This window comes from Salmo salar, chromosome ssa17 (genome assembly GCF_905237065.1).
Source record: "Salmo salar chromosome ssa17, Ssal_v3.1, whole genome shotgun sequence".
Classification (NCBI taxonomy): Eukaryota; Metazoa; Chordata; class Actinopteri; order Salmoniformes; family Salmonidae; genus Salmo; species Salmo salar.
In genome coordinates this window covers 72,253,377-72,314,324 of record NC_059458.1, presented here as the reverse complement: position 1 = coordinate 72,314,324, position 60,948 = coordinate 72,253,377, and the positions used below count along the sequence as shown (strand labels likewise).

At 45.7% G+C, this 60,948-nt stretch overlaps 1 protein-coding gene across 1 annotated transcript; it reads right to left on the bottom strand.

Moving 5' to 3' along the window:
- Positions 1–5,752: 5,752 nt before the first annotated feature.
- On the bottom strand, positions 5,753–46,740 carry LOC123728087 (nuclear respiratory factor 1). Its single transcript, XM_045698656.1, has 10 exons — positions 46,563–46,740; positions 45,787–45,901; positions 45,390–45,507; positions 42,593–42,733; positions 36,208–36,366; positions 35,286–35,489; positions 34,661–34,759; positions 30,503–30,660; positions 16,225–16,385; positions 5,753–7,367 (listed from the first exon to the last, which is right to left on the bottom strand). The coding sequence occupies exons 1-10, from the start codon at positions 46,738–46,740 to the stop codon at positions 7,207–7,209; spliced, it is 1,494 nt and encodes a 497-aa protein (XP_045554612.1). The 3' UTR covers positions 5,753–7,206.
- Between the last annotated feature and the right edge of the window lie 14,208 nt (positions 46,741–60,948).

The window sequence follows — 60,948 nt, the reverse complement described above, 5'->3', positions numbered from 1 at the left end:
AGACAACCAGTATTCCTCGATAGACAGCCAGTATGCCTCGATAGACAGCCAGTATGCCTCGATAGACAGCCAGTATGCCTCGATAGACAGCCAGTATGCATCAATACAGCCAGTCTGCCTCGTTAGACAGCCAGTATGCCTTAATAGACAGCCAGTATGCCTTAATTGACAGCCAGTAAGCCTCGATAGACAGCCAGTATGCCTTAATAGACAGCCAGTAAGCCTCAATAGACAGCCAGTATGCCTTAATAGACAGCCAGTATGCCTCGATAGACAGCCAGTATGCCTCGATAGACAGCCAGTATGCTTCAATACAGCCAGTATGCCTCGATAGACAGCCAGTACACCTCAATAGTGAGCCAGTACGCCTCGATAGACAGTTGATATGCCTAGATAGACAGCCAGTAAGCCTCGATAGACAGCCAGTATGCCTCGATAGACAGCCAGTATGCCTCGATAGACAGCCAGTATGCCTCGATAGACAGCCAGTATGCCTCGATAGACAGCCAGTATGCCTTAATAGACAGCCAGTATGCTTCGATAGACAGCCAGTACACCTCAATAGTGAGCCAGTACGCCTCGATAGACAGTTGATATGCCTAGATAGACAGCCAGTAAGCCTCGATAGACAGCCAGTATGCCTCAATAGACTGCCAGTATGCCTCGATAGACAGCCAGTATGCCTTGATAGACAGCCAGTATGCCTCAATAGACAGCCTGTATGCCTCGATAGACAGCCAGTATGCCTCAATAGACAGCCAGTATGCTTCGATAGACAGCCAGTATGCCTCAATAGACTGCCAGCAAGCCTCGATAGACAGCCAGTATGCCTCAATAGACAGCCAGTACGCCTCGATAGACAGCCAGTAAGCCTCGATAGACAGCCAGTATGCTTCGATAGACAGCCAGTAAGCCTTGATAGACAGCCAGTATGCCTCAATAGACAGCCTGTATGCCTCGATAGACTGCCAGTATGCCTCAATAGACTGCCAATATGCCTCAATAGACAGCCAGTATGCCTCGATAGACAGCCAGTATGCCTCAATAGACAGCCAGTATGCCTCGATAGACAGCCAGTATGCCTCAATAGACAGCCAGTATGCTTCGATAGACAGCCAGTAAGCCTCGATAGACAGCCAGTAAGCCTCAATAGACAGCCAGTATGCTTCGATAGACAGCCAGTAAGCCTCGATAGACAGCCAGTAAGCCTCGATAGACAGCCAGTAAGCCTCGATAGACAGCCAGTAAGCCTCGATAGACAGCCAGTAAGCCTTGATAGACAGTCAGTAAGCCTCGATAGACAGCCAGTATGCCTCGATAGACAGCCAGTAAGCCTCGATAGACAGCCAGTATGCCTCGATAGACAGCCAGTATGCCTCGATAGACAGCCAGTAAGCCTCGATAGACAGCCAGTAAGCCTTGATAGACAGCCAGTATGCCTCGATAGACAGCCAGTATACCTCAATAGACAGCCTGTATGCCTCGATAGACAGCCAGTATGCCTCGATAGACAGCCAGTAAGCCTCGATAGACAGCCAGTAAGCATCGATAGACAGCCAGTATGCCTCGATAGACAGCCAGTATGCCTCGATAGACAGCCAGTAAGCCTCGATAGACAGCCAGTAAGCCTCGATAGACAGCCAGTATGCCTCGATAGACAGCCAGTATGCCTCGATAGACAGCCAGTATACCTCAATAGACAGCCTGTATGCCTCGATAGACAGCCAGTATGCCTCGATAGACAGCCAGTAAGCCTCGATAGACAGCCAGTAAGCCTCGATAGACAGCCAGTAAGCCTCGATAGACAGCCAGTATGCCTCAATAGACAGCCAGTATGCCTCGATAGACAGCCAGTATGCCTCAATAGACTGCCAGTAAGCCTCTATAGACAGCCAGTATGCCTCGATAGACAGCCAGTATACCTCAATAGACAGCCAGTATGCCTCGATAGACAGCCAGTATGCCTCAATAGACAGCCAGTATGCCTCGATAGGTAGCCAGTATGCCTCAATAGACAGCCAGTATGCCTCGATAGACAGCCAGTATGCCTCAATAGACAGCCAGTATGCCTCAATAGACAGCCAGTATGCCTCGATAGACAGCCAGTATGCTTCGATAGACAGCCAGTAAGCCTCGATAGACACATCTCTGGTGAGTGGTGTAACCTGTTTTCTGCTTGACAAACAGATTCAGATTCACTTGACTCTATTCTAGTCTCACATTGCCAAACTTAACATGCATGGGTGACATGTACATTATTAAGGAAAATGCTTTTTTATCTCTTGATAATGTGATGATTATGTGACTTGTGAAACCCAGTCCTGACTTTGTAATGTAAGTGCACCTGTTGACATTCTAGCTTTTACATTTTTCCTCCATAGAAAATCACAGTCTCTCTCATGCAAATAATCAACTTATTCAAAAGACTAGCCCATTGTCTCAGACTCCTGTAACGATCTTCTCTGCTGTAGTATAGTGCATTGTGGGAAAGCCATCGTCAATGCAGGGGCCTTCTCCAGATGGGCTCCACCTCTCAGGTTACACCACATTTTCAGCCCCCTTTCTCTCTCACTCTCTCTCTCTCTCTGCTTCTCTTTCTCACTCTCTCTCTCTCTTTCTCTCTGTCTGTCTGTCTCTCTCTGTGTCTCTCTGTGTCTCTCTCTGTGTCTCTCTCTGTGTCTCTCTGTGTGTCTCTCTCTGTGTCTCTCTCGCTCTGTTGCTCTCTTTCTCTGTCTCTCTCCCTCAGAGGCATGATGAGTGGTGCTCAGGGTTAGGTTGGGAGAGTTGGGCTGAGGGCAGAGACAGCCGTGCCTGTACTCCTCTAATGCACCCAGGGGCATTAGTGAAATGAGATTAGGACCCATCGTTCTTACGCCAGTGTCTGTCTGGGCCGGAGGGAGGGTAACAGAGGTGATGTGAGTTAGTAGTGTTGCTGGGGAAGGTGTGGAGGCCATTATTAGTTATAACCCACTATGTGACAGAGTAGAGCACTTAGTATACTGATAGCAAATGTTGCTATAATTCAGAATTATCCCCTGGTTCATCCAACACATTGTGTGTGTGTAGAAGTGTGGACAGTGGAGTCTTGTTCAGCCCCTCCCCTTCTCCCCCTATCAACCAATCAGCCCCTCCCCTTCTCCCACCATCTCCTATCAGCTCCACCCCCTCTCCCACATCACCCCACCCCTTCTCCCCATCTCCCCCATCTCCTATCAGCCCCACCCCCTCTCCCCTATCTCCTATCAGCCCCACCCCCTCTCCCCCTCTCCCCCTCTCCTATCAGCCCCACCCCTTCTCCCCCATCTCCTATCAGCCCCACCCCCTCTCCCCCTCTTCTATCAGCCCCACCCCCTCTCGCCCTCTCCTATCAGCCCCCATCCCCTCTCCCCCTCTCCTATCAGCCGACCCCTTCTTCCCCCTCTCCTATCAGCCCCACCCCTCTCCTATCAGCCCCACCCCTCTTGCCCTCTCCTATCAGCCCCACCTCCTCTCCCCCTCTCCTATCAGCCCCACCCCTTCTCCCCCCATCTCCTATCAGCCCCACCCCTCTCCTATCACCCCCCCCTCTCCTATCAGCCCCACCCCATCTCGCCCTCTCCTATCAGCCCCACCCCCTCTCCCCCTCTCCTATCAGCCCCACCCCTTCTCCCCCCATCTCCTATCAGCCCCACCCCCTCTCCTATCAGCCCCACCCCCTCTCCTATCAGCCCCACCCCTTCTCCCCCATCTCCTATCAGCCCCACTCCCTCTCCCCCTCTCCTATAAGCCGACCCCTTCTTCCCCCTCTCCTATCAGCCCCACCCCTCTCCTATCAGCCCCACCCCTTCTCCCCCATCTCCTATCAGCCCCACCCCTTCTTCCCCCTCTCCTATCAGCCCCACCCCCTCATCTCCTAAGGCTGGTGCTGGGACGAGGGGATGGAGTGGAGATTATCCCTTGTGCTGGAGTATTAAGAAACGATTAGTGGAGATTAAAGGCCTGCCCCAGAGTCTGCACGACTCCAGGCAACAAGAATGGAGCTGGCTCAGCCAGAGAGAATCAATATCAATACGCCTCCTACTACTACTACTGTGTGTGGAGGTACTGTGTAGGTACTGTGTACAACTGAGTACCAGCACACACAGCCAATGATGTCATATGTAATAAAATAATATGCTATTGATATTACGAGGCTTGACTGCAGTGTATTGTCCTGAGTGGTATTCCCTTGGACAGAGTAGCTTAGTGCTGAAACATAACTGGGTCGTGTTCAGTTGTCACGAAAAGGCAAAGAAACAGTCAGAAACAGAGTAAAACAGGGAGGTACTATCTGAATCCAATAAGAAATGCACGTTTTTGCTTTCCGTTGCAAATCACTTTATTACGGTATGTCCTTATGAAAAATACCTTGGTTTCCGGGGGCATGTCAGGATTGGTGGACAGGTGATTTGTCACCACAGATGCCCCCTGCTCTTCATCCTTTACAGGTCAGGTCACACACCTCACCGCATCACCGAGCCCCCCAACAGGCATCCGCATAGATCCATCTGCTGCCACCATTAGCTGATTACATCACCACCACCCACCTCACTGACTGACCGGCTTACCACAGCACCTTTCATCAGTGAGCCTGCCTTCATCAGACACTGGAGATGAAACAGTTAACATGAAGTCTGCGTCCTAAATGGCTCCCCTATTATAGTGCATTACTTTTGACCAGGGCACATCCACTATAGGGAATAAGGTGCTGTTTGGGACGCAGGGTGCTGAGAGGCGTTAGGTGTATGTCAGGGCGCGTACACCGCTGCTCATGTTGAGGTACGATGTGCACTTAGTGGTTACTTCCTGCTACTTTGTTAATTCCTATTTTGTAGTGGATACTTCATTCTATAAATCCCAAGAATATGTTTGGATGGACAAAACAACAGACAGGGATGGTAAGAATCAATCTCGACACACAGAACCAAATCTGGTGTCTGCGCTGGCCGGCTACTCCATTAGAGTCCATTCATTTATTTAGCAGTCTGTCATGAGAGACGAGGTAAGAACGAATGTGGCTTTAAATTCCCTGTATAGGTGGATATTTTCGAGAGAGAGGGCAAGGCCTGTTTCCCAGAAAGCATTCTAATAAGGCTTTTTACTCTGGTGCTACAGGGTGATGCACACGTGTCACGCTCCTACCCCCCCAGTGGCCAGCTGCCCCCTAACCCCCAACATCCCCCTACCACATCAACACACACACCATTTAGACATCCTCTCAAAATTGTCTCCTTAAAATGTCTCATAAACAAGCGCTTCAATACAGAGAAGATAGCAAAGCAGGAAACAACAGGACTTGGTGTATCTTTCCATCCATGAGGTTGTAACCTGCTTCCTGTGCTGTAATCTGGGAGGCAGAATGGGGTGTGTGTTGACGCCTGACGGATTAGGGCCCGAACCAACGTCTCTCTCCCACTCCGTAACAGAAGGACCCAGCTAGCAAATCCCAGGCTTTAACCACGGGGAGGGCTGCACAGTGCAATACAGCTTATGATGTAACCAGGACCCTGAGCGTCCGTCACGACAGGCTCTGAGTGTGTGTGGCGGGTAGGGGATGACAGTGGAGTGTATAGAGGTCATGGAGTTTTCATGGCAGGGTAACTACATCGATATACCATGTAGAAAAAGAGGGGCATGGACCAACAACGACCTGGTATGATGTGAAGAATAATAGTAGGGTTTTGGAAAGGAAGTATTTCACCTTCAGAGTTCAATGATGACACTGGCTAGTGTGACCGGTGAACAGTAGTCACTTTATTGGGCGATCACATGGACTGCATGCTTGGTGTAATTCAGTCACCTAATGTATTTCCTAAATCATTCATTCTACGAAGGATTCTCTGTAGTGAGCTGAATTTATTCATACCGTCATATCAATCCAAAGAATGCACACGTATTCTGTACAAATACAAAAGTCATTGAATGCTCTGTAGTACACAGTACGGCCTCCCTCAATGTATAAAATGATTTAGAATAAGTTCCTACCACTGACATCAAAAGGAGCGTCTTGGTTGTTTTGTTTTTAAATACTCAAAAAGGGACAGCTACTCATGCATTGGAGACACCAATTGTGATATTCTCTGGAGTCAAAATGGCTGCCTAGCCAGGTCGTCAAATATCCAGCACAAAAAATACCTTACTGATAAATCCTGAGTCTTCACAAATCCCAGCATGTGTGTGGAGTGGACTACAGTACAATAAACCACACAACAACAGGTAACATATTTCAGAAATAATGTTTCATTGGAATCATTCTAGGCAGTGAAGTGTCTTACAGTTGATAATTGGGATGCTTCATAGACATCCAGGGTACAAGAGGAACATTGACTAATATAGCAGGGGGTGGAATTAGTGGAAAGGTTCCTGGGTTTCGGCACAACCTGATTGCATATGAAGTCCATGACAACAGAGCAGAGAGTGATTGTGATTTAGTAACCGCATTCTATAACAAACATGGAATAACACTCACATAGACATAGTACCAAAACGTCATTAATGGGACTGTGATATAGGTTCAGAATGAAAGGTGAATTGGTGGTGGTGGCGTCCCCCTTGGCTTTTTGGTTATTCTTTAAGTAAATGTTAAGGTGTGCAGAAATAAATACTAAATACTCTAACCCATGTCACACAATGCTCAACATCAAAGCTAAAAAGGACATTCAAACAAAAAACATATCTTCTACTATATACACACACATATAGTAAACAATGCATTGATAAATCCGTCACTTTTATTCCCCTGCAGATGTACATAAAAATATATTTTTTACATTGTACAGAGCGCAGCATGTGGAAACCATAGAGAATGATAGAGGCCTCTACTGGCCAAAAGGCTGTATCAGCATGGGCAGCGCCATTTAGGGCTTCCACCATTTTAATGTAGTCAACTGGGGGGGGGACTTCCAACTTCATTGGCTGATCCTTCCTGGTGACGCTGACGGAGTCATGTCCAACCGGGTTATCAGGAGGGATCAGTCAATCGTGAAGCGGAAAATTGACTACTTCAAAATGGAGATGGCCTCAATGGTGATGCCCATGCTGTCACAGACACTATAATGGCACAGATACAAAGATGAGCCCTCTATCTCTCTCTATGGTGAAAACGGACTATCCCTCCCTCAGCTCCCGGCGGCGGCCATTTTGGGACTTTGTTCCAGCGGAACACACCTGCCAAGGGAGGATTCAGTGTCACTGCTCCAGAGTCACTACCTCCACCGCGTGGCCGTCCAGTGTGACTGTGTTGTCGATGCGTGTGGCCACGGGCGCCATGGCCACTTGTACGGGCCGGTTCCCCTGGGCTAGGCTGGTAACCACCGTCTGGTACATGCTGACTGGGATCTGCACCAGGCCTGGAGAGAGACAGAGGGGGGATACAGGCTTAGACACGTTTAAATAGTATAAAGTAGCCTTTTCTTCTGTTCTCCATCGACCTAAATGTCTTTTTATTTTATTTATTTCACCTTTATTTAACCAGGTAGGCCAGTTGAGAACATGTTCTCATTTACAACTGTGACCTGGCCAAGATAAAGCAAAGCAGTGCGACACAAACACAGAGTTACACATGGGATAAACAAACATACAGTAAATAACACTATAGAAAAGTCTATATACAGTGTGTGCAAATGTAGTAAGATTAGGGAGGTAAGGCAATAAATAGGCCATAGTGGCAAAATAATTACAATTTAGCAATTAACCACTGGAGTGATAGATGTGCAGAAGATGAATGTGCAAGTAGAGATGCGGGGGTGAAGAAGCAAAAAATAAACAACAATATGGGAATGAGGTAGTTGGGTGGGCTATTTACAGATGGACTGTGTACAGTGGGGGGGAAAGTATTTGATCCCCTGCTGATTTTGTACGTTTGCCCACTTACAAAGAAATTATCAGTCTATAATTTTAATAGTATGTTTATTTGAACAGTGACAGACAGAATAACAACAAAAAAATCCAGAAAAACGCATGTCAAAAATGTTATAAAATGATTTGCATTTTAATGAGGGAAATAAGTATTTGACCCCTCTGCAAAACATGACTTAGTACTTGGTGACAAAACCCTTGTTGGCAATTACAGAGGTCAAACGTTTCTTGTAGTTGGCCACCAGGTTTGCACACATCTCAGGAGGGATTTTGTCCCACTCCTCTTTGCAGATCTTCTCCAAGTCATTAAGGTTTCGAGGCTGACGTTTGGCAACTCGAACCTTCAGCTCCCTCCACAGATTTTCTATGGGATTAAGGTCTGGAGACTGGCTAGGCCACTCCAGGACCTTAATGTGCTTCTTCTTGAGCCAGTCCTTTGTTGCCTTGGCCATGTGTTTTGGGTCATTGTCATGCTGGAATACCCATCCACGACCCATTTTCAATGCCCTGGCTGAGGGAAGGAGGTTCTCACCCAAGATTTGACGGTACATGGCCCCGTCCATCGTCCCTTTGAAGTTGTCCTGTCCCCTTAGCAGAAAAACACCCCCAAAGCATGTTTCCACCTCCATGTTTGACGGTGGAGATGGTGTTCTTGGAGTCATAGACAGCATTCCTCCTCCTCCAAACACGGCGAGTTGAGTTGATGTCAAAGAGCTCCATTTTGGTCTCATCTGACCACAACACTTTCACCCAGTTGTCCTCTGAATCATTCAGATGTTCATTGGCAAACTTCAGACGGGCATGTATATGTATTCTTGAGCAGGGGGACCTTGCGGGCGCTGCAGGATTTCAGTCCTTCACGGCGTAGTGTGTTACCAATTGTTTTCTTGGTGACTATGGTCCCAGCTGCCTTGAGATCATTGACAAGATCCTCCCGTGTAGTTCTGGGCTGATTCCTCACCGTTCTCATGATCATTGCAACTCCCCGAGGTGAGATCTTGCATGGAGCCCCAGGCCAAGGGATATTGACAGTTCTTTTGTGTTTCTTCCATTTGCGAATAATCGCACCAAATGTTGTCACCTTCTCACCAAGCTGCTTGGCGATGGTCTTGTAGCCCAATCCAGCCTTGTGTAGGTCTACAATCTTGTCCCTGACATCCTTGGAGAGCTCTTTGGTCTTGGCCATGGTGGAGAGTTTGGAATCTGATTGATTGCTTCTGTGGACAGGTGTCTTTTTTACAGGTAATAAGCTGCGGTTAGGAGCACTCCCTTTAAGAGTGTGCTCCTAATCTCAGCTCGTTACCTGTATAAAAGACACCTGGGAGCCAGAAATCTTTCTGATTGAGAGGGGGTCATATACTTATTTCCCTCATTAAAATGCAAATCAATTTATAACATTTCTGGATTTTTGTTGTTGTTATTCTGTCTCTCACTGTTCAAATAAACCATTAAAATTATAGACTGATCCTTTCTTTGTCAGTGGGCAAACATACAAAATCAGCAGGGGATCAAATACTTTTTCCCCCCACTGTACAGGTGCAATGATCGGTAACCTGCTCTGACAGCTGATGCTTAAAGTTAGTGAGGGAGATAGAGACTCCAGCTTCAGTGATTTTTGCAATTCGTTCCAGTCATTGGCAGCAGAGAACTGGAAGGAAAGGCGGCCAAAGTAGAAGTTGGCTTTGGGGATGACCAGTGAAATATACCTGCTGGAGCGTGTGCTACGAGTGGGTGCTGCTATGGTGACCAGTGAGCTGAGATAAGGCGGAGCTTTACCTAGCAAAGACTTATAGATGACCTGGAGCCAGTGGGTTTGGCGAAGAATATGAAGCGAGGGCCAGCCAACGAGAGCATACAGGTCGCAGTGGTGTGTAGTATATGGGGCTTTGGTGACAAAACGGATGGCACTGTGATAGACTGCATCCAATTTGCTGAGTAGAGTTTTGGGGGCTATTTTATAAATGACATCGCCGAAGTCGAGGATCGGTAGGATGGTCAGTTTTACGCGGGTATGTTTGGCAGCATGAGTGAAGGATGCTTTGTTGCGAAATAAGAAGCCGATTCTAGATTTAATTTTTGGATTGGAGATGCTTAATATGAGTCTGGAAGGAGAGTTTACAGTCTAACCAGACACCTAGGTATTTGTAGTTGTCCACATATTCTAGGTCAGAACCGTCCAGAGTAGTGATGCTGAATGGGCGGGCAGGTGTGGGCAGCGATCGGTTGAAGAGCATGCATTTAGTTTCACTTGCATTTAAGAGCAGTTGGAGGCCACGGAAGGAGAGTTGTATGGCATTGAAGCTCGTCTGGAGGTTAGTTAACACAGTGTCCAAAGAGGGGCCAGAAGTATACAGAATGGTGTTGTCTGCATAGAGGTGGATCAGAGAATCACCAGCAGCAAGAGCGACATCATTGATGTATACAGAGAAGAGAGTCGGCCCGAGAATTGAACCCTGTGGCACCCCCATATAGACTGCCAGAAGTCTGGACAACAGGCCCTCCGATTTGACACACTGAACTCTATCAGAGAAGTAGTTGGTGAAGCAGGCGAGGCAATCATTTGAGAAACCAAGGCTGTTGAGTCTACCGATAAGAATGTGGTGATTGACAGTCGAAAGCCTTGGCCAGGTCGATGAATACAGCAGCACAGTATTGTCTCTTATCGATGGCAGTTAGGATATCGTTTAGGACCTTGAGCATGGCTGAGGTGCACCCATGACCAGCTCAGAAACCAGATTGCATAGCGGAGAAGGTACAGTGGGATTCGAAGTGGTCGGTGATCTGTTTGTTAACTTGGCTTTCGAAGACTTTAGAAAGGCAGGGTAGGATGGATAAAGGTCTGTAACAGTTTGGGTCTAGAGTGTCTCCCCCTTTGAAGAGGGGGATGACCGGGGCAGCTTTCCAATCTTTAGGGATCTCAGATGATACAAAAGAGGTTGTTTAATGCAGTACGCTCAACCAGCCTCACAAGGGCAGACCACGTGTAGTAACCATGCCAGCCCTGGACCTCTACAATGTTTAATGTCATTAATTGTAATTGTTTGTAAATGTATTTTTAGTTATGTGTCCGACCCCAGGAAGAATAGCTGACATCATGGCGTCAGCTAATAGGGATCCTAATAAACATGTATATTCCATATTTTCTTGTGTGATGTTATAAATGTAATTTGAAGTGAAATATTAATTTCCCAGAATGAGAGCAATCCATTTTGCTATGCTATTATATTTTTTGGCCACACATACAATGCAGTATTGACAAAGGGACTGATGAAATGGACAAATGACAATTGGCCATTTTAGTTCTACTGTGAAGTGCCTTGGTCCATGAGGGTCTTTAAGGTGGGGTTAGGGCCTGAGAGAGAGCCATGCTTGAGTCAAACCGCTTTAGGCAGCCATTTTAGAGAGGCTACATTGCAGAACAATGGTCCAATTGAACCGGACTGCCTCTCCTCCCTGCCCAGCTGTGTGTGAGTGTGAGTGTGTGTGTGTGTGTGTGTGTGAGAGACTCTGCCTGGGGATTACTACTTAAGTCACGTGGGTCTCTGCCCAGCCCCACAAGCTGTCACAGTGTCACAGGCTAGGGGAAGGAGGTCATAGCTGGGCGGATGCTCGTGGTCATTCCACATTTCAGTGATACACTGGCATAATGATAACTAATGCGGGCATTTTGAAAATGATGCATAAATGTGATCAACAATATGATAACCCACACCTCTTTACCTTATCCACTAGGTAAAGGATCCAGACCCCTCCTTTAGAAAATGTGATTAGTTTAAACACCACATTTTAGTGTTAAAATGTAACGTGAGAAAATGCAATTTAAACAATGTCTGTCTACAGACATTAATAAAGTCTCAATTATGTTTCAATTATAAAATCACTAAATGTAATGCCAAGTAAATCCATTTGGTCGACTCGTATGATCAATCTGCGCGTACATGCCTTCTCTAAATGAGGCCCCAGGTCCCCCTCTGTAGTAGTCTAATAAGCCCCCTTGGTCCAGCTACGTGACAGAATCAAGTTGTGTTGATTCAGGTAGTTGACTGGCTGTGATGATTGTATAGTAGCAGGGCTTACAATACAGTGTGTGTGGGGGGGGCAGTCTGGCATAGTAAGTTCACCATGTCTTGACTGATTTCAAGTCAATGCTAATATGGCACAATTTGCTAGCTAGCTGACCAACAACTGTAACAATGTATTTGAGAGACAAGCGCTCATTGTGCAAATGTAAATATGTTTTCAATAAACAGTTGAGACTAAATATAGTTTACATGTTGTCAATATGTGGCAGGTAGCCTGGCATTCAGAGAGAGAGCCCGGTGCTTACTGAGTCAAGTACCAGGCCAAGCCGCTCACACTTCACTTACTGTGACATTGAGGGCCATGGTCGATGAGTGTGTGTATGTGTGCTAGGGACAAAGCTAGCCAATCAGGCAGCACTTCAAACAGTGGCCCCTCCACTCCTCCATTACGGTGATTAGGTAAAGGTCAACAGGCTCAGGAGAGGAGCAGCACTGGGCCAACAGGTGAAGGGCTGGTTGTTAGCTGAGTGGGGCCTGCTGCTAGCTAACATACTAAGTGTGTGTTCCAAATGGCATTCTATTCCCTATACAGTGCACTACTTGTGACCGCTTTGGACAAAAGTAGTCAACTATACAGGGGATAGGGTGCCATTTGGGATGCAAACTAACAGCAGAAGCTACAAGGGAGGGAGGTTTAGCGCTGTGGCTTCTACCAACTGGCTAAAATAACCCACTTGTAGAATGATGGGGCACGGAAGGGGCTCCAGCTATCCCACAATGCCCTTTCCTAGCCTCAGGCTCCTTGGTTCTGCTGCCTCCCTCCCTGTCCATTCACTAAACAGAGTGGCTGAGTTTTTGACGGCTCACAAAAAGCCACAACAGATGTGTTTTCACTAGATAACACAGCCACAAAGTCAAAATTGTCTTTTTGGTCTTAAAGTTAGGGTTAGTAGTGTGGTTAAAGTTAGGTTTAAAATCAGATTTTAAGAAGATAAATTGTAGAAAGGGGTGGGGTTTAGCCATAATTACGACGTTGTGGCTGTGTTAACTAGTGACGACCCAACAGATGGGCATCTTAAAAAGGGTAGCTATTTTGCAAATGACCGTATGATTCATGTCCAAATCGGAACATGTTTTTCGTTGGTCATACCGTCTGTCACTCCTGTGAAACATACCACACCCAATAGGGACAGCTTTAACTTCACTTAGGAGAAAAGCATTAGATTCTCACTGCAATGCAATGCAGCGACTGTAAAATGATGGGCAGGCACATTGTGGGGGGGAAAGAAGGCTTCCTGATGTCCATTTCTTTAAATGTAGTTGTAGTGCTTGCTAATCAGCTTTGGGTGTTTAAAGACACACCTTTGCTAGTGGCCTTCTTCCTACTGCAGCCTGTGGGCAGTGGTAGAGGAGGGGACAGTGTGAGTCACCATGAGGCCGGTTGCTGTCCGGTCCCAGGGCGCTGACAGCTGGCCCAGTGATTAGACTATAGACTGATAATGGAGTGGATCAAAGCCTCTTTAGCAAGAGCACTTCAGGGAGATGACAACGCCCCCGTGCCTGGGGGGGAAGGGTCACCAGCAGGGGCATGGCCCACTGTAGGACAGGGAGGTGACGAGAAGAGACAGGAAACTAGCCCTGAAGGCAGAGAGTATGGAGTTTCTGGAATGATGGTGGTGGAGTGTTACGTGGATAAAAGCTGCTGCTGAGATCATGATGTAACCATCAGCTGATGAGAGCTGGTATCATACGACCTGAAAGAATCGAAATAACTGTAATCAGTATGTATTGGAAATGTGTATCTACAGTATGAACGGTCTGCAGCAGAGTTGTAGAGACATAGTAGGGATTAATAGAATGGTGGACATGCTCACATGGGTCTCTGTTGCATCAACACAGAGTGTCTCACTGACAGGTCCTGTCCTATTCCCTCACATACTGACCAGACCTGGCATCTCCTGTCCTATTCCCTCACATACTGAACAGACCTGGCATCTCCTGTCCTATTCCCTCACATACTGACCAGACCTGGCATCTCCTGTCCTATTCCCTCACATACTGACCAGACCTGGCATCTCCTGTCCTATTCCCTCACATACTGACCAGACCTGGCATCTCCTGTCCTATTCCCTCACATACTGACCAGACCTGGCATCTCCTGTCCTATTCCCTCACATACTGACCAGACCTGGCATCTCCTGTCCTATTCCCTCACATACTGACCAGACCTGGCATCTCCTGTCCTATTCCCTCACATACTGACCAGACCTGGCATCTCCTGTCCTATTCCCTCACATACTGACCAGACCTGGCATCTCCTGTCCTATTCCCTCACATACTGACCAGACCTGGCATCTCCTGTCCTATTCCCTCACATACTGACCAGACCTGGCATTTCCTGTCCTATTCCCTCACATACTGACCAGACCTGGCACCTCCTGTCCTATTCCCTCACATACTGACCAGACCTGGCATCTCCTGTCCTATTCCCTCACATACTGACCAGACATGGCAGATCCTGTCCTATTCCCTCACATACTGACCAGACCTGGCAAATCCTGTCCTATTCCCTCACATACTGACCAGACCTGGGTTTAAATACATGTCTATTTAAGTATTTGAAATACTTATTTTCTTGTTTTGAAATGTATTTGAAAGTAATTAAAATACAGTAAATAGTACTGGAACCCAGCTGTGATACAGACACTACTGTGTAACTGGGAAGACTAGACTCAATGGAGGAAATGCTGTTGGTGGAAAACCAGCTTCACTAATGTGTCCCGGTGTTGCTACCACCCAAGAACCATACTCATCAACAGTCCTTTTATGTGGACCTCACCTTCTGGGGTAAAATCAGAAAGTACACAACAAACTCCACAACTAAAGTACAGGACCAAATATCCAGTCATACCAACTCCTTTGTTAAATGCACATTGAAACCTATGGCCTTGTTGAAAACCTCCGGGCCTTTTAGTGATTTTCATTTGCCACCCTTCCAGACAATTTGAATGAGTTGAATATGAAAGGAGCTTGACTTGCTCTGAATGTAATGAATGATATAAATCTAGTGTAAACTGAGTATCATTAACATTCAAACTGGACAGTTGTGGTCACTTAATGAAACACATGGGCAGAGTCAAGTTCAGGCAGGCCTCTGCGCTACAGTAAAATCATTCTCCCCCCAATTAGTCCTTTTGGAAGTTTTTCTTGTTAAGCCCTTTTGTTGGTCTGGACAGAGTATCTAGTATGACACACACACACACACACACACACACACACACACACACACACCACACACACACACACGCACAGCACAGCTGGGGAACCTGGGTTATCCTAGCGAGAGCAGGGGACAGGTTTGTATGTGCTGTGTTACCTGTAGCTGACACCCCAGACAGGTCATCATGATATGGGAGGATTATGTTCAACTGAGTGATTTAGTCGTTTTGTATGCATGGTGTATATGAAACAACGTGTGGGTTCAAACGCTAGGGCTGCGTGGGTTCAAACGCTAGGGCTGCGTGGGTTCAAACGCTAGGGCTGCGTGGGTTCAAACGCTAGGGCTGCGTGGGTTCAATGTTAGGGCTGCGTGGGTTCAAATGCTAGGACTGCGTGGGTTCAAATGCTAGGGCTGCGTGGGTTCAATGTTAGGGCTGCGTGGGTTCAATGTTTGGGCTGCGTGGGTTCAAACGCTAGGGCTGCGTGGGTTCAAACGCTAGGGCTGCGTGGGTTCAAACGCTAGGGCTGCGTGGGTTCAAACGCTAGGGCTGCGTGGAGTTCAAACGCTAGGGCTGCGTGGGTTCAATGTTAGGGCTGCGTGGGTTCAAACGCTTGGGCTGCGTGGGTTCAAACGCTAGGGCTGCGTGGGTTCAATGTTAGGGCTGCGTGGGTTCAAACGCTAGAGCTGCGTGGGTTCAATGTTAGGGCTGCGTGGGTTAAAACGCAAGGGCTGCGTGGGTTCAATGTTAGGGCTGCGTGGGTTAAAACGCAAGGGCTGCGTGGGTTCAATGTTAGGGCTGTTGTTTGAATTGACATTTACATTTTCCATCAATGAAGTAGCTATCAGCAAAGTCAGAGCTAGAAAGGGGGGGGTGCCAGTGTTAGTTCACAAAAGGCATTATTATTATTTTATGTTAGGGGGGGTGTTGTAATGTTAGGGGGTGTTGTAATGTTAGGGGGGGTGTTGTAATGTTAGGGGGGGTGTTGTAATGTTAGGGGGGGTGTTGTAATGTTAGGGGGGGTGTTGTAATGTTAGGGGGGGTGTTGTAATGGTATGAGGAGTGTCAGTGGACTATTTCACATTGATTTATACAGGTGAGTCAATTACCTGACAATAGTTGTTGAGAGGTTGTGTGGTACGTACCGCTGCCATCTTGCACTCCAGTCAGTGCTCCTACAGCAGCCGCCGTTTCCCCGGCCAGAACGATTTGACCTCCTCCCTGTAGGGTGGCCTCAGCCAGCGTCGCCACTGCATGGGCCGCAGCCTCACTGCAACACAATCACACACAGCTTAGAGATGGAAAGGAGGTGATGCGTGGCTATTTGTCCACCCTTCACATCATTGACAGACTGGTGGACATGGACAATTATTGGGAGAGGGGACAACAACCCAAGCCCCAACCCTGACAGTATGGTGGTGCCAGAGGCCCAACATTAGCCTACAGTTGACTGTATGGTGCTACCAGAGGCCCAACATTAGCCTACAGTTGGCTGTATGGTGGTGCCAGAGGCCCAAGATTAGCCTATAGTTGGCTGTATGGTGGTGCCAGAGGCCCAACATTAGCCTATAGTTGGCTGTATGGTGGTGCCAGAGGCCCAACATTAGCCTATAGTTGGCTGTATTGTGCTACCAGAGGCCCAACATTAGCCTATAGTTGGCTGTATGGTGGTGCCAGAGGCCCAACATTAGCCTACAGTTGACTGTATGGTGCTACCAGAGGCCCAACATTAGCCTATAGTTGGCTGTATGGTGGTGCCAGAGGCCCAAGATTAGCCTACAGTTGACTGTATGGTGCTACCAGAGGCCCAACATTAGCCTATAGTTGGCTGTATGGTGGTGCCAGAGGCCCAAGATTAGCCTACAGTTGACTGTATGGTGCTACCAGAGGCCCAACATTAGCCTATAGTTGGCTGTATGGTGGTGCCAGAGGCCCAAGATTAGCCTACAGTTGACTGTATGGTGCTACCAGAGGCCCAACATTAACCTATAGTTGGCTGTATGGTGCTACCAGAGGCCCAACATTAACCTATAGTTGGCTGTATGGTGCTACCAGAGGCCCAACATTAACCTATAGTTGGCTGTATGGTGCTACCAGAGGCCCAACATTAACCTATAGTTGGCTGTATGGTGCTACCAGAGGCCCAACACTCTCACCCAAACACCCACTTCAACTCCCCACATCTGAAGGTGAGTAGGCAGCACAAAACCGACCCCAGTGCCCCAGGGACTGCGGACAAGGAATGGGGTCATTAGAACATGGGGGGAGATGGGGTCATTAGAACATGGGGGGAGATGGGGTCATTAGAACACGGGGTGGAGATGGGGTCATTAGAACACGGGGGGTCATTAGAACACGGGGGTCATTAGAACACGGGGGGAGATGGGGTCATTAGAACACGGGGGGAGATGGGGTCATTAGAACACTGGGGGAGATGGGGTCATTAGAACACGGGGGAGGGTCATTAGAACACTGGGGGAGATGGGGTCATTAGAACACTGGGGGTCATTAGAACACGGGGGAGATGGGGTCATTAGAACACGGGGGGTCATTAGAACACGGGGGAGATGGGGTCATTAGAACACGGGGGAGATGGGGTCATTAGAACACGGGGGAGATGGGGTCATTAGAACACGGGGGAGGATGGTGTCATTAGAACACGGGGAGATGGGGGTCATTAGAACACGGGGGAGATGGGGTCATTAGAACACGGGGGTGGGGTCATTAGAACACGGGGAGATGGGGTCATTAGAACACGGGGGTGGGGTCATTAGAACACGGGGGGATGGGGTCATTAGAACACGGGGGTGGGGTCATTAGAACACGGGGGAGATGGGGTCATTAGAACACGGGGGAGATGGGGTCATTAGAACACGGGGGTGGGGTCATTAGAACACGGGGGATGGGGTCATTAGAACACGGGGGTGGGGTCATTAGAACACGGGGGATGGGGTCATTAGAACACGGGGGAGATGGGGTCATTAGAACACGGGGGAGATGGGGTCATTAGAACACGGGGGGTGGGGTCATTAGAACACGGGGGGTGGGGTCATTAGAACACGGGGGTGTGGGGTCATTAGAACACGTGGGGGTGGGGTCATTAGAACACGGGGGGTGGGGTCATTAGAACACGGGGGGGTGGGGTCATTAGAACACGGGGGGGTGGGGTCATTAGTCAGCTCAGCTTTCCCCATTGAGACCGTGTCTGTGCCTTGATCTAGGTTGGGCAAAATTAAAAATGGCGGTGTTCGCTTTAGCAATCTCACTAGTATAAAGACCTCCTCCATTCCTGCCATTATTGAAAGAGATTGTGATACCTCACATCTCAAAATTGGGTTACTTAATGTTAGATCCCTCACTTCCAAGGCAGTTATAGTCAATGAACTAATCACTGATCATAATCTTGATGTGATTGGCCTGACTGAAACATGGCTTAAGCCTGATGAATTTACTGTGTTAAATGAGGCCTCACCTCCTGGTTACACTAGTGACCATACCCCCCGTGCATCCCGCAAAGGCGGAGGTGTTGCTAACATTTACGATAGCAAATTTCAATTTACAAAAACAAAGTGTTCGTCTTTTGAGCTTCTAGTTATGAAATCTATGCAGCCTACTCACTCACTTTTTATAGCTACTGTTTACAGGCCTCCTGGGCCATATGCAGTGTTCCTCACTGAGTTCCCTGAATTCCTATCGGATCTTGTAGTCATAGCAGATAATATTCTAATTTTTGGTGACTTTAACATTCACATGGAAAAGTCCACAGACCCACTCCAAAAGGCTTTCGGAGCCATCATCGACTCAGTGGGTTTTGTCCAACATGACTCTGGACCTACTCACTGCCACAGTCATACTCTGGACCTAGTTTTGTCCCATGGAATAAATGTTGTGGATCTTAATGTTTTTCCTCATAAACCTGGATTATCGGACCACCATTTTATTACGTTTGCAATTGCAACAAATAATCTGCTCAGACCCCAACCAAGGAGCATTAAAAGTCGTGCTATAAATTCTCAGACAACCCAAAGATTCCTTGATGCCCTTCCAGACTGCCTCTGCCTACCCAAGGACGTCAGAGGACAAAAATCAGTTAACCACCTAACCGAGGAACTCAATTTAACCTTGCGCAATACCCTAGATGCAGTTGCACCCCTAAAAAATAAAAACATCTGTCATAAGAAACTAGCTCCCTGGTATACAGAAAATACACGAGCTCTGAAGCACGCTTCCAGAAAATTGGAACGGAAATGGCGCCACACCAAACTGGAAGTCTTCCAACTAGCTTGGAAAGACAGTACCGTGCAGTATCGAAGAGCCCTCACTGCTGCTCGATCATCCTATTTTTCCAACTTAATTTAGGAAAATAAGAACAATCCGAAATTTATTTTTGATACTGTCGCAAAGCTAACTAAAAAGCAGCCTTCGCAAATGGAGGATGGCTTTCACTTCAGCAGTAATAAATTTATGAACTTCTTTGAGGAAAAGATCATGATCATTAGAAAGCAAATTACAGACTCCTCTTTAAATCTGGGTATTCCTCCAAAGCTCCATCGTCCTGAGTCTACACAACTCTGCCAGGACCTAGGATCAAGGGGAGATACTAAAGTGTTTTAGTACTATATCTCTTGACACAATGATGAAAATAATCATGGCCTCCAAACCCTCAAGCTGCATACTGGACCCTATTCCAACTAAACTACTGAAAGAGCTGCTTCCTGTGCTTGGCCCTCCTATGTTGAACATAATAAACAGCTCTCTATCCACCGGATGTGTACCAAGCTCACTAAAAGTGTCAGTAATAAAGCCTCTCTTGAAAAAGCCGAATCTTGATCCAGAAATTATAAAAAACTATCGGCCTATATTGAATCTTCCATTCCTCTCAATTTTTTTTGAAAAAGCTGTTGCACAGCAACTCACTGCCTTCCTGAAGACAAAACAATGTATACGAAACGCTTCAGTCTGGTTTTAGACCCCATCATAGCACTGAGACTGCACTTGTGAAGGTGGTAAATGACCTTTTAATGACGTCAGACCGAGGCTCTGCATCTGTCCTCCTAGATCTTAGTGCCGCTTTTGATACCATCGATCACCACATTCTTTTGGAGAGATTGGAAACCCAAATTGGTCTACATGGACAAGTTCTGGCCTGGTTTAGATCTTATCTGTCGGAAAGATATCAGTTTGTCTCTGTGAATGGTTTGTCCTCTGACAAATCAATTGTAAATTTCGGTGTTCCTCAAGGTTCCGTTTTAGGACCACTATTGTTTTCACTATATATTTTACCTCTTGGGGATGTCATTTGAAAACATAATGTTAAATTTCACTGCTATGCGGACGACACACAGCTGTACATTTCAATGAAACATGGTGAAGCCCCAAAATTGCCCTCGCTAGAAGCCTGTGTTTCAGACATAAAGAAGTGGATGGCTGCAAACTTTCTTCTTTTAAACTCGGACAAAACAGAGATGCTTGTTCTAGGTCCCAAGAAACAAAGAGATCTTCTGTTGAATCTGACAATTAATCTGGATGGTTGTACAGTCGTCTCAAATAAAACTGTGAAGGACCTCAGCGTTACTCTAGACCCTGATCTCTCTTTTGAAGAACATATCAAGACTGTTTCAAGGACAGCTTTTTTCCATCTACGTAACATTGCAAAAATCAGAAACTTTGTCCAAAAATGACGCAGAAAAATTAATCCATGCTTTTGTTACTTCTAGGCTGGACTACTGCAATGCTCTACTTTCCGGCTACCGGATAAAGCACTAAATAAACTTCAGTTAGTGCTAAATACGGCTGCTAGAATCCTGACTAGAACCAAAACATTTGATCATATTACTCCAGTGCTAGCCTCCCTACACTGGCTTCCTGATAAGGCAAGGGCTGATTTCAAGGTTTTACTGCTAACCTACAAAGCATTACATGGGCTTGCTCCTACCTATCTTTCCGATTTGGTCCTGCCGTACATACCTACACGTACGCTACGGTCACAAGACGCAGGCCTCCTAATTGTCCCTAGAATTTCTAAGCAAACGGCTGGAGGTAGGGCTTTCTCCTGTAGAGCTCCATTTTTATGGAATGGTCTGCCTACCCATGTGAGAGACGCAGACTCAGTCTCAATCTTTAATCTTTACTTAAGACTTATCTCTTCAGTAGGTCCTATGATTAAGTATAGTCTGGCCCAGGAGTGTGAAGGTGAACGGAAAGGCTGGAGCAACGAACCGCCCTTGCTGTCTCTGCCTTGCCGGTTCCCCTCTTTCCACTGGGATTCTCTGCCTCTAACCCTTATACAGGGGCTGAGTCACTGGCTTACTGGTGTTCTTCCATGCCGTCCATGGGAGGGGTGCGTCACTTGAGTGGGTTGAGTCACTGACGTGGTCTTCCTGTCTGGGTTGGCGCCCCCCTTGGGTTGTGCCATGGCGGAGATCGTTGTGGGCTATACTCGGCCTTGTCTTAGGATGGTAAGTTGGTGGTTGGAGACATCCCTCTAGTGGTGTGGGGGCTGTGCTTTGGCAAAGTGGGTGGGGTTATATCCTGCCTGTTTGGCCCTGTCCGGGTGTATCATCGGATGGGGCCACAGTGTCTTCTGATCCCTCCTGTCTCAGCCTCCAGTATTTATGCTGCAGTAGTTTATGTGTCGGGGGGCTAGGGTCAGTCTGTTACATCTGGAGTATTTCTCTTGTCTTATCCGGTGTCCTGTGTGAATTTAAATATGCTCTCTCTAATTCTCTCTTTCTGTCTTTCTCTCGGAGGACCTGAGCCCTAGGACCATGCCTCAGGACTACCTGGTATGATGACTCCTTGCTGTCCCCAGTCCACCTGGCCGTGCTGCTGCTCCAGTTTCAACTGTTCTGCCTGCGGCTATGGAACCCTGACCTGTTCACCGGACGTGCTTGTTGCACCCTCGACAACTACTATGATTATTATTATTTGACCATGCTGGTCATTTATGAACATTTTAACATCTTGACCATGTTCTGTTATAATATCCACCCTGCACAGCCAGAAGAGGACTGGCCACCCCTCATAGCCTGGTTCCTCTCTAGGTTTCTTCCTAGGTTTTTGGCCTTTCTAGGGAGTTTTTCCTAGGGAGTTTTTCCTAGCCACCGTGCTTCTTTCACATGCTTTGCTTGCTGTTTGGGGTTTTAGGCTGGGTTTCTGTACAGCACTTTGAGATATCAGCTGATGTACGAAGGGCTATATAAAAATACATTTGATTTGATTAGAACACGGGGGGTGTGGGGTCATTAGAACACGTGGGGGTGGGGTCATTAGAACACGGGGGAGATGGGGTCATTAGAATACGGGGGAGATGGGGTCATTAGAACATGGGGGATGGGGTCATTAGAACATGGGGGATGGGGTCATTATAAAGCATCTTTTCTGCCATGGTCAACTTTGGGAATCTAAAAGACATGAGCTGGCGCACACCCAGAAAAAAGATTGTGTGGAGGTGCTGACTAACGGCGAATAAACTATAAAAATAAAGAGTCTAACACTCCATATATAAACTCCCAGTAATTTATTGGGTAAATCACCTTACTTTGGGAATCTGACACATATTCCTCAACACGGATACTAACTTCTAGTTCTCCTCTTCCAGCCAAACGACATAGGAAATATAATCAACACCCAAGAGTTTCATCCACAACGATTCATAGAATGACTGTTTACAGCTCACATTTATAGAACAAACTAAAGATCACACTGACAAGAATTGACATATCCCATTTTCAACCATTCTGTCATAATGAGAACATCCACTAGGATAAAAAAATAAGCTCTTTTTGAGAGAAAAAAAAAAGCCTTTTCCCTCCTCAGTGGGCACTGGGGGTTGGGAAACAGGGACGGAAGGTTCTGGCAGTGCAGAGTGCAACGCTGCTCACATGAGGTAACCAGGAGGGAAGAGGACTCCTGTAACAAGCCCCAATGGGAACTCCAAGACACTGGAGGAAATGACTCCAAACTACCGTAGTGTCGACGAGTGCACCGCCAGCATCTACCGTAGTGTTAACAAGTGCACCGCCAGCATCTTCACACTTAGTACACACAATAGGTTCCAAAAAACAAATGACTTTAAACCAGTTTTACTGTTTAGTTCACAAACACCCGTTACCACACTTTTGTGAAAAGTGCAAACTCATTCAGCAGTGGTTTTGTGAGGAATAAATGTAGCGGCTGATTGGTTGGTTAGCAACCACTTAACACCCCAGAAACCAGGCGAGGCAGTTGAGTACAAAGGTAACGGCTAATTAATTAACTAAAATTAAACACTGAAACGGGAGGAAAAAGCAGCTGACCCCATGTCCCTATGGGACCCTTAGTTTCCTGCTCCAACCGTCCCCGCTTTCTGACATCACAGGTGTTATAGAACTACCTATGCAATTAGAGACTATGGGAATAACACTATTCAGCCTAGTTGCCTGCCCCTCCCTTGTTACGGCTCAGACCCCAGGGTCTCGTGTCAGCACTTGCTGATATGAATACACCTAGATGCACTTTGTTCACGCTATAAGATGCCCCATTGCCAATGCAAGCACTGTCCTTAAAGGCCCAATGCAGCTGTTTTTATCTCAATATCAAATCATTTCTAGGTAACAATTAAGGACCTTACATGATTGTTTTCAATTAAAACGGTTTCAACTAAAATAGCTTCTTAATAAAGGACAATTTCTCAAACAAGAACTTTGCTAGGACTAGAGTGGTCTGAGTGGGGAGAGGAAAATGTAACTTCAGCTGTTATTGGCAGATGTTTGGAATCCTCTTTCTTATTGGTCTATTAACTAATTTACTGCATGGTGAAATTTCAGGCGGTCTTTTCAAACAGCTCTAACACTAAAATGGCATTATCATCATTTTATACAATTTCAAAGTATTATTCCAACCTCAGTGTGGAAATATATAAAACACAGGAAATCACCCATTTGACTGCACTGGGCTGGACCTTTAACCATCAGTGGGGGACATGCTAAACTGACCCAAAATCAGTGTCTATGGGCAACTTCATCCTACTCCATTATAAACAGAGAGGAGAGAGCATCTCTCAATCCCACTGCGGCATTCTGGGACAGCAGGATTCTGACTCCACACCCTTGTACCAGCATCCTGCATTAAGCCCACAGAGAGCCCCACCCCTAAGCAGTGCAGCAGGAGATGTGTGCATTGTGCACATTGTTTACAGAATTAGATTTCTCCCAATCTCAAAATGTTTCTGCAGGTTTCATTCAGTTTGGATGTTTTTAGATTGACACAGTGTGTTACGTAATGACATTCTGTAACAACATTATATCATGGTTACAGTTTTTATTTGATTTAACATTTAAATATACAGTTTAGTCTCACTGACATCAAATCTATTTCACAAGAGAAACCTGTTAGAGATGACTGTCAGTAGCTCAAAACATACACACTGATGACTGTGTTGCTCAAAACATACACACTGATGACTGTCAGTAGCTCAAAACATACACTGATGACTGTCAGTAGATCAAAACATACACACTGACGACTGTCAGTAGCTCAAAACATACACACTGACGACTGTGTTGCTCAAAACATACACACTGATGACTGTCAGTAGATCAAAACATACACACTGATGACTGTGTAGCTCAAAACATACACACTGACGACTGTCAGTAGCTCAAAACATACACACTGACGACTGTCAGTAGCTCAAAACATACACACTGACGACTGTCAGTAGCTCAAAACATACACACTGACGACTGTCAGTAGCTCAAAACATACACACTGACGACTGTCAGTTGCTCAAAACACACACACTGACGACTGTCAGTAGCTCAAAACACACACACTGACGACTGTCAGTAGCTCAAAACATACACACTGACGACTGTCGTAGCTCAAAACATACACACTGATGACTGTCAGTAGCTCAAAACACACACACTGATGACTGTCAGTAGCTCAAAACACACACACTGATGACTGTCAGTAGCTCAAAACACACACACTGATGACTGTCAGTAGCTCAAAACACACATACTGATGACTGTCAGTAGCTCAAAACACACATACTGATGACTGTCAGTAGCTCAAAACATACACACTGATGACTGTCAGTAGATCAAAACATACACACTGACGACTGTCAGTAGATCAAAACATACACACTGACGACTGTCAGTAGATCAAAACATACACACTGACGACTGTCAGTAGCTCAAAACATACACACTGACGACTGTCAGTAGCTCAAAACATACACACTGACGACTGTCAGTTGCTCAAAACATACACACTGACGACTGTGTTGCTCAAAACATACACACTGACGACTGTGTTGCTCAAAACATACACACTGACGACTGTCGTTGCTCAAAACATACACACTGACGACTGTGTTGCTCAAAACATACACACTGACGACTGTGTAGATCAAAACATACACACTGACGACTGTGTAGATCAAAACATACACACTGACGACTGTCAGTAGCTCAAAACATACACACTGACGACTGTCAGTAGCTCAAAACATACACACTGACGACTGTGTTGCTCAAAACATACACACTGACGACTGTGTAGCTCAAAACATACACACTGACGACTGTGTAGCTCAAAACATACACACTGACGACTGTCAGTAGCTCAAAACATACACACTGATGACTGTCAGTAGCTCAAAACATACACACTGACGACTGTCAGTAGCTCAAAACATACACACTGACGACTGTGTTGCTCAAAACATACACACTGATGACTGTGTAGATCAAAACATACACACTGATGACTGTCAGTAGCTCAAAACATACACACTGATGACTGTCAGTAGCTCAAAACATACACACTGATGACTGTCAGTAGCTCAAAACATACACACTGATGACTGTCAGTAGCTCAAAACACACACACTGATGACTGTCAGTAGCTCAAAACACACACACTGATGACTGTCAGTAGCTCAAAACACACATACTGATGACTGTCAGTAGCTCAAAACACACATACTGATGACTGTCAGTAGCTCAAAACATACACACTGATGACTGAGTAGCTCAAAACACACACACTGATGACTGTCAGTAGCTCAAAACACACACACTGATGACTGTCAGTAGCTCAAAACACACACACTGATGACTGTCAGTAGCTCAAAACACACACACTGATGACTGTCAGTAGCTCAAAACACACACACTGATGACTGTCAGTAGCTCAAAACACACATACTGATGACTGTCAGTAGCTCAAAACACACATACTGATGACTGTCAGTAGCTCAAAACATACACACTGATGACTGAGTAGCTCAAAACATACACACTGATGACTGTCAGTAGATCAAAACATACACACTGATGACTGTCAGTAGCTCAAAACATACACACTGACGACTGTCAGTAGCTCAAAACATACACACTGACGACTGTCAGTAGCTCAAAACATACACACTGACGACTGTGTTGCTCAAAACATACACACTGACGACTGTGTTGCTCAAAACATACACACTGACGACTGTGTTGCTCAAAACATACACACTGACGACTGTGTTGCTCAAAACATACACACTGACGACTGTGTAGATCAAAACATACACACTGACGACTGTGTAGATCAAAACATACACACTGACGACTGTGTAGATCAAAACATACACACTGACGACTGTCAGTAGCTCAAAACATACACACTGACGACTGTCGTAGCTCAAAACATACACACTGATGACTGTCAGTAGCTCAAAACATACACACTGATGACTGTCAGTAGCTCAAAACATACACACTGATGACTGTCAGTAGCTCAAAACACACACACTGATGACTGTCAGTAGCTCAAAACACACACACTGATGACTGTCAGTAGCTCAAAACACACACACTGATGACTGTCAGTAGCTCAAAACACACACACTGATGACTGTCAGTAGCTCAAAACACACACACTGATGACTGTCAGTAGCTCAAAACACACACACTGATGACTGTCAGTAGCTCAAAACATACACACTGATGACTGTCAGTAGATCAAAACATACACACTGATGACTGTCAGTAGATCAAAACATACACACTGATGACTGTCAGTAGCTCAAAACATACACACTGATGACTGTCAGTAGCTCAAAACATACACACTGACGACTGTGTTGCTCAAAACATACACACTGACGACTGTGTAGATCAAAACATACACACTGACGACTGTCAGTAGCTCAAAACATACACACTGACGACTGTGTTGCTCAAAACATACACACTGACGACTGTGTTGCTCAAAACATACACACTGACGACTGTGTTGCTCAAAACATACACACTGGCGACTGTGTAGCTCAAAACATACACACTGATGACTGTCAGTAGCTCAAAACATACACACTGATGACTGTCAGTAGCTCAAAACACACACACTGATGACTGTCAGTAGCTCAAAACATACACACTGATGACTGAGTAGCTCAAAACATACACACTGATGACTGTCAGTAGATCAAAACATACACACTGATGACTGTCAGTAGATCAAAACATACACACTGATGACTGTCAGTAGATCAAAACATACACACTGACGACTGTCAGTAGCTCAAAACATACACACTGACGACTGTGTTGCTCAAAACATACACACTGACGACTGTGTTGCTCAAAACATACACACTGATGACTGTGTAGATCAAAACATACACACTGATGACTGTGTAGATCAAAACATACACACTGACGACTGTCAGTAGCTCAAAACATACACACTGACGACTGTGTTGCTCAAAACATACACACTGACGACTGTGTTGCTCAAAACATACACACTGACGACTGTGTTGCTCAAAACATACACACTGATGACTGTCAGTAGCTCAAAACATACACACTGATGACTGTCAGTAGCTCAAAACACACACACTGATGACTGTCAGTAGCTCAAAACATACACACTGATGACTGAGTAGCTCAAAACATACACACTGATGACTGTCAGTAGATCAAAACATACACACTGATGACTGTCAGTAGATCAAAACATACACACTGATGACTGTCAGTAGCTCAAAACATACACACTGATGACTGTCAGTAGCTCAAAACATACACACTGATGACTGTCAGTAGCTCAAAACATACACACTGATGACTGTCAGTAGCTCAAAACATACACACTGATGACTGTCAGTAGATCAAAACATACACACATACACACTGATGACTGTCAGTAGCTCAAAACATACACACTGATGACTGTCAGTAGATCAAAACATACACACTGATGACTGTCAGTAGATCAAAACATACACACTGATGACTGTCAGTAGATCAAAAGATACACTCTGATGACTAGGTGTAACTCTTGGGTAAAACACATGTATTGACAAAGGAAGGCCGCTGTCCTGCAGTCCTTGCCAGTGAGTATCTTTACTCTCAGTATTCAGCTAATGGGTCCACAGGTCATGAGGTCATCACTCACCAACTAGCCTACAGTAGTCGAACCAATAGCAGTCCGCTGTGGAGCCTGGGGAATTGGGATGGTTTATAAAGCGCCAGAGGCACAGCCCATGGGTCACCTGACCAACAGGGCTCTGCCTCGTCCTATCAGAAGGTCCGTATGAGGTTGTGCATTACGTCATGCAGCCAGGCCCGGTTGGTCACATTTGACTGCACTAGGCCTTTAAGTAAACATGGATGGGTCATCTAATGGCTGTGGTATCTGTGTGTTGTCATTATGAAGACTGGTCCCCCAGACTAAGTACTCTCAATAGTCACCTACTCCCAGAGTCAGTGCAGATACAGCATATGGCCTGATTGTCCACAATGCTGTTGAGATGCACATTTTCTTCGCCTGGCTGGACGACCCTGCTTGTCCCTTGACACCAACCCCCCTGAACACGCCCTACCTGTTAAGTGCCATGGTGACGGTGTGCCCTAATGAACACGCCCTACCTGTTAAGTGCCATGGTGACGGTGTGCCCTAATGAACACGCCCTACCTGTTAAGTGCCATGGTGACTGTGTGCCCTAATGAACACTCCCCACCTAATTAAATGCCATGGTGACGGTGTGCCCTAATGAACACGCCCCTACCCGTTAACCTGTTGGGGCTAGGGGGCAGTATTTGCACGGCCGGATAAAAAACGTACCCGATTTAAACTGGTTACTACTCTTGCCCAGAAACGAGAATATGCATATAATTAGTAGATTTGGATAGAAACCACTCTAAAGTTTCTAAAAATGTTTGAATGGTGTCTGTGAGTATAACAGAACTCATATGGCAGGCCAAAACCTGAGAAGATTCCATACAGGAAGTGCCCCGTCTGACAATTTGTTCTCCTTCTGTGGCATCTCTATCGAAAATACAGCATCTCTGCTGTAACGTGACATTTTCTAAGGCTTCCATTGGCTCTCAGAAGGCGCCAGAAAGTGGAATGGGGTGTCTGCAGTCTCCGGGCGAAGTACAGGAGCTCTGTTTGTGAGTGGTCAGGCTGGGAACAGTGACACTGAAGATGCGCGTCCACGAGACTACTAAATTTTTTTCTTTCAGCCTTTGAATGAATACAACGTCGCCCGGTTGGAATATTATCGCTATTTTACGAGAAAAATAGCATAAAAATTTATTTTAAACAGCGTTTCACATGCTTCGAAGTACGGTACGGGAATATTTAGAATTTGTTTGTCACGAAATGCGCTTGCTCGTCACCCTTCGGATTCTGACCTGAACGCACGAACAAAACGGAGCTATTTGAATATAACTATGGATTATTTGGAACCAAAACAACATTTGTTGTTGAAGTAGAAGTCCTGGGAGTGCATTCTGACGAAGAACAGCAAAGGTAATCCAATTTTTCTTATAGTAAATCTGAGTTTGGTGAGGGCCAAACTTGGTGGGTGTCAAATTAGCTAGCCGTGATGGCCGGGCTATGTACTTAGAATATTGCAAAATGTGCTTTCGCCGAAAAGCTATTTTAAAATCTGACACCGCGATTGCATAAAGGAGTTCTGTATCTATAATTCTTAAAATAATTGTTATGTATTTTGTGAACGTTATTCATGAATGAAAATGGCTGTGTGATTATTATTATTTTTGGCAGAGTACTCTCCTGACATAATCTAATGTTTTGCTTTAGCTGTAAAGCCTTTTGAAATCGGACAATGTGGTTAGATTAACGAGAGTCTTATCTTTCAAATGGTGTAAAATAGTCCTATGTTTGAGAACTTTGAATTATGACATTTTGTGGTTTTAAATTTGGCGCTCTGATTTGTCACTGGCTGTTGAATAGTGTTGGACGATTTCGTCCCACGTACCCCTAGAGAGGTTAAGTGCCATGGTGACGGTGTGCCCTAATGAACACGCCCTACCCGTTAAGTGGGTCTAACACGCCCTACCCTAGTGACGGTGTGCCCTAATGAACACGCCCTACCCGTTAAGTGCCATGGTGACGGTGGCTCCCTGCTGCATCTCCTGGGAGGCGGCGACAGCGGCCTCGGCGAGGGACGCGACCGCCTGATTGGCCTCGGACGCCTGTGTGGTCTGTATGGTCATCTCCCCACCCTGTAGAGTCGCCCAGTTCTGCTCAACCTGGCCAGTAAGGAGGGATGGAGGGGGAGAGAGGGATGGAGGAGGAGAGAGGGATGGAGGGGAGAGAGGGATGGAGGGGGAGAGAGGGGGAGAGAGGGATGGAGGGGGAGAGAGGGATGGAGGGGGAGAGAGGGATGGAGGGGGAGAGAGGGATGGAGGGGGAGAGAGGGATGGAGGAAGAAGGAGGGATGGAGGAAGGGGTGAGGGAGGGATTGAGGGGGGGAAATAGGATAGAAGGAAGAGGGTAAGAGAGAGGGAGAGCAAGTGAGAGATGGAGAGAGGAAGTCGTAAGAGAGATGGAGAGAGAGTAAGAGGGGGAAAGTGACAGAGAGAGGCAGAGTTAGGGTGTTTCTACACTACAACAAACAAAAACGAGTATGATTGTGATCCTTCGACAAACATTTGTCATAGTCAATTAACATAAAATGTGACGTAGATCTGCCGCTTACAATAAACTGTGGCGACACCTCCATCGGTAACGTGCGACACACCGACATATTCTGGTGAAGAGTAGAGAACTTGGTATTCAGCAATGATATTGAAACAAGTATGAAGTTGCATTGCAGGGTTACAGAACAGTAAATATAACATGTTCCTCAACAAGAGATGAAGGCATAGTGATTTATGATAATCCTACAAATACCATATCATGCAAATTACAATAAAAATGTTTTGTTGGCTAACATATTCAGACAACGCATAAAAGCTTTTGTTGTTGTTGATTAAAATGATTAAAAGCTTTTTTTCCTCCCCAATTTCATGATATCCAATTGGTAGTTAGTCTTGTCCCATCGCTGCAACTCCCCTACGGACCCGGGAGAGGCGAAGGTCGAGGGCCATGCGTCCTCCGAAACACGACCCCGCCAAGCCGCACTGCTACTTGACACACTGCTCGTTTAACTCGGAAGCCAACCGCACCAAATGTGTCGGAGGAAAAGCCGTACAGTTGGCGACAGAAGTCAGCGTGCATGCGCCCGGCCCGCCACAAGGACTCGCTAGTGCGCTATGGGACAAGGACATCCCGGCCGGCCAAACCCTCTCTTAACCCGGACAACGCTGGGCCAATTGTACGCCGCCTCATGGGTTTCCTGGTCGCGGCCGGCTGTTTGAACCCGGGTCTGTAGGGACGCCTCTAGCACTGAGATGCAGTGTTTTAGACCGCTGTGCACTCGGGAGGCCGGAACGCATTAAAGTCTTGAGTAATATTAAATTCTATTTAAAACCATATCCTTGTATTGATCATCTCTTGAAAATGAAATAGGACTATATACCAACAGGATTATTTATCCATGCGTGCACATCTATGGCTAGCAGTATCGCCGGATCCCAGAGTGTAAGGTACACCACACTAGCAGTATCGCCGGATCCCAGAGTGTAAGGTACACCACACTAGCAGTATCGCCGGATCCCAGAGTGTAAGGTACACCACACTAGCAGTATCGCCGGATCCCAGAGTGTAAGGTACACCACACTAGCAGTATCGCCGGATCCCAGAGTGTAAGGTACACCACACTAGCAGTATCGCCGGATCCCAGAGTGTAAGGTACACCACACTAGCAGTATCGCCGGATCCCAGAGTGTAAGGTACACCACACTAGCAGTATCGCCGGATCCCAGAGTGTAAGGTACACCACACTAGCAGTATCGCCGGATCCCAGAGTGTAAGGTACACCACACTAGCAGTATCGCCGGATCCCAGAGTGTAAGGTACACCACACTAGCAGTATCGCCGGATCCCAGAATGTAAGGTACACCACACTAGCAGTATCGCCGGATCCCAGAATGTAAGGTACACCACACTAGCAGTATCGCCGGATCCCAGAATGTAAGGTACACCACACTAGCAGTATCGCCGGATCCCAGAGTGTAAGGTACACCACACTAGCAGTATCGCCGGATCCCAGAGTGTAAGGTACACCACACTAGCAGTATCGCCGGATCCCAGAATGTAAGGTACACCACACTAGCAGTATCGCCGGATCCCAGAGTGTAAGGTACACCACACTAGCAGTATCGCCGGATCCCAGAGTGTAAGGTACACCACACTAGCAGTATCGCCGGATCCCAGAATGTAAGGTACACCACACTAGCAGTATCGCGGATCCCAGAGTGTAAGGTACACCACACACTAGCAGTATCGCGGATCCCAGAGTGTAAGGTACACCACACTAGCAGTATCGCCGGATCCCAGAGTGTAAGGTACACCAGCACTAGCAGTATCGCGATCCCAGAGTGTAAGGTACACCACACTAGCAGTATCGCCGGATCCCAGAATGTAAGGTACACCACACTAGCAGTATCGCCGGATCCCAGAGTGTAAGGTACACCACACTAGCAGTATCGCTGGATCCCAGAATGTAAGGTACACCACACTAGCAGTATCGCTGGATCCCAGAATGTAAGGTACACCACACTAGCAGTATCGCTGGATCCCAGAATGTAAGGTACACCACACTAGCAGTATCGCTGGATCCCAGAATGTAAGGTACACCACACTAGCAGTATCGCCGGATCCCAGAATGTAAGGTACACCACACTAGCAGTATCGCTGGATCCCAGAATGTAAGGTACACTACAGTGCTGCATGTTCTACAACACTTAACATAATGAAACAAAAACAAGACTGATTTCTATGGCGCTTTTTATATCAGCGCAGGGTTTTTTCTGGATCAAAAAAGGGCTTAGGTGGTGGGCGTGGCAACGGGCGCAGTCAGCCCGTAGGCGCAGATGAATTTAAGAGGCCCTCATCTTGATGGTGTACAGTATTATTTGCATTTTATGCCAATTTCCCGCAGTTCTACACATTTCTCCATGAAGCGGAGATAATTTTCTGCAGTTCTACACATTTCTCCATGGAGCGGAGATCATTTTCTGCAGTTCTACACATTTCTCCATGGAGCGGAGATCATTTTCTGCAGTTCTACACATTTCTCCATGGAGCGGAGATCATTTTCTGCAGTGCTCACATTTCTCCATGGAGAAGAGATCATTTTCAGGAGGTTTTAAAAGTTCATTTCCTGCAGGGCTCACATTTCTCCATGGAGCAGAGATCATTTTCTGCAGTTCTACATATTTCTCCATGGAGCTGGGAGAAGATATTGCAATTTTAAAGCAAAATTCCTGCAGTTCTGCCATGGCTAATGCAGTGTTATTTTGCTCAAACATAATAACAAAATCAATACTGGTAAATTTATTGTTTTTACTTTGGTGATTGTTAGTTCTCAAAGATCATATTCTAATATATATACATCTAGTCTTTTCTACATCCGTTATATCTGTTGTTTAAGTTTACACTGAAAAGTGTTTGTCCATCCCGAAAATCTATCAAAAATAAAAACGTTTTTCTCCCTCACTGTGTGGACTTAGGTGACCCGATAAACCGTTCAGGCGGCCCGCCCAAGGATTTCAATGGCAGAAAAATCCCTGTCAGCGCTTTAAATAGTAAGGGGGGAAATCACCTCATCCATGACCAATGTGTAGAACCCACCTGGGTGTGGTCTGGACTGCCCCTTTGCGCCAGAAAGCTCACCACACATCAACTATTGCCGAGGAGAGGTGAGGAATGATATATGCCAATTAGGAATCAGGAGATGGTTAACATTAGCATCTCAAAAAGAGGAAACGCTGTCCGCACACTGCAGAAAAACGACCTTCAGGCTTAAAACGCCATCAAAATCGTTTTGTATTTATTTATTATAAGTGATAAGGTGTAAAGGGGCATATTGCCTAAAAGTGTGTAATGGAGCCAGTCAAAGAAACATTTCAGCTACACGCTATGTTCACTACTCTGGAGACTTAACAGTAACATTAACACTCCTCACAGAATAGTAGTAACACACCTTACACACAGGAGGGACTGTCATTACAACCGCATACAGTCATCAGATAGGAGAATCAGGTGTCTCTGCACATGTGTGTATTTGGAAGCGTGTGTGTGTGTGTGTGTGTGTGTGTGCGCGTTTGTGTTCTGAGAGACTGATGAGGTGTGTGGTGTGTGTACCTCTCCGTCGTTCACAGTGTAGTTGACCTGGGCCACGGTCACTGTGCCTGGCAGCTCCGAGGCATCGGCCAGAGTGGCCACCGTCTGCCCTGTGCCCACCTGAGGGGAAGAGAGAGGAAAAGAGAGTTAGAGACAGAGAGAGGAAAGGGAGATTACAATGGGCAGCCTGGGTACAAAACAGCCAAATCCTTCCCATGGATTATATCCCTTCAAATCATCACCCAGGGCATCTTTTAATCACCACCCAGAGAGAGGGAGGCCTGCCGGCCCGTCCAGGGACAGGGGCCCGCGCCCATGGACAGGGAGGCCTGCGGCCGCCATTTACGGGCCTCGGCCGTCTATAGACAGGAGGCCTGCGGCCGTCTATAGACAGGAGGCCTGCGGCCGCCCATAGACAGGGAGGCCTGCGGCCGCCTATAGACAGGGAGGCCTGCGGCCGTCTATAGACAGGGAGGCCTGCGGCATCTGGATCCTTAGTAGGGTTGCAAAATTCCAGATCTTGGGCCAGTTTGGCATTACCCCACAAAAAAATAAGCTGATCTGTTCCTAGGGGAAACTTTACCCCGGAACTTGACCAAATATTGGTTAAGGGAGATCCTAGATCTGTACCTATGGGAAATCTGACCTGTATGAGGGAGACGGTGCCGTCGGGGTTGCTGATGGTCTGCACCACGGTCTGTGAGGGCACCAGGTGGGTGATGCTGTGGGTGGCCGTGGTCATGGCCGTGTGCTGTGGCACCTGGTCCTCAAAGGCGTACAGCAGGTCCTCGCGCCCATGCTGCTTGTAGCAGTTCTTCACGATGGTCCGCAGCGCCTGCGTCCACGACACCTAGCAAGGGGCGCCACAGCACGAGATGTTATACAAGGGGACTGGTAGATTGTTTGTGTTGTTTCCGGTACTCTTGAAACCCAGACAGAATTACGCCATGTTTCACTATAGTTTAACTTTACTAATTGATATAGTGGAGTGAAACGGAGCTGAATTCAGTCTGGGCTTTAGTTGCAATACATAAATCATTTGAATAAGTAATTTCATTGCAATGATATTCTGATGGTATACTTTTTTGTATATTGTTGTCTTTTATGTAAAATAGTAAGTCAAACAAAATGTACATTTGTATTCATTGATACCTATGCTTCATAACTAAACATATTTTAAACAGTAAAGAAGTCATTTCCACATAACTTATTGTTGGATTGTCCCTGGTAGAACTCTATCCCACCAAGTTATTTGTGTTGGATTGTCCCTGGTAGAACTCTATCCCACCAAGTTATTTGTGTTGGATTGTCCCTGGTAGAACTCTAATGTCCCGTGACTCTATCCCACCAAGTTATTTGTGTTGGATTGTCCCTGGTAGAACTCTATCCCACCAAGTTATTAGTGTTGGATTGTCCCTGGTAGAACTCTGTCCCACCAAGTTATTATTCTCTAACCGTCTCCACTCAAAGACCCTTTGACCTCCACAACGTCCTACCTCTCTACCATATTCAACATTGTAATGATACCAGGGAGGCAATTCACAGGGAAAGTTTGTTTTCATCCTCACCCTCTGTTTCTGTTCCTCAGTGCGCACGTCGCTGCGCACGTTGGCCCAGGGGATGTCCTCTGGCCACCAGATGGGCTTGCAGCTCTCCTTGCCCCAGCCAGGCTTGCCCCTGCCCGTCGAATACTTCAGCATCTCTGGGATGAACGCTCGCAGCTGGGCCTGACCAGAGGAAACAAGATACAGGGGGTGAGTGGTACACACACACACACACACACACACACACACACGCGCCCTTGACTAGGGGAGGGAAGCGGTATTGATTACATACCTGCAGCTTGCTGAGGTGGACTGGGCCCAGAAATAGGATTTCTAAAAAGGAGACCACACTGCACTGAGGTCTATCTACAGGCCAGTCTATGACTGATGCTCCAGTCTGCCTCCCTGACTGATGAACTAAGACAATCTTGGCCTAATGGCTCTGAACTTGGGTGGCACTGAATGGAAGAAAACAGACTGAAACCTAGAGGGACTACCTGGACTGCGCTCTTTCCTTTTCCGCTGAAAAACATTTTACAACTTTTCGCTGTTGCCTGCCCAAATGAACAAAACCCTGTTCTGGGCAGAAAACCTGAACCGCCTCAATAGCTGACACTCTAGTCTCCATCAGTTGTACTGTAACAAACAACTACATCCAGATAAACACACCCATATTAACTACAGTTCAATAACATGTTAACAGACTGCTGTAGTGACCAGAGGAGATTCACTACAGTTCAATAACATGTTAACAGACTGCTGTAGTGACCAGAGGAGATTCAGTGAGATTCACTACAGTTCAATAACATGTTAACAGACTGCTGTAGTGACCAGAGGAGATTCACTACAGTTCAATAACATGTTAACAGACTGCTGTAGTGACCAGAGGAGATTCAGTGAGATTCACTACAGTTCAATAACATGTTAACAGACTGCTGTAGTGACCAGAGGAGATTCACTACAGTTCAATAACATGTTAACAGACTGCTGTAGTGACCAGAGGAGATTCACTACAGTTCAATAACATGTTAACAGACTGCTGTAGTGACCAGAGGAGATTCACTACAGTTCAATAACATGTTAACAGACTGCTGTAGTGACCAGAGGAGATTCACTACAGTTCAATAACATGTTAACAGACTGCTGTAGTGACCAGAGGAGATTCAACTACAGACTGCTGTGTGACAGGGGATTCACTACAGTTCAATAACATGTTAACAGACTGCTGTAGTGACCAGAGGAGATTCACTACAGTTCAATAACATGTTAACAGACTGCTGTAGTGACCAGAGGAGATTCAGTAGATCTACAGTTCAATAACATGTTAACAGACTGCTGTAGTGACCAGAGGAGATTCAGTAGTAGTTTTAAACCAGTAGTAGGTGGATGATGTTTCATTCATTCTCCCTACTGTTTAAGTGGTGTGCTGTACTCTGTGAACTGTACTCTGAACAGTTAGGATTGACGACTAACCACAATGAAGCCTGATTGCTTGGACTCATCCAACCTATTTGCATAAGAGGCCTCCTCATTTATTTATTCTGATTTGCCCCCTCCTCCTCTGAGATGAAGGGGGCCTTACCAGTGCCCTGTGTGTGTGGTATGTGTAGCCCTGTGTGTGTGTCTTCCCCAGCTGGGGTGGGTTTAGTCCCCATGTCCTCAGTGTCCCTGGTAATACTGGGGCCGGGGTAGGGATGGGGCCACTGCAGCATCTACCCACATTGACATCACTGAGTAGATTTGGCTAAAAATAGAATCACCACACAGCTATCCAGTTTGCTCTGTGTTCTGAGAGAGTAGACAAAATGGCGGTGCCTTGACTGGCTCTGGACAGTCTGAAACATGGATGGGTAACCTCTGGTAATAACATATCATACTAGAAATTGTTTTTGAGAAAGCCATTCTGACCCGTCTTCGTCTCAGTCCTGCTGTAGTTGCAGCCAGTGAATTAGCGTTTGGAGAAACCCTCTCAAAAACAACAGAAACACACATGTCAGAGTTTATAAAATGGAGACCGACAAAGACTAGTTTACTAATGTAGCAGGTAGCAACAGCTATAGTAAGCTCCTCAGTGCCTCTGTTTCTCCACCTGAAGCTGGTGAGGGGGGGAATTGGGGGACAGATGGCCTAATTACAGTGACTGTGTGTGGCGTTAACCCCCCTCCCTTTGGTCTAATCCGGCAGGCTATCAGCCAATCAGCAGCCAGCCACTCCAAACCCAAAGAGCTGTAATTACGGGTTGGCTCACCCTGGCTGGTCTCTTGACTCACCTGCTGCTCCTAGGCTCTCCATACCACCAGCCACCAGGGCCCTCTCGTGAACTCCCCAAACCCAGCCAGATGAGCCTCTCCAGGGATAGTCAGGCTGACTCCCCTCCCCTGGTTGTCACTCAATCCCTATCCATCTTACAACCTCTTATTTGAGCCTTTCTCCTGGCACAACCATGTCTTCCACTCCACTACTATATTTAACCTTTACATGTATACAGGTTTGTCTCATTGAGAGCATCTCTTTTGAAAGAGACACCTATTCAGCATAGTAGCAGTCGACAGACTACATCTCCACAAAGCCCATACTCTCCCGTCACTCTGGCCCCAGCCAGGTGAGTGTCCTGGGATACTGATTTGACCTGGCTCTCCAGCTGCTCCAGAACCCCCCCCCGTTGCAAAACCTGGACACATACAAATCAGCTGGGCTAGACAATCTGGACCCTCTCTTCCGAAAATTATTCGCCGCCATTGTCTCAACCCATATTACCAGTCTGTTCAACCTCTCTTTCGTATTGTCCGAGATCCCTAAAGATTGGAAAGCTGCCGCCGTCATCCCCCTATTCAAAGGGGGTGACACTCTAGACCCAAACTGTTATAGACCTATATCCATCCTGCCCTGCCTTTCTAAGGTCTTCGAAAGCCAAGTTAATAAACAGATCACTAACCATTTTGAATCCCACCGTACCTTCTCCGCTGTGCAATCTGGCTTCCAAGGTACTAAACGATATCATAACCACCATTGATAAAAGACAGTACTGTGCAGCCGTCTTCATCGACCTGGCCAAGGTTTTCGACTCTGTCAATCACCGTATTCTTATCGGTAGACTCAACAGCCTTGGTTTCTCAAATGACTGCCTCGCCTGGTTCACCAACTACGTCTCAGAGTTCAGTGTGTCAAATCGGAGGGCCTGTTGTCCGGACCTCTGGCAGTCTCTATGGGGGTGCCACAGGGTTCAATTCTTGGGCCGACTCTCTTCTCTGTATATATCAATGATGTCGCTCTCGCTGCTGATGATTCTCTGATCCACCTCTATGCAGACGACACCATTCTGTATACTTCTGGCCCCTTTTTGGACACAGTGTTAACTAACCTCCAAACGAGCTTCAATGCCATAAAACACTACTTCCGTGGCCTCGAACTGCTCTTAAACGCTAGTAAAAGTAAATGCATGCTTTTCAACCGTTCGCTGCCCGCAACCACCCGTCCGCCCGACTAGCATCACTACTCTGGACGGTTCTGACTTAGAATATGTGGAACTCTACAAATACCTAGGTGTCTGGCTAGACTGTAAACTTTTCTTCCAGACTCATATTAAACATCTCCAATCCAAAATGAAATCTAGAATTGGCTTCCTATTTCGCAACAAAGCCTCCTTCACTCACGCCGCCAAACATACCCTCGTAAAACTGACTATCCTACCGATCCTTGACTTCGGGCGATGCCATTTACAAAATAGCCTCCAACACTCTACTCAGCAAACTGGATGCAGTCTATCACAGTGCCATCCGTTTTGTCACCAAAGCCCCATATATCACCCACCACTGCGACCTGTATGCTCTAGTCGGCTGGCCCTCGCTACATATTCGTCGCCAGACCCACTGGCTCCAGGTCATCTATAAGTCTTTGCTAGGTAAAGCTCCGCCTTATCTCAGCTCAATGGTCACGATAACAGCACCCACCCGTAGCACGCGCTCCAGCAGGTATCTCTCACTGGTCATCCCCAAAGACAACACCTCCTTTGGCCGACCTTTCCTTCCAGTTCTCTGCTGCCAATGACTGGAACGAATCGCAAAAATTGGTGATTGATATTTCCCTCACTAACTTTAAACATCAGCTAACCGATCGCTGCAGCTGTACATAGCCCACCTGTAAATAGCCCATCCAAGCTACCTACCTCATTACCATATTGTTTTTATTTACTTTTCGGCACACCAGTATTTCTACTTGCTCATCTATCACTACAGTGTTAATTTGCCAAACTGTAATTACTTCGCTACGATGGCCTATTTATTGCCTTACCTCCTCACGCCATTTTCACAAACTTTATATACTTTCTCCCCCCCCCCCTTTTTTCTCTGTTGTGTTATTGACTGTACGCTTGTTTATTCCATGTGTAACTCTGTTGTTTGTGTCGCACTGCTTTGCTTTATCTTGGCCAGGTCGCAGTTGTAAATGAGATCTTGTTCTCAACTGGTTAAATAAAGGTGAAATAAAAAAATAAGAACACACCGTCCGTAAACCCATTGCCAACCAGCTTTGGCAGAGTAAAGTAAGGCAACAGATCCTCCTCTCCTCAACTAAAAAAACAAACAAAAAAACAACAACCATCGAGATTCTTCCTGGTTCTATCACGCCTGCCCCAAAGGAGACAGGATTGGCCGCTCCTCTCCCTGTGGGCCGTGTGATTGGCTGTTTCTATCCCTGTGGGCTCAGTGATTGGCTGCCTCTGTCCCCTCTCCCTGGGGTAGTGTCTCTGAGGGCGAGCCATGGTACCAAGTCTCTGATGATGACGATCCAATGACTGTGTCAGCAGTGAAGTAAACAAGCTAGCACCACTTGGGATGAAGACTACTCTGTGAGCCATCTCTGGGCTGTGTTCATTAGGGCACAGCGAAGCAAAACACTTTGGAATGGAAAAACAAAAATGAGTGGCTCTTACTTTTTGGATAAGTTCAGATAGCACCTCCCTGTTTCAGTCCGCTTCGTGCCTACAGAACAGGACTCTAGTGTGGACCAGGACACAGCGTTCACTGCTTTCTCTTCCTCTCATACTGACTGGCACCACACCCTGACAACCAAATGGAGGATATCTGCCTCTTAAAACGATACGGGCATATCGGAAAGCCTTGTTTGGCTCATTATGGATTCCAAATGTGTCTCATGAAGTTACATACCGTAATTGGACTATTAAGCGCACCTGAATATAAGCCGCACCCACCGATTTTTTTTTATTTTTTACTATTTTGAACATAAATAAGCCGCACATGTCTATAAGCCGCAGGTGCCTACCGGTACATTGAAACAAATGAACTTTACACAGGCTTTAACGAAACACGGCTTGTAACAAAAATAAATAGGCTTTAACGAAACACGGCTTGTAACAAAAAATAAAAAATTAGCAATAAGCTTTAGTTGTCTTTTCGCACTGAGTCAATTCCTCACGCTGCTGTTTCCAATGTCTTATCATCGACTCATTAAGACCAAGCTCCCGTGCAGCAGCTCTATTTCCTTTTCCAACAGCCAGATCAATCGCCTTTAACTTGAAAACTGCATCATATGCATTTCTCCGTGTCTTTGCCATGATGAGGGTGACAAAATGACTACCGTAATCAGAATGATGGGAAGTTTGAGAGCGCTCGATTTAATCTAAACAGTAAACAAAAAAGTTGTTTGACCGTAACCCGTTCGGCAATTTCATTGGTCTAATGAAAGCTTCATGCCGCCAAAAAACGGAGCACGTCACAGAATGTTAAAAAAAAAAAATGTAAAAAATTGAAAGCGGGAAAAATCCATATATTAGCCGAGTCATTGTTTAAGCCGCGAGGTTCAAAGCCTGGGAAAAAAGTTGCGGCTTATAGTCCGGAATTTACGGTAGTTAAATTACAAACTAGAATCAAATAGGATCTATAGTTCTAACGAGCAACTCATGCTGGAGAAACTAGTGGCAACTATCATCATGAGAACAGGTGACAACCTTGACAAATTGACCTAAAAGGGGCATTTGACCTTGAAGCATGTCATTTTCTAGCGTAGCCAACGCATGAAACCATGGTCTGAGCAGTGAGGGATTTATAACCAACTGGCGCCATCTGCTGGACAGACGAGGGTTCTCATCTCACCCATAAACATGAATAAATATAGCTGTGTGTGTCAGTGTATCATCTCACCCATAAACATGAATAAATATAGTACCATAAACATGAATAAATATAGCTGTGTGTGTCAGTGTATCATCTCACCCATAAACATCCACATGAATAAATATAGCTGTGTGTGTCAGTGTATCATCTCACCCATAAACATGTATATAGCTGTGTGTCCACCCATAACATGAATAAATATAGCTGTGTGTGTCAGTGTATCATCTCACCCATAAACATGAATAAATATAGCTGTGTGTGTCAGTGTATCATCTCACCTGTGTCATCTTGTCCACAGAGACGGGGATGCCGTCAATGGTGAGGGGGGGCAGCTCGGAGGTTAGTTCCCCCCCGGGGGGGGCGTGCTCGGCCAGGGCATTCTCCAGGTCCTCCAGGATCATGCCCTTGTACTTCCTCACCTGCAGGGAGAAGGAGGAGGGGTAGGAAAAACATGGGTTAGTGGACGACCCAGAGTAGGGGGCAAAGGTCAAGGGAAGGTTATCCCTAACCTTGTAAAAGCAGTCTGAGAACCAAACATGTGAGGTACTCTGCAGGCTAGGGCTGGGTAGATATGGCCAAAACCTCATATCCTGACATAGGTCATTTCATATCCCGATAACGATACATATCACGATATAGCACATTTTCTGTAAATTCAATGAATAAATAGTTTATATAAAATGACCACATGTAAAGGCCTATTTCTTATTACATTTTGAATTATACTCAACAAATAAAAGGTACTGACTCATATTTGAATATTTCTTCTTTTATTTAGAACCTTTGTGCAAATGTTCAATTAAGCACGTAACAAAATATAAAATATTAAATCTAAAAAAGGTAAATAGAAAACACTTCAACTATAGTTGCAAACTAAATAAAAATAGGCCGAAAATATATATTTTTGGTGGGGGTGGGTGGGGGGGGCTTGCCTGTTCTGCATGTTATTTTGGCATTAATACGTGTCACATATGGGGTGGCAGGTAGCCTAGTGGTCAGAGCGTTGGACTAGTAACCAGCAGGTAGCCTAGTGGTCAGAGCGTTGGACTAGTAACCAGCAGGCAGCCTAGTGGTCAGAGCGTTGGACTAGTAACCAGCAGGCAGCCTAGTGGTCAGAGCGTTGGACTAGTAACCAGCAGGCAGCCTAGTGGTCAGAGCTTTGGACTAGTAACCAGCAGGCAGCCCAGTGGTCAGAGCGTTGGACTAGTAACCAGCAGGCAGCCTAGTGGTCAGAGCGTTGGACTAGTAACCAGCAGGCAGCCTAGTGGTCAGAGCTTTGGACTAGTAACCAGCAGGCAGCCTAGTGGTCAGAGCGTTGGACTAGTAACCAGCAGGCAGCCTAGTGGTCAGAGCGTTGGACTAGTAACCAGCAGGCAGCCTAGTGGTCAGAGCGTTGGACTAGTAACCAGCAGGCAGCCTAGTGGTCAGAGCGTTGGACTAGTAACCAGCAGGCAGCCTAGTGGTCAGAGCGTTGGACTAGTAACCAGCAGGTAGCCTAGTGGTCAGAGCGTTGGACTAGTAACCAGCAGGTAGCCTAGTGGTCAGAGCGTTGGACTAGTAACCAGCAGGTAGCCTAGTGGTCAGAGCGTTGGACTAGTAACCAGCAGGCAGCCTAGTGGTCAGAGCGTTGGACTAGTAACCAGCAGGCAGCCTAGTGGTTAGAGCGTTGGACTAGTAACCAGCAGGCAGCCTAGTGGTCAGAGCGTTGGACTAGTAACCAGCAGGCAGCCTAGTGGTTAGAGCGTTGGACCAGTAACCGAAAGGTTGCAAGATCGAATCGCCGAGCTGACAAGGTAAAAATCTGTTGTTCTGTCCCTGAACAAGGCAGTTAATCCACTGTTCCTAGGCCATCATTGAAAATTAGAATGTTCTTAACTGACTTGCCTAGTTAAATAAAGGTAAAATAAATTCAAATAAAATTCTATTTGATACCTTGGGTCGAGTGTTTGCACTAACTCACGAAACCCCTGTTTCTCGACTGTGTAAATTGGGGCCATGTCTTTGCAGATGTAAGTTGTAACGGCAGCTGTTATCTCCTTCCATCTTCGTGATTCTTTGCCATATGGTGTGGCGCGGACAAAAGCCACTTGCAACGTCTGAGTCGGGGGTTTGTTTTGAGCACTTTCGACTGTACTTTTCTGGGGTCTGATCCGTAGACTCTCTCCATACTGTTTCACATGATTCTTGTGTAGGTGGTAAAATAGGTTAGTGGTGTTTGAGCCGGTTGTTGGGACCGGCCTGCGGCATATTTTGCAGAGGACGGTTTTCTGGTCCGAGTCAGACTTTTCATACCCAAACCACGTCCATGTGACAGAAGCAGCCCCTCTTTTAGGTACGAGCTCTGTGTCTCTGTGCTCTGTGTCACGCTCACGCTCCTCCATGTTTGTTTGTGTTGCAAATTTCCTTCCGCATAGCATCGTCCAATTGATGAAAAATATTGACGTAAAGAGTGTGATTTGTAACACAATGAAATAAACGATAAGAGCATAATATGAAACGATAGACGTTTTTTCTATCGTCACACGATATAGATCGTCCTATCGCCCAGCCCTACTGCAGGGCATAGAGTCAGTATGCATTGAGACTACTGTTGGTAGGATGTTGACACTGCGACTTGAATGGCCAATGCAATGGATGTTCTGGATAAAAGACTTTAGGCACAAATCTCAGATCAGAATACAACCCCTTAAATAGTAACCTTAACCACTAGGAAGGAAAAACGTTTAGGGTAACTATTTGTCGACACTGATATTTTCTAAATGCATCTGTCTTTTCCTTGAGGTAAGGAAAGGAAAAGCCCTCGTCGAGCGAAGACGATGTTTCAGTCTACTGCTTTCACCAATCACAGATCAGCGTTTACTTCAACCAATGAAGGACAGAAGAGCGGATGCACTGAGAAAAGTTGAACTGGGCCATTGTTTTAACCCCAATGTAAGGCAGGAACAGTGAACACACTCCCTTATATGAAACACTAACTCCTTTTTCTTCTGTGTTACAGATTCAGCCACACATTATGAGGCGGCAACACATCATCCGTCTGTGTGGCTGACGTGTGGCAGACATGTTTGCACTCACCACATTCTCCAGCGGCGCAGCACCAAACACCTTGAACAAAGCGTTGGGCTTGGAGGGAGAGATGCACAGAACTATGGCCTGTTGGCCAACTCTGGTGGTGTACTCATCCAGGGTGGCTCTGCAGTTTCCTACAGACACAAAAACACCACAAAAATCACTCAAACGGGCTCTTCCTAGTCACGGGGACTATAAAAACAAATAGCCGTGACAAATGACTGTAATTCCATACTTCAATTAAAATAAAATACCCCCTTTCAGAAAAAAACTAAATGATTACAAATAAAACTAAATAAAGTAGGATTCTGTTCAGAATGACAAGACAAAAAGAGGCAGGAAAACAGTTTCCTAGGTGAGTTCTAGAAGATTTTGGGGTCATAGACAGTTTTGGGACCTTCACCTCAGCAGGCGTGTCTGCTGTCTCTTGCGGATGGACGGGTTGGACTCGAAGATGTGGGGCCTCTTGCGTTTCTTGCCTGTTGCTACGGCAGCAGCTGCAGCCATGCCTACTGGGCCTGTGAATAGAAACAAAACAGTTGAAATGGAGCAGTTCTCATTAGTGGTCTGACAGCACCATCTGCTGGTCAGTTATGTACATTACACCATACATATGAACAAATGTCTATGGCTAGGATAACTACTCTTTTAGGTGTGGGGATCAGTTCAAAGACTTGTCAATGTCATGTCTGAAATAAGTAGTTGGGGAAAAGATTCAGAAGAGTGTAGATCCGTCAAACTCAACTCTGGACCTGGATTCCAGGTCCCACTGCCTTTTCTTTCACTGTTCCCCTCTACAGGGACTGATTTAGACCTGGGATACCAGGTGTGTGTGCAATTAATGATCAGGTAGAAGAGAAAACCAGCAGGCTCCGGACCTCATCGGGTCAGAGTTGAGTACCCCTGGTGTAGATAGACATGTTATGTACAGAGCTGGTTATGATCGCCTACTCTACATGACAGACAACCATGTCTTTCTGTTCAACACAGCATTCTGTCATTTTCCTAATGCGTGACCCTGAAACAAGGGTCCCATGACCTAGCTTTGGCAGAGCAGATCCTGAATACAGTAACCTCTTCAAGACAGAGACCAAAGCGCTCATTTCACTCTGCTACTATGATTAATAGACTGTCCTCCATCATGCCAAAGACCCCCTCCTCTCATTGGCCGGGGCTCACCTGCGGCTGCCAGGTGCGCGGTCATCTCGTCATTGCCGGCCGAGTGAAGGATGTCTGAGTCATCATAGGCGTCGTCGTCAGGGGATGAGGGCGAGTCCTCGTCGGCGCTCAGCATGCTGTGATCTGTGTACGTGGCCACATGTACCTGCTGCACGGCGTGCTCCTCGATGGTGGTCATGTGCTCGGGTCTGGTGAACGTTGTGGTCCTCCATGGCGTGGTGCTAGCCTCAAACACTAACTGAAAAGAATAGAAAATAACTTATTCTATTTGCATGGAATAATTCATTTTTTTGCTGTCTCAGTATGTAACAGGCTGGGACAGCCATAGAGAAGTGCTCCTGCCTCCTGGAGCAGAGTTGGGGTTTATGTGCTTTACAGCAATAGTTAGGCCATGGGATATTGATGCAAGCAAACTGGACACACACACGTGTCATTCAGGGGTGTGTATAGGCCCCCGCCCACTTCTACTGTGATACTATCCCAGAAGTATGTTAACAGGGCTCAATGAAATAAAGCTTGTTATGTCTAGGGGCTATATATGAAAATGTGTACTAGCTAAATGTGTGATACATGACATAGCTAATGATGATGCATATGGATCTTCCAGTAGTAATATTGTCAGTGTAGACACATTGATGCAGTGCCTCTGTACTTATGTTCAATAAATGTAAATAGCATGTATAATGGCTGAGGTTGACTATATTCATTCAAAAGGCATGTATTACTTTACTACTCAAAAGGCTAATTGAGTATTGCACTGGGTGACCAATTAATGATATTTCAGAATAGATTTGGTGGTGGGGGGGAGACAGGAAATGCAAAGATTGAATGTTGAATGGCTTGCATGATGCATCTTTATAAACTGTTATATAGCCCTACTGTGAATTATGTGAGGGGGAGAGGGTGTACATAGATAGTGAGACAGACAGGGGCAGGAATGGGCTGGCTAGCCAACCAGTTAGTCTTGACAAATTATCAATTGACATCGAGATTGTCTAGCTAACAGTAACTCAAAATTAGGTTGCACTGATAAGCATTCTCTGTCTCTGCTATTAAATACTTCCGAATAATGAGACGTATGCGAGCTATATTGATAACAGACCATAGGTACTAGCTAGCTAACGCTACCCAACCTGCCATTCAATGGCGGTGGATAGACCATAACAAGTTAGCTGGTTAGTGGCTAAGTTAAGTTAGCAAATGTGATTCGCTAAGTGTTTAACAGCATTTCTGATCAAATGTTATGATTATTTTACTAGCCATGTAGTTAGCTAGGTTACTGTTAGTTAACTCCGATGATGCTTTTAGATATGACAAGAACCTAAATAAACCTCTTATTAACGTTAGCTAGCAAGTCAACCATAAAAACGTAGTTGGCTAGCAAATGTCCAAGACACATTTCGCTAGAGAATTAGCTGGCCAAGCGGCTGTATTTAGCGACATACTAGACAATTGTGTAAAAACTAGAACAATTATTGGAATCAGAATCCAAAATATTGCATGCTAACCAAACATCGCATGCGATTACATGTGCTGTGTACTGGTAAGCTAAAATAACGCGACTACTGTAGCAGCGAACCCGCCATCTCGAGCTACAACTGTAACACAATACATAACAGGCCTAGCGGCCTACACCAACGCTATTGCTGCATTATCTCGACTTATTCTCAGTGTGCGCAACGTGTATTGTCGTCAAAAATGACAAATATTCGTTTTTTCGTTTTCTCATCGGTATCTAAAACAATCTGCATCTTTTCGCCCCTATGCTGCCGGGTTTGTTGGTGCGGCTGCGCCGGGGCTGAAATAGCTGGAGATTGCGCGGTAGGGCACTAACCTCAGAGCGGCTGCGCTACTTCGGGCCTGCGCCGTACGATGGGCCTGGGAATCCGAGCTGTAATGGAGGACAAAGAACAGCCAGCCCGAAAACACACCGGAGCTGAAGCTCAGCGGTCCCACTGATCTACAACACCGGCCTAACCACGCCCCTTTCAGTTCAACATCACCGCACGGCAAAAGGAGATTTTTCTTATTTTATAAAAAGTAAAACATATACCAAATATTCTTCAGTATTCATTCAATATAATCCATATAGATATGTTTATTTTGTCCGATTTTTTTATACAGTATCGCCAACCACCCATGAAATAATTAGTTTTTATAAACATCGCTAGCAAAAACAATACACGCAATTTGAATGACATACCTACTGTACAAAATAGGATAATATCTTATTTCTAATGATGTCAACTTTAAACAGCTGCTCTTATCGACAATGTGTTTAGAGTTACCTTTCTAGCTAATAGTCTATGTTATAGTTTACACTTCTTCCAATTATAGTGTGGGGAGGTAATGGAAAAACTATCTACCAAATCTATTCATTTTAAAATGTTGATTACTTCTCCTTGCGATTATCATTCACCTGATGATAAGACAAGACATGTGGAAAACATTTTTGCCAAGGTATTGGAACGACCCTGGGTTTATACAGTGAGGGAAAAAAGTATTTGATCCCCTGCTGATTTTGTAAGTTTGCCCACTGAAAAAGAAATGATCAGTCTATACTTTTAATGGTAGGTTTATTTGAACAGTGAGAACCAGAATAACAACAAAAAATCCAGAAAAACGCATGTCAAAAATGTTATAAATTGATTTGCATTTTAATGAGGGAAATAAGTATTTGACCCACTCTCAATCAGAAAGATTTCTGGCTCCCAGGTGTCTTTTATACAGGTAACGAGCTGAGATTAGGAGCACACTCTTAAAGGGAGTGCTCCTAATCTCAGTTTGTTACCTGTATAAAAGACACCTGTCCACAGAAGCAATCAATCAATCAGATTCCAAACTCTCCACCATGGCCAAGACCAAATAGCTCTCCAAGGATGTCAGGGACAAGATTGTAGACCTACACAAGGCTGGATTGGGCTACAAGACCATCGCCAAGCAGCTTGGTGAGAAGGTGACAACAGTTGGTGCGATTATTCGCAAATGGAAGAAACACAAAAGAACTGTCAATCTCCCTCGGCCTGGGGCTCCATGCAAGATCTCACCTCGTGGAGTTGCAATGATCATGAGAACGGTGAGGAATCAGCCCAGAACTACACGGGAGGATCTTGTCAATGATCTCAAGGCAGCTGGGACCATAGTCACCAAGAAAACAATTGGTAACACTATGCCGTGAAGGACTGAAATCCTGCAGCGCCCGCAAGGTCCCCCTGATCAAGAAAGCACATATACATGCCCGTCTGAAGTTTGCCAATGAACATCTGAATGATTCAGAGGACAACTGGGTGAAAGTGTTGTGGTCAGATGAGACCAAAATGGAGCTCTTTGGCATCAACTCAACTCGCCGTGTTTGGAGGAGGAGGAATGCTGCCTATGACCCCAAGAATACCATCCCCAGCGTCAAACATGGAGGTGGAAACATTATGCTTTGGGGGGTGATTTTCTGCTAAGGGGACAGGACAACTTCACCGCATCAAAGGGACGATGGACGGGGCCATGTACTGTCAAATCTTGGGTGAGAACCTCCTTCCCTCAGCCAGGGCATTGAAAATGTGTCGTGGATGGGTATTCCAGCATGACAAGGACCCAAAACACGGCAACAAAGGAGTGGCTCAAGAAGAAGCACATTAAGGTCCTGGAGTGGCCTTGCCAGTCTCCAGACCTTAATCCCATAGAAAATCTGTGGAGGGGAGCTGAAGGTTCGAGTTGCCAAATGTCAGCCTCGAAACCTTAATGACTTGGAGAAGATCTGCAAGAGGAGTGGGACAAAATCCCTCCTGAGATGTGTGCAAACCTGGTGGCCAACTACAAGAAACGTCTGACTTCTGTGTTTGCCAACAAGGGTTTTGCCACTAAGTACTAAGTCATGTTTTGCAGAGGGGTCAAGGGGTCAAATACTTATTTCCCTCATTAAAATGCAAATCAGTTTATAACATTTTTGACGTGCGTTTTTCTGGATTTCTTTGTTGTTATTCTGTCTCTCACTGTTCAAATAAACCTACCATTAAAATTATAGACTGATCATTTCTTTGTCAGTGGGCAAACGTACAAAATCAGCAGGGGATCAAATACTTTTTTCCCTCACTGTAAGCGCGGATATTCCAGTATGTTTAGTTACCGGTTTGCCTGGAAGGGGGGTCTCTGGGCAAGAAAAGGTTGAAGACCCCTGGCCTTGAATAATATAATATTTTGGGAGGTCCAAACGGGATGACGCCATTTCAATCTGATACAGGTTTGTCAGAGTCGTTATTGTTCTTTAAACATTTGACTCTTATTTGAATCAAATTGCATTTTTTTTATCTTGTTGACAACATTGATTTGTGAACAATCATTGTTTATTCTCTATGTATAGTCACTTTACTCCTACCTACATATACAAATTACCTCGACTAACCTGTACCCCCCCCACATTGACTCGGTACCGATATCCCCTGTATATAGCCTCGGCATTGTTATTTTATTGTGTTACTTTAAAAAAAAAATTTTAATTTAGTAAATCTTTTCTTAACTATTTCTTTAACTGCATTGTTGGTTAAGGGCTTGTAAGTAAGCATTTCAGGGGAAGGTCTACATCTGTTGTATTCGCCGCATGTGACAAAAATTGTATTTTATTTGATGTGAACATGAGTCTGCTTGTAGTCAAATTCAATACAATGACGCTTTTGACAACAAAATTGTCAATAAGGTTATACTAAATATGGCATAGCACAGTAGCCTACTGTGCTATGCCATATTTAGTTGGGCAAAAAAATAAAAAAGCCTGATTCAAAGGGAAAATGTAACAGTAGCCCTGTTTATCAAGGGGAAATTAAATACAACTAGGGTAAAGCCAAGCACATGTCAAAAGGCCTCCTGCTTCTACTACAGTTAATATGGTACAAAACCCACTACTACTGCTATAACAGTTAATATGGTAGAAAACCTACTTATTCTGCTATTACAGTTAATATGGTACACAACCTACTGCTGCTGCTGCAATTAATATGGTACAATACCTACCCTGCTGCTACTACAGTTAATATGGTACATTACCTACCCTGCTGCTACTACAGTTAGTATGGTACATTACCTACCCTGCTGCTACTTCAGTTAATATGGTACAATACCTACCCTGCTGCTACAACAGTTAAAATGGTACATAACCTACTTCTGCTGCTATTACAGTTAATATGGTACATAACTTACTGCTGCTGCTACAGTTAATATGGTACATTACCTACCCTGCTGCTACTACAGCTAATATGGTACATTACCTACCCTGCTGCTACTACAGTTAAAATGGTTCATAACCTACTTCTGCTGCTACAGTTAATATGGTACATAACCTACTGCTACTGCTACAGTTAATATGGTACATTACCTACCCTGCTGCTATTACAGTTAATATAGTACATTACCTACCCTGCTGCTACTACAGTTAAAATGGTTCATAACCTACTTCTGCTGCTATTACAGTTAATATGGTACATAACCTACTGCTGCTGCTACAGTTAATATGGTACATTACCTACCCTGCTGCTACTACAGTTAATATGGTACATTACCTACAGCTGCTGCTACAGTTAATATGGTACATTACCTACCCTGCTGCTACTACAGTTAATATGGTACATTACCTACCCTGCTGCTACTACAGTTAATATGGTACATTACCTACCCTGCTGCTACTACAGTTAATATGGTACACAACCTGCTCCTGCTCCTATTCTTTATTTTACATGAGTTATTCCCTAATGAAGGCTAATGGTAATTGCCTAAAAATGCCTAGAAACTAGGTTACTGTACATGTAAAAATAGGTTTACCAGAAACGTTGGCTCAACTTAAAAGAATATCTTTACTGTTTTACTTCTTTACAAATTTAGTTTCAACATGCTAAAACCAATAACTACCATGAATTTGAACCCACTGAAGAGATCAACTTTTTCACTGTCCCAAAGCAGCAACACAACTGAGCGTTGCTATTCTTTACCATGCCCACAAAAGGGCAGTGTTGCATCACTAATCACTTCATGAGTCCAGCATCTCCACTTCACAATAACAGGAGATGGCAGCACCTGTCTCTCCGCAGGTGCCTTGGCATCCATTCCAGATGATGGATGTTTTACATTAGTATGTGATGACAACAACGTATGTTTGTGTCCCACTAAATGTCAGCAAGTATCATATTCAGAAGCTGATGCAGGCCTCATAGTTTGTCTCAACGTTTCACAGCCCCCATACTGTGACCTTCGTGTCTCTTCGCCCCCTCCCCATCTCACATCACAGTAGTAGACCTATAGGGTTACACATGTCCAGTAGGTTATTCAGGACTGGAAATAAATGGCATATTCAGTTGAAACCTAAGTCGTGTACAATATGACACTAAAAATCCATTACACCTTTTCGACTGAGATCAGCCAAAACAGAAATTCGGGCACACAGTGTCTGTCTGTCATAGCTCAACGTCACACCTGAAGTGAAGGTATGACACTTAAGAATGAGCCATGTCCTCGTCACTACCCATTCTGTCCCTGTACCCATCCCCTTCCACTGGGCTGTGGTGGTGAGCTGTAGATAAGCCCTGCAGCCTGGGGGGCTGGGATCAATAAGAGCTGTGGTTATTGGTAACGGCATATGATGTTTACACGTGTCAACTAAAAAACAGAATACTTGAGTATCCCGAATAATAACGGGAGATTGGTGTGCATGTAAACGTGGTCACTGTTTCTGTCTTTCTCTGTCGGTCTCTGTCTCGTCGCAATAACCATGTGTTTATAGGGTTTATTAGATAATAGCCTTATCATATTAATCGTACAGTATCTAACCTACCCACGTGCCTTTACCTCCCGAGTGGCGCAGCGGCATAAGGCACTGCATATCAGTGCTGGAGGCGTCACTACAGACCCTGGTTCGCTTCCAGGCTGTATAATGACCGGCCGTGATTGGGAGTCCCATAAAGCGACGCACATTTGGCCCGTCGTTGTTAGGGTTTGGATAGGGTATGAATTTGTTCTTAACGGACTTGCCTGGTTACATTTAAAAAAAAAATGTTATTGATTAATATGAAGGCATTGTAGGGCATCTCTTCTGAGTAGGTCCTGTATCAGGTTGTCTGCCCAGGAAATATTTTTTAAAACAAGCAGGATCCCAACTAGTTGACCATTTATGCAGTCTTCCGATAGCACCTCCCAGGACCTTAGATGAGATTCGAATTCAATGTCAAGTTTGATTCCCACGGCTTTTGAGGAGCAGGTGCAATGTCATCTCCTTGATGAACAAAAGGGGGCAGTAAAGCACCACATATAAAACGAAATAAAATGCTGAGTAGGGAACAACTGAAATAACATCTCCAAAGAGTCATACTGACTTATTTGAAACACAAATATTAGCGTGCAATTTTACCTTGAGAATAATTACAGATTGTTGTAATCCCTGTCTAGGTCATTGTGACCATGTTCGAGGAGTTGTATTGCTTTGCAAACAGAACTTATTGTTGGATCTTGCAGAATGTACGGCGTCTGTACTGAGTGACTTCCCTTTGTTGCATAACTTTTCACCTTCTATTTGATCTATGAAAATAAAGATATCCAATCAACACTATAGGATGGGCTATTCTGGATAGGCAAATGTCACAATGTATTTCAGGAGGCTGTAGTTTATCCACTCTACATCAGTTTGCATGGGTTTTACATTGTAGCCTGAGGTATATTGTTATAGTGTTACATCACATTATTATTGAGCTTTTTCATTTTCTCTCAGACAATTGCTTTCATTTTTGGTCTAATTCCCATTTCTTGAAAAACAGGCTTAAAATAAAGGTTAAAATCCAGGTCATGTGACATGATTAACCCAAACAAAGGAAATCCAGGTCATGTGACATCATTAACCAAAACATGAAATCCAGGTCAGTTGACATGATTAACCCAAACACAGGAAATCCAGATCATGTGACATGATTAACCCACACATAGGGCCCTGTACATTCCGCTCTATGTAACAGCTGTGAACATGGGCAGGAGTCAATGAAAGGTGAGGCCATGGTCATGAGTCTTAACTCTTGAACTTATACCACTGCATCAGCCAGCATCCTCATCTGTCCATGATTTTGATCATTGAGGATCATGAGTAGATGGATGGATGAATGGATGAGACAGTTGAATGGGAGATAGGATGGGTCGACGGAGAGGTGAACGCATGGTGGATAGATGGACACCGATAGACAGATGAGTGGACGGAGGATGGATATGCCATTGATCATCCTCTGCACCAGGGACAGCGTTTCCAGACGGCTGCTCCACTTCAGTGTTCCTACCTGCCGCCGTTTTATCTCAGAGATGAAAGACAAACTCTATTTAACTATCATGTTTGTCTCCTTTAACCCTACGTGGACACCTGTAACATCTCTATGTTGATGTCTAACATCTAACGATATAATGACGGATGTAGCCATTCACGAGTGGCCATGGAATTTGAGTCGTCAGAATAGAAACACAATGTTCCCCAGTGACATTAGCTATCACTATGAGTGAGGAAGGGAGAAATAGCTGCATAAATAATCTAATGTTATTGTTTTCTGTGGTAACCTGTTGCTAGGTGAGATTCCTCTCTGTCATCATCTCTAATCTCCAGATCTCTTTTTTCTCTCTCTGTTTCACGTCTCCTTCCTCACTCAGACAGAAGTCCTTGGCATGGAACACATGGAGAAAATATTTTCCAATCAGAAAGGTCGAGCGAGAGAGAGAGCTGGGGAGAGGTTTGTATCTCACGTATTTGTTATGTACTACCAAGTCAAAGCCCTGCCTTTATCCGCCACAAACACACACCTCCTGTTGTCAATGGAAACAGGGAGGACTGGAAGAGAGGGAGCTGGACACAGAAATAGAGAGAAAGAGAGAGAAAGAGAGGGGGATGCAGGAGAGGGACAAACAGCTACTTAGTACCTCTATAGCCCTCTGTTAGGGTTTACATCCTTCAGACTATGTTCTCCTGTTTAATGGCAATGTCATGTAGAGAATGAACCAGACTTACATGATAGTATTTATCAGAGGCAGGTCTTGTAGATGGTGGATGGAGGGAGGGAGGGATAGAGGGAAGAAAGCCAGTATGCCATAATCCCATGTATACTGAACAACAATCTAAACGCAACATGCAACAATTTCAAAGATTTGACTGAGTTACAGTTCACATAAAGAAATCAATCAATTGAAATATATTAATCAGACCCTAATCGATGGATTTCACGTGACTGGGCAGGGGTGCAGCTATGGGTGGGCCTTGGAGGGCATAGGCCCTCCCACTTGGCAGCCAGGCCCACTCACTGGGGAGCCAGACCCAGCCAATCAGAATGAATTTATCCACAAAAAAGGGCTTTATTACAGACAAAAATACTCCTCAGCAACAAAAAACCCCGACAATCCCGCAGGTGAAGAAGCTGGATGTGGAGGTCCTGGGCTGGCGTGGTCTGTGGTTGTGAGGCTGGTTGGACGTACTGACAAATTCTCTAAAACAACTTTGAAGGCAGCTTATGGTAGAGAAATGAACATTCAATTCTCTGGCAACAGCTCTGGTGGACATTCTTGTAGTCAGCATGCCAATTACACGCTCCCTCAAAACTTGAGACATCTGTGGCATTGTGTGACAAAACTGCACATTTTAGAGTGGCCTTTTATTGTCCAGAGCACAAGGTGCACTTGTATAATCAGCTACTTGATATGCCACACCTGTCAGGTGGATGGATTATCTTGGCAAAGGAGAAATGCTCACTAACAGGGATTTAAAGACATTTGTGCACATCATTTGAGAGAAATAAGCTTTTAGTGCGTATGGAACATTTCTGGGATGTTTTATTTCAGCTCATGAAACATGGGACCAACACTTTATATGTTGCGTTGATATTTTTGTTCAGTTTAGTTTTCTAAAAAACACCCTGCAGGTTTTACGTAGATGTTAAGGGAAAGGAGCAGGGAGGTGGTCTGGAGGGAGAGGGGGATGGAGGAATAGAGAGGGAAAAGAGAGCCAGATTGCCGTGATGCCATTTTCCAAAAACACCTCCCAGATGTTCCCACCTGGCACCTGCTCCAAAATGTCTGGCCGCCGAACAAGTGCTTGGACGGAGCTAAAAGAGGCACGCTCTGTCTCCACAGTGAACTCTTAATTTAACGCCTTGGAGAGGGGACCAGAGCGCCCCTGACACGAGTGTCACTGCTGTGACCATTGCTCAAGAGGGTGACATTTTCAGCTCTGCAGGTGTAATGACCGAGCACGGTGGAAAGTGAGAAACTAACCAGGGGAGTAACAGAAAGAAAGGAGGAGGGAGATAGGGGAAAACTCTGATAGCAACTAACAGACTGTAGATGCCAACACCTCACTCTCTCACACACCTATCCCAGCCTGCTCTCCTCTCCTTCAGTGGCTGACACTAACAATGGCTTATGGGGCTCTGCTCCTGTCTCAGAGGGCGACTTTGGGATGAGACCACTCCCCCCCCCCACCGCCCCCCCCCCCCCCACCCCTCCATTCCCATAAAGAGATTGAGGGGAAAATCCAGTAGTGGGGATGTTTTTTTGCTGCATGTGTGTTAAACTTACATCATCACCCAGATATGTTTTATCCTTGTTGTGTTAACGACTTCTAACATGTTTGAGATGCTCAAAAGTTTAGTAAGCCTTGTAAGGCTTCCTCTTATTTACCGATTAACTCTCAGAAAATGTTATTAGTCACAAACTACGCAGGCACAAGCACTGTGACCTTGGCTCTCATCATTGAATAATGCATAATAACAGCCCGATAATAGATTTACCTATTTTGACTCAAGTTTTGACTTGAGTGTCGCATCATTTTAAATGTAGAAGAAACTGTTGTTTTGACACCCATGGCTCCTCGTTGCTTAACGGAGAAATATTTAGCAGTTTGACTTAATGAGCTTCATTAAATTATGACTCATACGTCTATGAGGTTGAATGTCTCTTATTTCCATATTCCCCCTCTTTTTTAACGCTGGTAATCCTTCTCTCTTTTTCAGAGTTCTGACACTGTCTGGCCAAATCCTTAAAAAAATAAACGGTGTTTGATAGTGTTCGTTTTTTTAATAAACACATGATTCAACACAAAGGCTCCATGGTACGGCAAGTATCCTAGCGGTTAGATTGGTGAGCCAGCAACCGGAGGGTTGCCAGTTTGAATCCTGGGTCTGACTGGAAAAATCTGGTGGGAAGTGAGCTGGTAACTGCCCAGTGTGGCAGCCCCCTGCACCTCTACAAAAAAACAGTATATACACTGAGTGTAGAAACATTAGGAACACCTTCCGAATATTGAGTTTCACCCCCTTTTGCCCTCGGAACAGCCTCAATTCGTTGGGGCAGGGACTCTAGGTGTCAAAAGCACTCCACAGGGATGCTGGCCCATGTTGACTCCAATGTTTCCCGCAGTTGTGTCAAGTTGGCTGGATGTCCTTTGGGTGGTGGACCATTCTTGATACACATGGGAAACTGTTGAGTGTGAAAAACCCAGCAGCATTGCAGTTCTTGACACACTCAAACCAGTGCTACTGGATGGAAACTGCAAGTGTAACAGGGAAACAGATCCCAATCAAAGGTGTTATCACATGCTCCACTGAGGTAAACATTATGTGGGTAAAACAAAGTGCAAATTAAAAGTACGAATCTCGGAGCATCGTAGCACCGTTAGGAGCAAAAACTCGACTTACCCAGTTGCGGCCCACCTTTTGGAAGCAAACCACTTGATTTCGTCCCTACGTTATATCGACATCGAACATGTCACCCTCCCTAGGAGAGGGGGTGACCTCGACAATTTATTGTTAAAACGAGAGGCTGGCTGGATCTTTAATTTAAAGACCCTTACTCTCTTCGGTCTCACCGTAGACTTTGATCTGAAGCCATTATTGTGATTGTTGTGATTTTGCTATTGTAAATGTTTGTAGTCCTATGTAGCCAAATTGTATCTATGATCGTATGCTATCGTTTCATGTTTTTGGTATGTTATTTTTATGTCTGAAGATTAACCAATGATATCAGGCCACACTCGGCCATGATTACAGACACCTGTGTGTGTCCTTTGACACTATATAAACTGGTCACCCCGCAGTGTTTGTCATTATACCCTGATGAAGACAGCTTTTCTGTCAAAACGTTGGTTATTCAATTATTGCATCTGAGCTCCTAAAGTGTGCGGCTCTCCTTTAACGCTAGCCAGCACCTCGCCTGAATAGGTGTTCTACTCCGCTAGCCAGCACCTCGTCTGAATAGGTGTTCTACTCCGCTAGCCAGCACCTCGTCTGAGTAGGTGTTCTACTCCGCTAGCCAGCACCTCGTCTGAATAGGTGTTCTACTCCGCTAGCCAGCACCTCGTCTGAATAGGTGTTCTACTCCGCTAGCCAGCACCTCGTCTGAATAGGTGTTCTACTCCGCTAGCCAGCACCTCGCCTGAATAGGTGTTCTACTCCGCTAGCCAGCACCTCGTCTGAATAGGTGTTCTACTCCGCTAGCCAGCACCTCGTCTGAGTAGGTGTTCTACTCCGCTAGCCAGCACCTCGTCTGAATAGGTGTTCTACTCCGCTAGCCAGCACCTCGTCTGAATAGGTGTTCTACTCCGCTAGCCAGCACCTCGTCTGAATAGGTGTTCTACTCCGCTAGCCAGCACCTCGTCTGAATAGGTGTTCTACTCCGCTAGCCAGCACCTCGTCTGAATAGGTGTTCTACTCCGCTAGCCAGCACCTCACTTGAATGGGTGTTCTACTCCGCTAGCCAGCACCTCGTCTGAATAGGTGTTCTACTCCGCTAGCCAGCACCTCGCCTGAATAGGTGTTCTACTCCGCTAGCCAGCACCTCGTCTGAATAGGTGTTCTACTCCGCTAGCCAGCACCTCGTCTGAATAGGTGTTCTACTCCGCTAGCCAGCACCTCGTCTGAATAGGTGTGCGTTTCTGTTCATGCTGTATGACATGACAATGACCATAAGAGTTGGCAACATCGTGCAAACAGATCTGGGACCAGGCTACCTGATTTCAAGATGGCTCCAGCCTCTTCTCCCTCAGTCATGTTCATGTGCAGCACACAGTGTTCCTAGTTCGGCCCCCGAGATGCGATTGTGATGAGAAAATAGCTGACGAGAGGGGAAAGTATGACCGGCTCTTGTTTTAAAAAGTCAGGACGTAGAAGAGGTGTGTTTGCTGCTGTCCTTTCTCTAATTGTCTGTCCGGGGCCTACGTGTTCTGCTTGACTAAAACGTCCATTGATTCGCAGTCATTTGCACACCAGGGTTATTGCTTCGCTTGTAGCTTCCACTCTGCCTAGGTGTAGCGCTGCGATGGAGGGATGGGGAGAGAGGGAGAGAAGGAAGCTGTGTTGGAGGGATGGGGAGAGAGGGGAGAGAAGGAAGCTGCGTTGGAGGGATGGGGAGAGAGGGAGAGAAGGAAGCTGTGTTGGAGGGATGGGGAGAGAGGGAGAGAAGGAAGCTGCGTTGGAGGGATGGGGAGAGAGGGAGAGAAGGAAGCTGCGTTGGAGGGATGGGGAGAGAGGGAGAGAAGGAAGCTGCGATGGAGGGATGGGGAGAGAGGGAGAGAAGGATAGGGAGGGGTGTGTTCTGGCATGCCATCCTGTCTCACTACGACACCTGAGATGATGTTCTGATAGTCAATGGAAAGTGTTTGCATTATAGATCAAGTACAGCATGTAGCAGAGTGCAGTACAGATACTTACTCAAGCACCTGACTTCCTTTGTGAATCCATACGAGCCAACATGTAGATTGATGTAATGAAATGGGAACGATTCCCAATTTAATCGTTGTTATCCATAGCTGGCTTACATTACAGTGTAAAATGTTCAGTGTCTCTTGAATATCATATGAAATACTTGTGATCCAGGCAGAAGGTTCATGCTATGTAATGTACTGTATGTGTCTATCAAAGACAGACCACAACCTATAGAATATGTCATATGATCCAGTGATGCTCAAGCAGTAAATGTATTACATGGAAATGAAACATCTAGAAGACATTGTAGATTCAACTTATCAACAGTCATAATGTACAACTAGTTTGAGTGCAAGATATGACTTTGACACTTGAGAACTCAGAACGTAAGACAAACGTTCTGTTATGGTGTCCTTCAACATTGGAATGCAGCCAGATACTCCCGCTAATGTTATACGACCGTTGATCTCTCATCCTTAAGGACCTTCCTTAACGAGGCACACTTCCTCTCCCTGGGCCGAGCAGGTTGTCGGGGTCCGTGGGAGGTGTGGTCTGGAGACCCTGAAGGTGAGGGTCCAGTCCAGTCAGCAGAACCTACAGTTACAACATGTGAGTGTCCGTGTCAACCAGCAACTTCATCATTGTTGTTGTAGTTGTCATATTTATCATCACCACCATCATCATCACCATCATCA

Bases quoted from the DNA above. Each gene is read 5' to 3' on its own strand.
- LOC123728087 (XM_045698656.1), bottom strand. From the start codon at position 46,740: ATGACCACCATCGAGGAGCACGCCGTGCAGCAGGTACATGTGGCCACG. The intron at 42,734-45,389 runs GTGAGTGCAAAC...TTCTCCCTGCAG, and splicing joins CTGCGCCGCTGGAGAATGTG to GTGAGGAAGTACAAGGGCAT. The intron at 34,760-35,285 runs GTCAGATTTCCC...TCTTCCCCTCAG, and splicing joins GCACCGTCTCCCTCATACAG to GTGGGCACAGGGCAGACGGT.